Consider the following 71,487-nt stretch of genomic DNA (forward strand, 5'->3'; position numbering starts at 1 on the left):
GATGCCTGAATAACCGAAGACACCTACAAGAAAGAAGTTGACTCCTGGAAGAAGACGGACAGGCTTTTGCCCTGACATGCATAGAAGAATATCTATAAAGCTGTGCATTTTAGAAGTGGTGATGGCCCTTGGCAAATCAGCAGAACACAGAAGAGAGAGCTGCATTTCCTTTGAAACTGCCTACGGAAAGAGCCAAGCACAGTATGGATTAGCAGGGCGTGATTTGTCAATACAGTTTCTATGTGTCCTAAGAGAGCTTCAGATGAAAGAGCTGGAGAAAGGCAGAGAAGCCAAGATAATCCACAACATCAAAACTCTTTGTGTTTGTGAAGCCAAAGGGCTCAAACATACATGCAAACATGCCTCACATAAAACAAGAGTGCTGCCAGTTACAGGCTGACAACAACTATACACTCAAGAGACATGAAATGGCTTCCATTATCTTAAAGCCAGACTTCTCAGAAAGCTGACTGTACCGCCTTTGCCCTACCTACTGCCCTGGCTTTGAGGAATTTGGCTCTGCAGTTGTCAGAATGTACTATGAATATAGTTTTGAAAGTGTGTAAATGAAACTTGTAGAAAATAGTGCCAGAGTTGAGGGTTGGGGAAAGTGGTATCTCAGCATTCACGTCGCAGGCACTATCTGGGTAAAGACAGTGCCTGTGTGATAGAGAGACAGTGTGGTACAGTGGTTAAAGTTTTGGACTAGAACTGGGGAGATCCGGGTTCAAATCCCCACTCAGCCATGAAGCTTGGGCCAGTCACTGTTCCTCAGCCTAAGCTACCTCACAGGGATGTAGTGAGGAGAGCTCTGTGTGCCTCTGAGCTCCTTGGAGGAAATGGGGGATAGAAATATAATAATAATAATAATAATAATAATAATAATAATAATAATAATAATGTAAACTCATCTGGCTAAAGCATCGCATTTTCGGCAGAAGCAGGGACTCCAGCCCTTGTTAGAGAAAATGGCGGGAGGCCACTGAAACCAGCTGACATAAAAACACGTTGAGCTGTAGCCAAAATGGTTTTCGTCTACTGTTGCTGCAACGAAACCTAAAACAATTTAGCTGTTTTTATTGCATATTTCATTCATTGTTATCTTTTCAAAAGCCCCTGGCTGTTGCCAGGGGAAAAAAAAATCAGGGAATAGGCCCACAACACAAATTAGTATAAACTTTCCCTATGCTAATTTACATGCATATGGGCAGATTTAGGCACCTGAGGAAATTAAGAGGGTATGTGGTCCCAATGGCTTTGCTGCATACCATGTAAGCAAAAGTATTAACAAATGGTTTAAAGTGGGGGGGGGGGGACAGGGGAGCCTGTACTCAGTGCAAGAGGGTCTGCCACCTTCGGAGCTCCTCCTTGTTATGGCCATTAGATATCTCAGCTACATGGGGCACACATTACATAACCCTGTAATTCTTCCAGAAGCTGCTTCGATGTACACAACGCCAAGAGACAGAAGCACTTTACTCAACTGATGACTTGCCAAGCCCTTATTCTGCCCCAATTACTTATTACATTTTTTACATGTGATGCAAAAGGGAGCAAAAAAAAAGGGGGGGGGGAGAAGGATCCCAAGTGGCCTAAACTGGCAGTTATTTCACTTACGCAGTTTTCTGAAGTGTAACAAATTCTGTAACATAACAGCTGTGGCCCGGTGATGATGAGTAAAAGGTAATTAGCTCCCCATCTATTTCTGCTTCCATCTTCTCTTCTAGCTATAAGTTCTGCAAAGTGGCTGGTCTGCCTGCCTGTCCTCTATGCGTTCAGAAACATCTGGAGAGATCGTTGCCCAGTAATAATAATAATAATAATAATAATAATAATAATAATAATTTACTATTTATACCCAGGTTTCCCCAGCCACTGTGGGCGGCTTCCAACAAAACACTAAAATACAATAATCTGTTAAACATTAAAAGCTTCCCTAAACAGGGCTGCCTTTAGATGTCTTCTAAAAGTTTGGTAGTTATTTTTCTCTTTGAAATCTGGTGGGAGGGCATTCCACAGGGCGGGTGCCACTACCGAGAAGGCCCTCTGCCTGGTTCCCTGTAACTTGGCTTCTCACAGTGAGGGAACCGCCAGAAGGCCCTTGGTGCTGGACCTCAGTGTCTGGGCTGAACGATGGAGGTGGAGACGCTCCTTCAGATATACTGGGCCAAGGCCATTTAGGGCTTTAAAGGTCAGCACCAACACTTTGAATTGTGCTTGAAACATACTGGGAGCCAATGTAGGTCTTTCAAGACCAGTGTTATATGGTCTCGGCGGCTGCTCCCTGTCACCAGTCTGACTGCAGCATTCTGGATTAGTTGTAGTTTCCGGGTCACCTTCAAAGAAGAAGAAGAGTTTGGATTTGATATCCCGCTTTATCACTACCCTAAGGAGTCTCAAAGCGGCTCACATTCTCCTTTCCCTTCCTCCCCCACAACAAACACTCTGTGAGGTGAGTGGGGCTGAGAGACTTCAGAGAAGTGTGACTGGCCCAAGCTCACCCAGCAGCTGCATGTGGAGGAGCGGAGACGCAAACCCGATTCACCAGATTACGAGACTACCGCTCTTAACCACTACACCACACTGGCTCCAGGTAGCCCTACATAGAGCGCACCCCACACAGTTTGATGAGGTGGCTCCCGAGGTGGACGAGCTGGCTCTTGTCTATGTTTGAATACCGTCGCTGCCATGTTTAAATGAGACGGCAGACCGAAATGCTCCAACATGTGCCGATTCAGACACCTCCAGAAATGCTGTTTCACAGTTTGGCATGTTGGATCCCAAAGTCAAGGAGCAGGTTTCGGTTTAACATTGGAAACAGTTTGATGCCATTTTTGAATCGCCTTTGGTTTGCATGGGGACGCGGGTGGCGCTGTGGTCTAAACCACAGAGCCTAGGGCTTGCCAATCAGAAGGTTGGCGGTTCAAATCCCTGCGACGGGGTGAGCTCCCGTTGTTCGGTCCCTGCTCCTGCCAACCTAGCAGTTCGAAAGCACACCAAAAAGTGCAAGTAGATAAATAGGTACCGCTCTGGCAGGAAGGTAAACGGCATTTCCGTGCGCTGCTCTGGTTCGCCAGAAGCGGCTTAGTCATGCTGGCCACATGACCCGGAAGCTGTACGCCGGCTCCCTCGGCCAATAAAGCGAGATGAGCGCTGCAACCCTAGAGTCATCCGCAACTGGACCTAATGGTCAGGGGTCCCTTTACCTTTACCTTTGGCTGATGCAGGAGGCGGTTGGGGTGGCAAGTGAGGTGGGTCCAACTCAGATGGCCTCTTCCCACACTGCAGAGGCACTGGTGGCACCTGAGAATGGGAGGTGGTGTCATCATTGGTGGTGGTTGTGGGGTGAATACATCTGGGGCATGAACTGCACCTAGCAGGGGCATACTGGGGAAATAACATGAAGTGAGGGAGGGCAGAGAGGGAGGGCACGCAGGCCTGCCACGGCAGCCACACATGTGCAGTGGCAGGCTGTAGGAGCCACCCACTGATGGTGCAATCCTGCAAGGTGCAGGGATGCGCTTCACCAGTGCAGGGAATGGACTAGGAAGCTGCCCCCAGACCACCCGGGAAGAATGGCAGATGAAGGTGATGGATTACATGGAACTGGCGGAAATGACTGGCAGAATCCGAGACCAGGGAGAAGAGTCGGTGGAGGAAGATTGGAAGAAATTTAAAGACTATTTACAGAAACATTGTAAAATTAATGAATGTTAGAAGGATGTTGGAATGAACTTATGTGGTTTTAGCAGAAATGTTATAAAGGATTAGGAAAAAAACAGACTGTTAATTGGTGAAAGGAGGGAAAGTAAAGTTACATTATATTAAGATAAATTACAGGACAAAAATTGGAAAAGATGGAAAGGATTTGCTGAAATAGTTAACCGAACTAGAATACAAAAAAGGGAGGTGTGAGGAGGTCAAGGAAACAAGCAAATGAAAGATAAGTTATGGGAAGATTCACCGTGTTTTTTAATGGATTTTATTTTTCTGTTTTCTTCTTTTTATTTTTCTTTCTCCCCCCCCCCCTTATTGTGATGTGTTGTTTTGTTTTTGTTTAATATGGTATTTTTGCTTTTGCTTTTTGTAACCTTTAAAACCTTTTTTTTTTTTTTTTAAAGGAAGCCACCCCCAGATTAGACATTATTTCTGCCCCTGAATTGATTAGGGCCCAGATCAGGGTCAGGCAGGGGAGCTGAGCATTACCCTAGAAACCAATAAATCACACTCTCCATTAATAAATCTCAATATCTGGGAAAGTGGGGAGCTTTCCTTAGAATTCCCAAGCAATGCCAGGTGTTTCCAGCTAATTCAGAAATAAACGCCGGCTGAAGCTGAAGAGGCTAACACTCCAGCAATGCTGCACACCTGCCTGGGTGTAAGCTCCACAGTGACCAAGGCTGGCCCAAGACATTTTGCCGCCTGAAGCAAAGGACACAATGGTGCCCCCTCCCTTCCACCTCTGTTTCAAATGCAGAAGCCACCTGCCTGGCCAACTCTGGGGACGGGTTAGCATTCACCACCACACAGCAGTAATCTAGTTTAAAGGGTGCAAGGCAGGACACGTGTTGCACACACGGCTCTGTCCTCTAGCAGAGGGGGAAAGCCACAAGGCTCAAGAATGGTAGGGGAGTGTGACACTGCAGTCTCACGGTGCCAGATTTAGGGCACTGCAGGCAGTTCACCCCCATAGGGTGCCATGCTGAGAGCGCACAAAATTGAGAAGACCCATCAATGAGGAGATCCATTCTGGGACACCAAATCTTGGCCTCACATCGGGTGCCATATTAGGAAAGATTACCAAAGTCCAGCCCCCCCCCCCGTCTCACTCCAGCATCTTCCACCAGAGCAGCTGCCTTACTTGCCATATGGAAGGTGACGGAAGCCAGTGGCGCTTACTCCTGACTAAACATGGATAAGATCAGGCTGCATGCATGCGTGGGATCTCAGCTTTAGGTTGCAACCTTTACTATGTGGTATAGTGGTTAAGAGTGGTGTAGTGGTGTAGCCAATGTGGTGTAGTGGTTAAGAGCGGTGGACTCGTAATCTGGTGAACCGCGTTCACTTCCCTGCTCCTCCACCTGCAGCTGCTGGGTGACCTTGGGCTAGTTACACTTCTCTAAAGTCTCTCAGCCCCACTCACCTCACAGAGTGTTTGTTGTGGGGGAAGAAGGGAAAAGAGATTGTTAGCCGCTTTGAGACTCCTTCGGGTAGTGATAAAGCGGGATATCAAATCCAAACTCTTCTTCTTCTACTACTATTACAGTGTCCATCTTATGGAACCCAGGCTTCTGAGTGAATATGCACAAGATTCAGAGCATTTAAATGCCATATTCAGGTTGTAAATACAGTATCTGCCACCGATTCTCCACCCCGGTGTTTTGTATTTCTAGTCTGACAATTTAAGGCTTTAAAATAAAATAAAATCTGGGGACTTTCTTGCCAGCAATTGCTACTCTCTAGGGATAAACTCCTTTGGGTTTAATCATCTGATGAGGCATAAATAACTCCCTACATCACAGGAATATAGCAAGATGCCTTGCATTGAGTCAGACGATTATTGGTACAACTAGCTCAATATTGTCTCTGCACTGATTGGCAGTGGCTCTCCAGGGCTTCACGCAGGGAATCTCTCCCGGCCCTAGCTGGGGATGCGAGGGATTGAACCCAAGGCCTTCTACTCACAAGGCAGATGCTCTCCCACTGAGATATTCTCCATCTCTCTCTCTCTCTCTTTTACCTGGACACCCCCTACTACAAGCTTCCGAGTTGGACACCTGCCATTTCCAAAACGCTGCAAGCCTCTTCCGATCCGAAACTGCCAGACCTACTAATTGGATGTGGTCAGAAAAGCCAGTTAAAACTGTTAGCCAGGCATATAGGTGCTGTGCTCCTGTTGAGCTTCTGTACTGATTTCCACAGAGCAGCAAAACTTCCAAGTAGCCAAATCAGCTCTGCCTCCCACTCTGCCACCTTTAAGTGTGCCTCCCGGGGCAGCTAAGCTCACATTGCCTATGGACAGGGCATTTTCTGCGCTTCCTTTAGGCTGTTCATTGTGCGCACCCCATTGCTTTGACCGCTGGCTTGTGCCCCCTGTGCAGAAGGCTGCCCATGAGAGAGGGCACCACAGTTCAAGAAGGACACTGACAAACTGGAACGTGTCCAGAGGAGGGCAACCAAAATGGTCAAAGACCTGGAAACGATGCCTTATGAGGAACGGCTAAGGGAACTGGGCATGTTTAGCCTGGAGAAGAGGAGGTTAAGGGGTGATATGATAGCCATGTTCAAATATATAAAAGGATGTCACATAGAGGAGGGAGAAAGGTTGTTTTCTGCTGCTCCAGAGAAGCGGACACGGAGCAATGGATCCAAACTACAAGAAAGAAGATTCCACCTAAACATTAGGAAGAACTTCCTGACAGTAAGAGCTGTTTGACAGTGGAATTTGCTGCCAAGGAGTGTGGTGGAGTCTCCTTCTTTGGAGGTCTTTAAGTAGAGGCTTGACAACCATATGTCAGGAGTGCTCTGATGGTGTTTCCTGCTTGGCAGGGGGTTGGACTCGATGGCCCTTGTGGTCTCTTCCAAATCTATGATTCTATGATTCTATGAGTGCAGCTGAAAAAGACTTCCCTGCCCCTCCTGTAGAGGGAGCTGTTGTCGTGTCCGCCTCTTTGTGACCCCCTGGACCAGAGCACTCCAGGCTCTCCTGTCTTCCACTGCCTCCCGCAGTTTGGTCAAACTCATGCTGGTAGCTTCGAGAACACTGTCCAACCATGCCTTGCCATGGCGAAGGGGCTTGAATAACTCAGAGAAGCTATGAGCTATGCCGTGCAGGGCCACCCAAGATGGACAGGTCATAGTGGAGAGTTTTGACCAAACATGATCTACCCGGAGCAGGAACCAGCAAGCCACTCCAGTATCCCTGCCAAGAAAACTCCATGGACAAAGACAACAGAGGGAGCTGCAGCCATTCGCAATTCCGTGGATGCCCATGGATGCAGTTCCATGGATGCATTGCTCATCCTGTAGATGGAGGAGCAGGGCTGTGCTTTTAGCTCTGCCCTGACATTGCTACTCTTCTCTGCAGCAACTGCATCCGAGAGCCTGGTTGTCTGCAGTGAAATCCCAAGGTGGGAGCACCTGCTGGTGCGGTCAGGACACCGAGGTTAACTGCAGGCAGACGCAGCGGGCCGTTGCAGAAGGAGGGGCAACTGGTGAGGTGGGTAAATGCACGGCCCTTGTTCCTTCTTCAGTACAGCAAGGCTCCGCATGCAACTAATGCATAAATATAGCTACAGGCATCCAGGGAATTAGTGGATGGCTGCAGCAGCTCCCTGTTGAGCAGCGACGAACGAGAGGAACTTTTGCAGGGCTTGCGATGCCAGCGATACTGCCGATGCGTGCTTGGAACATTCACAAGAACATCCCTCACACGATCCACAGTCAACACGTGTGCAGCAGCACTCCCCATCTACTCCCTACCATTCCGAGCTTAGTCCAGGCGCTGGCTTTGGAACGCACCTCTTTCATGCAACCGCCTGCACACGGGCGCAGACCCTTTGAACGCGTGTGCAGCGCGACGTGTGAACAGTCTTAGAGTTTCAATGTTTCATCTGACAGCTTCCTTGTCGGGTGGGGGGCAGATCTTAAAGTGGTCCAGAGACTCCCCCAAGCCCAAGAGGTGTGTGACCGAGGGAGCCTTGAATTCCATCTCATGGCGAACACATATGCACGGTAATCTTATGGCGGAGACGGGACCCAAAATCCTCCTCCCTGGCCAGACACGCGGGTGCGCGCTCGGCGTATTCAGACTTCTAGCCACGCTCCGTCCCTCTTGCAAACCTACCCCCCCCCTCCGAAGGCTTCAAAAGAGAACCGCAGGAGGCTCGCCTTTTTAAAGGGGGGGGGTGAAGAAGGCGAAGATGAAGGAGGGCTGGGTATGGAGAGGGGGGGTCCCTTGGGGAAAAGCACCCCCGGTGCCAGGGAGGAGACGAGGACGGCGGCGCAAGAAAGAGGGTCGCTAGAAGCGGGAGTGGCGGCGGCGGCGGCGGCGGCGGGGAGGAGCGAGGCGGCTTCGTAGTGTGGAAGAAGCAGCACAGCAGCGGGACCGAGCTGCGGAGGGAGCAACGGGAGCAGCCATGGAGAGCCCAGCCAAGGGATGGTGGAGGGCAGGCCGAGCGGGCTCTCCTCCTGCCTCGCCTGTCCTCGCTGCCCCACCCGCCCCTCGGCTCTCCTCTGTATCTTCAGGGGCGGCGGCGCGCCGGGTCCCCGGGCTCGGCTGGAGCGCCAAGTGCGCGCGGAGGCCGCTTCAGCCACAGGTGCTGCGCCCGGCAGGGCCCCTTGGAGACGCCTCGCTCCCTAGCAACGCGGGCTGGGCTGGGGGGGGGAGAGGGGGGTGCTGGGGGGGAGCAGAAGCAATGTCTGCCGGGGCAGCAGGTCGTGTGAAGGGGGAAATATGAGGGGCAGAGCGCACACGAGAGACCTGGCTCCTTGCGCCACGGCAAGAGGTCCCGAGGCTCCCAGGTGGGGGGAGCCACACACATCCCCTCGCCGCCCCCTTTGCCCTGGACGGAACCCTTCGCGCTCCTCCCAAAAGCGGGAGGCGGACCTCCCATCTTGCTTGGGAACACTCTGCACATGCCCAGAGGCCCTCTGATAAAGAAAATCCTTGCGCTCTGGGGCGCCCACAGGGCTGTGGGAGAGGCTGCTGCCCCAGCTGCAGACGGGGCGCGGGTGGCCTGATCTGCTGCCCCTCCGCCTCCTTCCAGAGGGGTTTGGAGCTCGCTCGGGGGCTGCCTCCTCTCCCCCCGGCTCCGGTAGCCCCTCCCCGAGAGGACCCCTTCCTTCCCTCCCTCCCTCGCGCCCTCCTGCCCGTTCATTCCCTCGCCGGCTGCGCGAAGAGGCGCCCGCCCCGCGCGCCCGTCCTCCCGCTCGAGGGGGCGGCCTCTGGTGGCGCGCCGAGCAGGCGGGGGTCCGGCCCGCCGGCAGCCCGAGGGTTAACCGCGGCCGGCGAGCGAGCGAGCGAGACAGACAGACGGACGGGCGGACAAGACAGCCTCGCCAGAAGAGGCTGGCGCGCAGTCCGCGCTGTAGCCTCGCCGAGCCCGGAGATGGGAAGCGGCGACGGCGGCACGCGGGCTCCCCCAAGCCCGGCGGCGTCCCCCCTCGCCGCCGCTGGGAAGGTGAGTGGCGGGCGGGCTGGCTCCCGGGCGCGCTGCCCGGCGGGGACGGAGCCAGGGCTCTCGGCTCCGGCTCTCCTCCGCCGCCGCGCCTTCGCTTCCCCACGGAGAGAGGGCTGCGGATGGGGCGGCGGCGGGGCGTGCTCGGGCTGCCGCCCCTCTTAGGTCAACGCTTCCCAAACGGGGCGGCTGCGGGGCGCTCCTGTCGGGTCCGGAGCTGCCCGCCTTCCGCGGGGCTCCAGTGAGTCGAGGGGAGGCGCAGAGGCGAGGGGGTGCTCGGTGGGGGAACGGGGTCCACTCGAGTCCCGGTTTTGTTTTCCGTGGGGGGGGGATGGAATTCTCCGTTTTCCTGTTGGAAGTAAGAAAGGGTGGTGGTTTTGAAGATGTGAGATAAAGGGGTTTCTGTGGGGTCTGAGGGAGAGATCCCCCCCGTGGGTTCCACAATGTGAAAAAGCAAATGTGTTTTTGTGGGGTTGCTTCGTGGACTTCGTGGCTTTCCTGCGTGTAGAGAGAGAGATCTGGAGAGCCCTGGGGCGCCTGGTCTGTGGAGCTTGGTGGACCAAGGAGGGATGTTCTGTTCAGTGCAGTGTGCTCTCTCTCTCTGTGTGTGTGTGTATGAGAGAGAGACAGAGAGACAGATCAAGGATGCTTCCTTTGATGAAGGAAAACAAGCTCCTTCTGGGTTTGTACTTGGCAGCCTCATCTGGTCCTATCCAGCAGCCTTGCCCCAGCTCCATGAGCAACTCTGGCTCCAGCTCCCCACAGCTCTTGACATGCATGATGCACCCAGACCTGTTGTGCCCAAAGAACAACTGTGACCAAGCAAGGCAAGGAGGAATGTCAGGGAGGGAGGAGTGTGATAACTTGAGCCCCTCTTGTGCACCGGCCAGGCTGGGTGTCCTGCAAAAAGTCCAGAGCCAGGGCAGCAATGAATGCGTCACACACAGCAACACAATGTGAGGAAATCTTCCAGACTGCTTGTGGATGCCCATGGGGGGGGGGAATTCAGCCCCTCTGGGAGGGGCCTCATTGCTGTGCTTGGACAGCCCCTTCCCAAACACAGGAAAATGCATTTGGCTCCCAGGATTTGCGGTGCCACCCTAGGCATGTTTACGCAACCCGCTCAGTTCAATGGCACTTATCTCCCAAGTGCGCGCGCGCTGGACTGTGCTTTTTGCTGTTGCAAGAGCTGGAAGAACAAAGCTTGCTGACATCCGTAGGCACGTTAGGATTCCAGGCCATCTGATCCACAGGTAGGTGGTAGTGAGGTTCGCTTTCTCAGCTGTTGAACATCAAACTGCTTCCTCCAGCAAGATTTGAGGCTAACACTTCCCCAAGCATCTCGCCTTCAACAGAGGCAACACCATCATAGGGTGAGATAGCTCCAGACTTTGCTTCACAACCTCAGAGAGCAAAGGCTGGAGGATTTCTGTAAACAGTGCATTAGCCACCATCAACATGAAGTCACAGCCCAGCTTTGGAGCACAGCAGGGACTCACACTTTGGGACAGCACCAGCATTCGTATTCTTAGTCCCAGTTTTTCCATCTCTATAGAGTGTCAGATCTGTAGACGAACATTAGAAATGCCTGTTCGGTTTAGGCCAAGGGTCCCTCGAGCCCAGCTTGGTCCCCAAAAGTAGCTGGGGAGGCTCACCGTGAGGCACAATGTAATACAGCTGTGCAGCGTCTAGCAACTGGAGGTAGACTGTACCCAGCCATGGAGGGTCTCTTTAGCTTGCCTTGGCTAGTCCTGTCTTCCATGAATTTGAGTATTTCTTTAGCCTCTAAGCTAGAAGCTGTCTCTGCATGTTCTGGTAATGAATTCTGTAAGCTAATTTATTGTGTGTTATGTGAAGAGCTACTTTTTTTTTTGTCTGTCCTAAATCCACTGCCACTGAGAGAAAGAAATAATGTTCCCTATGTACTCCCACACCATCCATAATTATGTTCACCTCTATCATGCTCCCTGTTAGGCGTCTCCCCCCCCCCCCCCGAATTCCCTTTTCCTTTCTCCAGAACATAGCAGGATCCATCACTGCAAATCTTCAGCCACACACACCAGCAGCTGGTTTTTGATACTCCCACTCCTACTGATTAAGAGTAGCAGTCTATTCATCTTCAAGTCTAGGTCAGTGTGGGATTCAGAACAATGGTGCAGAATCCCACCCACCGTCTCTAGGCTCTGGGGCCAGTTTTCCTTCTGCCCACACTGCTATATTTATATGACTATTGAACATCCTTGCATGCATCTGAAAGCCAGGAGAGACCAGTGAAAATTTGTCTGTATATATTTCTGGCTGAGCTTAGAGTAACTAGGGTCTTCCTTAAGACATCTTGGCAGCTGACGTAGAAAATCCAAATGGCTACATTAATGGCAAAATCAGTCCAGACATTCTCCAGCATGCAATCCATTGAAATTAATCCAAGTGTGCCAGAGCACATAGAGTTCTCTTGTGCAGCTCCTATTCATTCAGAGGGTCTTGCACAGGAGGATTTCCTGCCTGATTGTGCCCTGTGGTTCAGATCTATCTTTCAGTCTGCATTACTATCATGGTGGCAGAATCTGACACCTTGAGGTACTAGCCACACCTTTCCTCATGGGAGGGACTCAGGGTTTTACTTCTGAATAGATATGTACAGGACCGAGCTGGAGAAAAAAAAACCCTGTTTACTGTAAACAGAAAATGCACAGAAATTCTGGGAGCCTAGGCAAAAGCATACGAGACTCAGATAAATATTGTTATGTCAGGGAACAGTCAACTGTGAGATTAATAAGGGAAAGTGACATCTCACTGATCTACCCGAATTCTCCGAAGATGTCAGGCAGCATGTAGAACAGGGCGACCCAGTTGATTTAGTGCAATTGGATTTTCAGAAGCGTTTGACAAAGCCCTTCATCAAAAGCTCTTAAGAAAACAAAGTCATCCTGGAATAAGAGGGACAATCTTTTTGTGAATCAGTAATGAGTTGTTGCTGGGGATTTTAAATAAAAAATATGGAAACTCAAAACATATTTTTTCAGCATATTGTTCTGGCATAAGGCCAATTTTTTTTTTAAGGTACTTAGGTTGTTGTTGTTGTTGTTTTAAATCACCATGGGGGCACCATTTGGATTTTCTGCCTCAAGCACCGGAATGCGTTTTCTGTGCTGTGTTGAGAGATGTGCTGTGTTGAGGACTAGAACGATGACAGGGTCAGCATCGCACTGAAAGGCTAAATAGGAAAGTGGGAGCAAGCATCTGTGCATCAAAGAAGCGATGTTAAACATATTCAACAGTGACCTCAAGAAAGGAAGGGAGGGATGCTGAGGTGGAAACATTTTACAGCTGGCAAAGCTTTAAAGTCCAGAGCAGATTGCTGTTTTCTGGAAGGTCATTACACAACTGGGTGACTTTAGCAATAAAATGGCAGATGAAATTCAGAGTTGGAAATTGCAAAGTAATACACGCTGAGGGGAAACGGGGTGGGGGGGGGGAGAGAGGGAGGGTCCGTATTAGAAGTATTCCAATAAAAAGAGAGCACATATTTTAATGTCACCGTGTGGATCGAAGGTGTATTTGCACTTCTCTGTTCGGGGCTGATCTTCCTCCACCCACAGCTCAACCTGATGTTGCAGAGCAAGGGAGGACAGGGGCAGAGGAAGGCAGCTAAAATGATCAGTGAGATGAAACAGCTTCCATAATAGACTTGAGGCTCCTTGAGCCAGAAGACAGGAAGTCGGTGCAACAGAAGCACATGAGAAAATCATCAATGCTGTGAAGTAAGTTGATGGGGAGCGGCTGTTAATTTTACCTGGGCTCAATAATGCAAAAACAGCCGAGAACCTGAAGAGACGCAGGCAGAAGAGTCTAAACAAAATACTCAGTTTGATCCATGAATCAAATTTGCCACAGAACGTTTCGAGAACAGAAAATAAAACTCTTTAAAAAAAAGGATTTAAAAATTCCCGAAGGGAAAAAAATGTCAGTAGCTATTAGACAAGACAGTCAGGGAATACAAACTAATGCTGGGGGTGTTTCTAAAATCTCCCAACAGCTAAGAGCTATGAGTAAATGACAGGAATTGGGTTACTGCTCAATTGCTCCTTATTTTAATCTGAAGCACTGAGCAAAGGTGGGTGTTCTGGCATAAGTAGGTAAACTGTTGATTTATGCATGCATACCTTTTGCTTCTAAATGATCTCATGAAAGCCCTTGTAAGCTTCAAGTTACCTCTTGAAATATTTCTGGAAAATGGGGAGGATGCAAGGAGCTGCCTTGAAGCAACTCTAATCGACAGTCCAGCTACCTTGTAATGTTGTTGAACCAGGCAAGCAGGCAGGCATGTCTTGGATCACTAACTGGAAATTCTGGGAGCCCTGAAGTATTCTGAAATACTTCCAATAACAATAATGCTTAGCATTTATATGGAATTTTTTTATTGCTTTGCACAGATTACCTTATCTTTACAACACGCCTGTATGGTAAAGGTAAAGGTAAATGTACCCCTGACCATTAGGTCCAGTCGTGACCGACTCTGGGGTTGCGGCGCTCATCTCGCTTTATTGGCCGAGGGAGCTGGCATACAGCTTCCAGGTCATGTGGCCAGCATGACTAAGCCGCTTCTGGTGAACCAGAGCAGTGCACGGAAACGCTGTTTACCTTCCCACCGGAGTGGTACCTATTTATCTACTTGCACTTTGACATGCTTTCGAACTGCTAGGTTGGCAAGAGCAGGGACCGAGCAATGGGAGCTCACCCTGTCACGGGGATTCGAACTACCGACCTTCTGACTGGCAAGTCCTAGGCTCTGTGGTTTAACCCACAGCGCCACCCGCGTCCCTCCCTGTATGGTAGGTCAATATTATTATCTTGAGATTGCAGATTGCAGAGGCTGAGGGAGTGGCACTGAGTGAGGTCATGGCAGAGGAGAGATCCAAACCAGGTTCTGTCTGACTACGATCTCAATCTCTTTAGCCACGACGCTAAAGTAACTTTCAACTGTTGGCCTCATATATATGATAAACATTTACTCTGCTACCAAGGTAAAAAAGGTGCAGTCTGCATCTCTTCTCAGGTCCTAGCTAAGGTTAATCCAGGAACGAAAAAGGCACCAAGCATATCTTATTTCACTGCTCCACCGAAGCGAGGAAAATTAAACAAGAGTGTGTTAATTAATTAAACATCTGACTGAAAGACATGATTCTCAGTTGTGTGCATGTGTGCGTGCACACTCACACAATTCTCACAGCCTTCTGTTAAATTTCCTACAGTTATTTTTTGAAGAGTTCATGACGAACTCATGAAATTAATTGTCACAAGACGTGGAGCAGCCACAATGTTAGGTGGCTTAAAAACAACAACAACCCAAAGGATTGGACAGATTCCTGGAGGAATGTTGGCTGTCATGGGTATCTAATGCTACCTCCATTAAGTGAGTTCCTGCTGTAGCACTGCTGGTGGCTCTGTTGTCAGACGGGAGAGTAGGGAGAAATGGGAGAGAGGAGATGGGTTAGGCTCATTCTAAGATAATAGTCACTGTCCAATCACTCCAACAGACAGACACATGTAGCAGTGGGATGGACAGCTCTGTGTTGTTTTTTGTTGAAATAGATTTCTTTATTTCTGAACCATTCCAGATCAGCAGAATACAAGTTGTAACCAAGTATTAAAATCGTATCCCCATAGTAAGAAAGCATTGATTAGTGCAATTTTTTTCCTTGCAAAAGGTCTGTCAAAAAAGGTTTACTTCCATGAAAACTTGTTTGTTTTCACCAAACACAAGTGTTAATAAAACATTGCAATTTTATTCTTTATTACAAAGTATCGAAACCCAGCTATTGTTGAATTTTCAGTCAACTAATAGCTTGTGAGGGTTGAAGCTGGAGAAAGTGATGGAAAGGGAGGGTAAGTTTAGAAGTGATTGTGGGTTGAAGCAAACACGCCTGGTTCACAACCATACTTCAAAAGTCTCAATGGGAGGATTTAGAAAGGGAAATGCGAGTTTCTTGTCTGATCTCCAATGCTACATCCACTACCCCTAGGCAGATCTTACTCAGTTTGCTTTGAAACAGTCATTTAGGCTTTCCACATAGTGTCCTTGACATTGTGTCACTACTGTTTTGTTTTATCTTTAATAAGGAAAGGGAAAGGACAGGAGTAAGCCTCAAATTCACATCCAGACCTCATTTTAAAGGCTTCAAACAAGGGTGTTGTTGTAATGAGACATTGGGCTCTGGACACGTCAGGTTCATTGATTGGTTCAACACTAGCTACTTACTGTGGAATTGCCACACTTGGTTCACTCACTTTTTATGAGGCATCTATATGACATCATAGGGACGCGGGTGGTGCTGTGGTCTAAACCACAGAGCCTAGGACTTGCTGATCAGAAGGTCGGCAATTCGAATTCGCGTGACGGGGTGAGCTCCCGTTGCTCGGTCTCTGCTCCTGCCCACCTAGCAGTTCAAAAGCACAAAGTGCAAGTAGATAAATAGGTACCACTCCGGCGGGAAGATAAACAGCGTTTCCGTGTGCTGCTCTGGTTCTCCAGAAGCAGCTTACTCATGCTGGCCACATGACCTGGAAGCTGTACACCGGCTCCCTCGGCCAGTAAAGCGAGATGAGCGCCACAACCCCAGAGTCGGCCATGACTGGACCTAATGGTCAGGGGTCCCTTTACCTTTATATGACATCATAATGGAACTGCTGTTTTCCAACACCACCCTAAGTCTCCCATCTCTTTTTAAAGGTCAAAGAAAGAAAGTATAGCACATGGTTAGCTCCATTTAGCAGCGGATTTACTTTTTTATACTCTTTCAATTTGCACATAAGCATTTTTTTCGCTTACATTTTTAAAAAATCAATGGTGCTTAAAATGGTGCACAAATGTAGACATTTTCTATAAAAAAAATAAGCATGTTGGCTTTCCATTCAGCACCATTTTAGAGAGTGGGTTTAAAAAATAAATAAATCATTTAAGTTGCACTCAAAATACTTTTTAGTCTATATTTTAAGTAAACGTTTTAAAAATATTTATGCAGTAGCATGTAAATGAAAGACTGCTTGAGTGCAAAATTTAAAATAAACATGCTGCTGCTAAAATGGCTTAGATGTATTGCCACTTGCGCATGGGCTAGATCACACCCAATAGTGTGGGCAGAACATTGTTGCTAGTTGAGACCAAAAACTGCTAGTTTAGAAGCACTTCAAGACTCTCCAGTTCTGCCTCGTTCTTGCTGCGCTGTAAGAGCCATAAATCTAGGTCTCATGCTTCGGTGAAGTGTTTCTCTCGGCTTCTGAAGAATCCTAGTCAGAGGTGGTTATATCATCACATTGGTACCTCTTAGTGCAGTAGCATCTGTGGCACAGGAAGCTATGACATGTTGGTATCTAAGGCAGGCTTTGGAATGACTGCCTGTGTTAAGCATGTAGCTCACTGTGGATTTAATGAGCACCTTTAAAAAGCCTTTCAGGTCGTTTCACATGATATTATAAAGCTCGATAAATCTAGGCAGTTGGCTGATAGCTCATAACCTGTGAAGAACAGTTGACTCACTGATAATGTGGGAAGATGAAGCAATGAGTGAAGCTTGTGGCAGCGATTGCCCTAGGCCATCTTCAATATTTTCATCAATATTGTGGTCACCTGTTTGTTTTTTAGAAAGGGGACAATGCCACTTCACCAGAGATTGGCTGTGTGCATTTAACAGTTCTGCATGAGACTGTGATATTCTGCACAAACCTCAGGTTCCTTATGGCTATGAAGACAAGCCTGCAAGTGTGCGTGAAATGATGAAGGAAATATCAGGTGCCCATAAAGATGGCTGAATGAAATTTCCAAGGGTCACTGGAATTTGATTTCAATTAACTCCCCAGACCTCTTTGCCCTTCCCCACGATGATTAGGAGATGTAGAATAAATTTTGCAAAGGGAGAAAAATATGAAAAGATGCACACATTTTTTGGAAACAACAAAGAGTCCTGTGACACCTTAAAGACTAACACATTTTTAAATGGTATAAGTAGGAATTTTAACACAGAGTACACATAGATCTGAGTAGGGAGAAACATCCAATTCGGTGCTCTACCTTTTAAAATACATCAACAAACCACACAAAGTTCACAGGAGAGCAGCAAAGAGGATCAAGGATGTGTTGTGCAAGGAAAATGTGGGGAAAATGAAGAAAGTAAGCATGTTTAGCAAGGACCAAAAAAGGGTGAAGGGAAAATGTGTGTACAGTTTATATCCAATTTAATGGTGTAGAACTTAGGATCTTGAAGTAAGGGGAAAACCAATTTCCTTAGGTCAGTAGAGGAAAATGCGCTTAGCAAGCAGGGCGGTCAGTTATGCATCACTAAAAAAGAGGGCACCAATTTGCATAAAATTTGCATGTGCTAATTTATATGGCTAGAAGTAAATTTAGAAACAATTTTCTATAATTTAAATAGAGATGCACTACAGCTCCCCATGGTGGGAAAAACTTTGACTAAGTGACCTGCTATGAGCCCGCTTGCTAATTTATATGGCTAGAAGTAAATTTAGAAACAATTTTCTATAATTTAAATAGAGATGCACTACAGCTCCCCATAGTGGGAAAAACTGCATAGGTGACCTGCTATGAGCCGGCCTAGTCTGCTGCCCAGACGCAACTTCAAGGCCCTGCTCCCCTTGTAATGACGATTAATCTTTAAACTGGAAATAGAAAAAAGTCCTCAGGAAAGTAGGACATTCGGCCACCTTATTAGCGGAGAAAAGATGAATAACATACATAAAGGAGAACTTCTGAGCCATAAAAACTGACAAACTACAGCAGGTACTATATGCATTCAAATTATTTACAGCCAATGAGACACAAGGAGCCAGTGAAAGAGAGGGGGGTTCAACTGTAGTACCAAAAGCATGGCTTAGAGTTAATTGGCGATGGCAGCCTTAAAAGCTTCCAAAGGGAAGTAAAAGAAGAAGAGGCACGTGCCAACTTGACATTTAAATAAATAGTTTGGAATTTTAAAAGAAAAAGAGGTATGAAATGCCAGGACTTTCTCAAGACATGGTTGCACCCGAGACAGACCCTAGAATGTCACCTCCCTTCCAACCAGAGAAGAGGTGGTGAAGGAAGATCATCAGGGAAAAAGTAGGGGGAAGAAAGATCAACAGTGGGATTTACTGCCTTGGTGGATCTTGCTGCTTGAGGCAGTTGTCTCACCTTGCCTCATGGGTGGGCCGGCCCTATGAAATATACAGTAGGTCTAGCTAGAGCGCAAGTTTGCTGTAGACTGAAAAGAAAAGCTGAAGTAAGTTATAGGCTCACTTCACACGTAACACTAAGCCAAACCATAACTTTGCTTCTCCTCCAGTCCTGCTGGTGTTGCGCTGCTGTGAGCTAAGCCATGGTTTGGCTTGGCGTTACGTCTAAACTGAGATCTGTGGTTTATCTCACTCCAGGCAAACCACAACCTGTAGCCAAGGTTTGTTCAGTGGCTCACTACTTTTTGGTTTCCATGGCTTGGGGAGATAAAACATCAGTTTCACCAGTTTCAGACATAATGCTAAGCCAAGCTGTGGCTTAGCTCACAATATTGCGACAAGATCAGAGCAGGAACAAAGCGGCCACCATCTTCCCTCCAGGAGCTTGCACGACTGCTCATTCACACACAGCCATGGTTTGGCTTAGCGTTGCATGTGAACCGGGTCATAGGGTGGCGTCAATTGAAAATAAACTTCAGGAATTGCAATGGTTACAACGTGATAATGTATGTGAAGTGTTTAAATATTTAGCAAGAAATGGCACATAAATGTCCCTACAATGCATTAACCATGAGGTTTGTGCTCCTTCCTTCTGAGAGTTACTGCTTTCTGCTCACTCCACCACCTGACACTCATTTGGAAAAGAAAGAGAGAGGGAACATATCTCTGTCTATCTGCTTGCCTACCTATAGGGTGCCAATGTGTCCTGCTTTACAAAGGACACTCCTCTGTTCTGAAAGGCTCTCAGAAGTCAGTTCTCTGTTTGAAGGTGTCCTCTATTTGACAACTGCCCAGTCCAAGTCTGGCTTAAAGATAAGAAACATAAAAAGGGAGAGCAAGAAGCCTTGAAGTTGTCCCTCAACAGTCATGAGTACGTGGACATCAGATTTAGCAGGCACACAAGTCCCCTGACGTCTTCCCCACTTTGGTGAGATGTATTTCTATTGTAATCGCAGCAATTTCTGAATTTGCTCGTGTACATTTTTTAAAACCATGTGTTTTTCTTAATGTTCTCCCCTCTTTTCTTTTGGTAGTGCACGCCCACTTTTTTGACAATACGTGAGCTCCCGTTGTTCGGTCCCAGCTCCTGCCCACCTAGCAGTTTGAAAGCACGTCAAAGTGCAAGTAGATAAATAGGTACCACTCTGGCGGGAAGGTAAACGGCATTTCCGTGCGCTGCTCTGGTTTGCCAGAAGCAGCTTAGTCATGCTGGGCACAAGACCCGGAAGCTGTACGCCGGCTCCCTTGGCCTTTAAAGCGAGTTGAGTCGGCCACGACTGGACCTAATGGTCAGGGGTCCCTTTACCTTTACCTTTAACTGACCACCTGATTTACCTGTTGAGAAAGAGTGATCTCCCACCTGAAGCCTGAAGCAATGCAGCCACTTGCTTGGGAAGTGGTGGCCTTGCAAAAAAGAATGCTGTAGCCGTGAATAGATGGGTTGGGCTAGATGACGTTTGAGGCCACTTCCATGATTTGCTGTTTTTGGTGAGCTAAGCCTCTGTGACAGAAGCACCAAACAGAGGAGGATTGGGATCAGCAACCGCAAGGAACAGCAGTCTAGTATATTGAGCTTGGGAAAGGTTGTGAGGTGAGGGGAGTCTCTGCCATTAGGGTGGAAGACAATGTGTGGCAAACAATACTGGGTTTACCTAGCAGGGTGATAAAAGACGTTGGAAAAGAAAATGTGAGCTAGGTAGTGTGTAAACTCATGCACACCATCTGATTATTAAACAATCAGTCATAGCTGGAAATTGTTGAAAAAGCTTTGTGTTTGAGGCAGGTTGTGAGGTGTTTCAAAACATCCGTGGAGAAGGCAAGCCAGCATTTGAAGCCACAGCGAACATGAATCGTGAGAATAAGGTCTTGAAGAACTGCTGTTAGACAACGATTCAAGGCCTAGCAGCCAAATGTGTGAGGGGGAAGTAGAACTGAGGGAAGTGGCCCAGAAAACTTTGGGTTTTGCTGGAAGCTTCTGACAGAATCAATTACAGAATGGCAGAGCGAGGTTTCTGCTTTAATAACAGGTGTCCCAGCTGCCCTAGACAGTATCAGAAAAGTGAATCTAGCTTAAAAGCAACATTTTAATTAAATGTGAGCTTTCTTCTAAAGAACACCCCTCAATTTTACTCTATATGTGAAGAAGAAACTATTAAACCATTGAAAATGGATGCATTCATCACAATCAGCATAAGGTAATACGTTTTATTCCTTCCTCTAAATTCCATCTCAAAGCTCACATTTTCCTAACCGCCCCCCGCCCCTCCCTACTCAGTCTTCATCGCCCCTTTAACATAGATAACAGCTGCACATACACCATATTTTTGAAGCACCCCCCCCCCACGAATCCTGGGGAATATAGTTTATCCCTCACAGAGCTGCAATTCCCAGCACACTTAAAGGTAAAGGTAAAGGTACCCCTGCCCTTACGGGCCAGTCTTGACAGACTCTGGGGTTGTGCGCCCATCTCACTTAAGAGGCCAGGGGCCAGCGCTGTCCGGAGACACTTCCGGGTCACGTGGCCAGCTTGACATCGCTGCTCTGGCGAGCCAGAGCTGCACACGGAAACGCCGTTTACCTTCCCGCTAGAAAGCAGTCCCTATTTATCTACTTGCACCCGGAGGTGCTTTCGAACTGCTAGGTTGGCAGGCGCTGGGACCGAGCAGCGGGAGCGCACCCCGCCGCAGGGATTCGAACCACCGACCTTTCGATCCGCAAGCCCTAGGCGCTGAGGCTTTAACCCACAGCGCCACCTGCGTTCCCCAGCACACTTAACAAGCTATAATTCCCAGGATTCTTGGGGGCAGTGGCGTAGTGTGGGTTGTCAGCACCCGGGGCAAGGCAAGTAATTTGCACCCCCTAACTCGTGGATTTGCGCCCCCTAACCCTAACCCCCAGATGTTGCGCCCGATGCGGCCGGCCCCCCCTGCACCCCCCACGCTACGCCACTGCTTGGGGGGGGGGATATGTTTTAAATGTGCTTTAAATGTAAGGTGCATATGCATCCTGTTAAGTTGTGGGTGAACATATCAGACAACACAGCGATTCTTCAAACAGCTCTTGTTTATTCACAGGCCAGAACAGAACTGAAGGGTTCAGTCAGCCTGCTTATATAGAGCTCCAGTACAACGTAACTGTAACAGTTTCCTAAAACTATCCAATCTCTGAACATCACTTTTGATCCCTTATTTGCAGTATCCCCCTGCTGGCCCAGGGTGAGAACTTCAGTACATAACACATCCAGTCTAAGTGTGAGTAAGCACACCTTCTCCCAGTCCTTTTCTTAGGTTTGCCTTGCTCTTCTTGCTAACCTTTTCTCTCCCCGCTTACTGATACAACGAGAGAGAGAGAGAGAGAGAGAGAGAAAGAGAAAGAGAAAGAGAAAGAGAAAGAGAAAGAGAAAGAGAAAGAGAAAGAGGGAGATTCCTGTGTGGAAGGTGGCTGCATCTTTTGATGCGAACAGTAATGGAATCATAGAATTGTAGAGTTGGAAAAGGAACCACGAGGGTCTAGTTCAATCCCCTGCAATGCAGGAACTTTCTGCCCAACATAGGGCTCCAACCCGTGGCCCAGACATTAAGAGTCTCATGTTCTACCAACTGAGCTTCCCAATTTGGCGATGGTGGGGCAATACTAATATGTGACTGGAAGTGGACCATTAGTTGTAAGTGCTTTGGGGCAAGCTGTGTGGTGTGTGTGTGTGTGTGTGTGTGTGTGTACACACACACACACACACACACGCACTTGAGCTGCAAAGTGCCATGTACATCAATATGATGATTGCCCCAGTTGATGTGTTTATTACAGTTTGACACTGCACCTTTAAAGCACATTCGAAGTACAGTGGTACCTCGGGTTAAGTACTTAATTCATTCCGGAGGTCCGTTCTTAACCTGAAACTGTTCTTAACCTGAAGTACCACTTTAGCTAATGGAGCCTCCCGCTGCTGCTCTGCCGCCAGTGCACAATTTCTGTTCACATCCTGAAGCAAAGTTCTTAACCCGAGGTAATATTTCTGGGTTAGTGGAGTCTGTAACCTGAAGCGTATGTAACCTGAGGTACCGCTGTACACTTTCCTCTCTAAATAATTCTGGGCACCCTAGCTACAATCCCCAATAACCCTTAACAAACTACAGTCCCCAGAATTCTCTGAAGCTGGTGGAAACATGCTTCAAATTTGCTTCGAAGATCGCAATAGTGTTCAATGCAGCATAAATATTTTGTGGCATATGACTCTGTGAATGCTATAGGTGGTGCCTGTGTTGTCATTGATTGCGAATAACACTGCCCTAGCCCTCCCCTGTGCCTGGGCTCTTAATTTTTTTATTTTAAATGTCGCTTTTACTCCTGTAGCGGCAAGCACTTCCCTTGCTATGCTGCTTAAACTGGCAAGTGTTTGTGTACCCTTTCAGAAATAAAATGTCAACAGCAACGCCCTGATCTTCCATTTTGTGAAATGCCACCCCCACCCCCACAAGTCACCTTTTTATATAGGGCTCATTCATTTAGGGCACTTCATTACATGGGTACACACGGCTCTCTGCTTATACCCCCAGCTGTATGCATCACTAGGGGGGTGGCAGAGGCCTAGCAGGGCAAGGACCCCCTTGCATAGGTACAGTTCTGCACATGTGAGAGATGAGCCATTCCCTTAGCTCCCCCCCCCCCATTTCTGAAGGTTGTGTGTTCCCCTCTCTCAATGAAGAAGCACAAATCTCTCATGATTTTTTAACAGCAATAATGGACTATCCCCTGCAGCTGGGGCTCCTCTCTCTCTCTCTCTCTCTCTCTCTCACACACACACACACACAGTGTTCCTTCCCATCCCTTGTCCCCTCCGATGCACATGCAGGTACAGCAACTCACACTGGCGCACGGTACTAGAATTAGTGCAACGTGGAAAATAAAATCCTTTTAAAAAGGGGAAAAAAGGCTTTCCAGAATGTATCCTGTCCTAAATATAATGAGAGCCTGAAGTTGGTTTTTTGGACATGATGAAGATAGATGCTGCAGGGGAAAGAAGAAAGAATTCAGAAGTGAGCTATGGAGAGGATAAAAAAGATCTGAAGGCAAGTCTTATGAGGGTGGGCCAAAAGCTCCTGGTGTGGCTTGCCTGGAGAAAAGAAGATTAAGAAGGGGTATTTAAATATTTAAGAGAATTTTAGAAAGAAGATGGGGAGCAAATGTTCAGCCTGTTCAGTGATGTAATGAGTTTAAGCAAGAGGCAGGTAGCTTTCGGCTAAGCATGGGGGAGAGGCTGCCTGAATTCAAGCGATGGAAAATAACTGCCCAGAGAGGATTCAGAATCTGCATTCTTGGAGAAAGGGCCTCAAATGGCTTCTGAGGGGGCGTTTTATGCTTTGAATAACCGTCATTTATGTACCACATTTCAGGGGTTCAAAGCACACGTTTGGGTTGTAAGCCCCTTGAGATAGGGATCTGCCCTCTTGTACTCTCTAATGGGGCCATATCAACCAAACAAAGAATTGCAGAGGGAAATAGATCTATGACCCACGTGTGGGTAATTAATAAAAGAATCAGCTGGATTCCTGGATTCAAGATGCAGGGCATAACACACTCTCCGGAGGGAGAAAGACACCAGCAGAGTTTAAAACTTTGCTTATAGTGCTTTCCCCATTTCTGCTCCTCTTGCAATGAACAAACCACACTCTTCAAAGCTTTACTTACAAAATCCTAAAGTACTGTATGATTCATGTGTTATTCCATGCAGCAGCAAGGAGAACACAGGTAGAATTCCCTTGGGTACAAAGTACCAAAAGATGGTTTGAAGCAGGCAAGCTCAGACACTTTCTTCCTGGTCAGTTACATGGTGTGAAGAAGAGTGATGAAAGAATATTTATTTCCTCCCTCACTGGAGATGAGGGAGTGTGACCTAACTGAGTCAAGCATTACAACTTTGTGGTCTTTAACCCCTTCATGCATTAACTATCCCTATGCCTGCTAGTTTACTTTGACTACAAATTCCTCACAGTAATAACATTACAGTCATTCTTTCTGCAATGCTTATCACATACATTATTTCTGTAATCACATGCATTATGTCTAATGCTTATGACAAGTTGAATATAGAAAGCAGGAATATATTAGGATGGAACTAGGTGTTTCAGCTGCTATATCTGCTCCTCTGCTCACCCTGTAACATTTAATAATGCAAGGCATGTGATGTGTTGCCGTTCCACTGAAAGTTTCCCAGCTACGGCTGATCCACTTCACTGGCTGCTGCTCCATGGGGTAGGGAATGAGAGGAGGAAAATTCATAATGCATTATAAAGCTACATGGGCAGGGGGAGGAGATGCAGGCAGCGACAACACATCACTCATAAATGGCAGCTTTTATACATCTCTTTTGAAGAGGAGGGCTGTTCTGATTCATCCACCATGCTAAGTCAAGGCATGGTGTGCTGAGGGCACAACGGCGGATTCACTCTATCCCAAACTCACCATTTAGCTCTCCCAAACAAACTATGGGTTGAAAACCAGGAACAAACCTTGGTTGCGCCTCATGGATAGTCCAGAGAGTGTGGATGGCTCAGCAGCATAATGACTGGAGCTATTAAAGTGGCAGAGATCTCCCCAGGAGTCCACATCCTCACGTTCACACCACGCTGTGGTTTGGCTTAGTGTGACTTGCAAGGCAAGGCTGTGTTGCTCACTGCAACATCTTCTAGAGAACTTGCAGCTGAAAAGGATCCAAAATAGTAAGGTCCAAACTGGCTTCCCCACCCCAACAGAGGTTGAACCACCCCCTTCTCTTAGGGCAGGATGGGTCACAGCCTCTCTCAAAGAGGCGCTAGTCACTTCTGAAGTCCAGATCGAAAGCTCAATTCTGTGCAGTTTCAGAAACCAGGAAGGTCAAGGATTTGAGGAGCAGGTAGACCTCAGCCTTCCAAGCAGCTCAGTCTGTGATGGCAAAAAGCGTTAATGGAAAAATATTGTTGTTGTTTAGTCGTTTAGTCGTGTCCAGCTCTTTGTGACCCCCTGGACCAGAGCACGCCAGGCACTCCTGTCTTCCACTGCCCCCCGCAGTTGGGTCAAACTCATGCTGGTAGCTTCGAGAACACTATCCAACCATCTCATCCTCTGTCGTCCCCTTCTCCTTGTGCCCTCCATCTTTCCCAGCATCAGGGTCTTTTCCAGGGAGTCTTCTCTTCTCATGAGGTGGCCAAAGTATTGGAGTCTCAGCTTCAGGGTCTGTCCTTCCAGTGAGCACTCAGAGCTGATTTCCTTCAGAATGGAGCGGTTTGATCTTCTTGCAGTCCATGAGACTCTCAAGAGTCTCCTCCAGCACCAGAATTCAAAAGCTTCCATTCTTCGGCGATCAGCCTTCTTTATGGTCCAGCCTTCGCTTCCATACATCACAATGCTTTAAATTAAATCACTCCCCCCTCCAAAAATGTAGTACTGAAATGGTTGTATCCATGTTCCCCTTTTTATTCCTCCTCCTCCTACCAGATCATCACCTGCGCTAGGAATCGAATTGTTAACGAATCTATGACTCTTCTTTCTCCTTTTATGATTAACCGACTCCCCCACATTGCCATTATTACCTACGCTCTCTCTCCTCTCCTCTCTCCAGGCCCCAAAGAATCTGCTCAGACAAAGCAGCCCTCTTATTACCCCAACAACCCTTTTTTAAACAGGAAAATCCGCTTCCATCTTCTCCTCGCTCCCTCCCTGCCCCCAGCGGCTTTCCGCAGGGTTTCAAATGAGTCTGAATTTAAACATAATATAAGTGTCTAATCACAACTGAATCATATTCTATGAGAACATGTTCAAGAGATTAAAGTAATAAGGCTGCAATAAAAGAGCTATTTAGCAAGTAGTAAAAATGCACATCAGATTTGCCAGGATACAAAGTGAGAAGTGAATTTTACTTTTCAAGACAGAAACGTAGTCTCTGCATCTTGTAATCGTGTGAATATATGGCCATCTGTTCTAGTCACTTTTTATCTGTCCGTTGAGTTCCCCTTCTTCCTTTCACCCAGACTTTGTAGGCACACAAACACACAATGCGGGTGGGGGACTCTCTTAGCTGTCTTCCTTGCTTACCCTAGAACTTGAGGTCTGTCTGACAGCTCTAGCGAACAAGTCAGCAAAACATTAGCATATTGATTTTCCCTTCTAAGTTTGTTTGCTGAAGGACTTGTGTCAGCCACACCATTGTCAAGCACAGAGCCTTGGGTTTCATTGGGCTCCTCTGGGAGGGGATGTTTCTCGTAAAGATATTATCTCCAGTTCTTGAAATGACTTGTGAGGCTTACAGCACCCAGCTTCTCTGTATCTGCAGATGAGTTGTACCCGGGCCATCTCCAGGGCTTACAGGCCGGATCGTCTTTTGAACTCTGCACCCGCAATGGGAGACCGGAGTTTGGGGAAATAGCAGCAAGCTCGGTTGTATAACTGGCCAGATATAAGTGCAAACATACAATATCCGTATCCCAGTTTGCCATTTTTAAAGGCTATACAGCCATAATTTGTATCAAAAAATTGTGTGTGAGAAAGGGAGAGGGAGAGAGTGCGGGCAGTGATTAAAAGGGCAAAAGGGAAAGCCATTTTAGCCCTCCGGAAAGTAAACACTAAATATTTTATGGACATATTTTTCCTCTCTCAGTCCTTAAGCAGGCTGGCGTTTTCTCCCTGATTCATTCCCTTTCGCTATCTCCTGTGTTTATCATTCTAATTTTATTCCTATTCTTTTCCTTGCCTCCACGCACAATTAAAGTAGCTCTTTATATTAAATGGATTACATGCTCAGTGCTATAAATAAATGCAGGAATTAAGATTCTCTTAACTTGTTTAAGTGATAAGAAATCAGAGGCACAAATCCCCCCCCCGCCCCCAGCCCTTGGAGGAACAGCAGCACGTGTGTTCACGGCTGTGAGGCTCACATTAATGTGCGTGTATGCTTAATGTTGTTCTGCCGCGAGTGCAGGGGGAGGGCGGGAAATGTTCGTGTGCAATGGTAAGGCAGGGGCATGTTTTCTCTCCATGTCAGTCTGTCTTCTGCTTATGTTCATAATACATGGCATGTTTATAAGGGTTGAAGGGACTTGATGGAATGTAATGAAAGTTGGTGGTCACTAGGCAGCCGTTCATCAGCTGTGCTGAAGGGATTTAGGAACGCTTTAGCGAACATTCAACTGACATTCCTTTTTCTTCATTCCTGGTTTTAGTGAAGAATATGAGGCAGATTTACCTCTGAGTGGAGAAACAGTCGCCTCTAGATATGGAGACCAGCACCTGGTAGGTTTGCAACTCTTCTTTTAGAAAGCATGATGGAAAAGGGCCATGGCCAGGCACTTAAGTGTGTGTCTAGGGCAGTAGTTTGAAGGAGGAAGCATTGCTAGTGTACCACCAGCAACAAACCGTACTTGATGCATACCTGGTAATGGTAATAGGCAAAGCACTGGATTTACAGTGGTGTGGACAGTTCCCCCCCCACAAGGCACTGAGCTGAGGGGGTGCAAAATAGAAAAGATCCATTTGGAGCATAGCTGTCAACTGTCCCTTATTTGGCGGGAAACTCCCTTATCCCAGCACCGTGTCCCGCTGCTGTCCCTTATTGATGATGTCCCTTAAATTTCCCGGGTTTAAAAGGAAGCAGCTCCTCTCCCTCCCTCCCTGCCGGCCAAGGAGGAGGGAGGCTCCAATTGTGTTGCTTGGCTGCGTTGCTCACCCAATAAGAAGTCTAAGACCGACTGGGGGGTGGAGCTTGCATGCCTTGTGCTGATCAAATCGGCTGCGTTGCCTGGGGACTCGCCTTTGCTCAGCGCTTCTCAGCGGAGAGGTGACTGCGGTTTTCCTTGCTGCATCCCCTTTGCCGGGTTGCTGCGCTGTGGGAACCACTGCTTGAGGCTTCGCTTGGCTGCTGGCTGGGCTTTCTGCCTTTGGCTCGGAGGGGCTCAGAAGTTGACCATACCTGTGCCTGGAAAATCCCTTATTTTGGCTGCTGATCCCTTATTTTTGAGGCTGCTGGTCCCTTATTTTTGAGGCTGCTGATCCCTTATTTACAGATCTGTAAGTTGACAGCTATGATTTGGAGGTGCCAGTTTTTGACCTCACACAGGGTGCCCAGAAAAGAATGAAAGAGCTGGTGCTTTGGGGAGCCACAAGCCAAGGGATTGTACTGACAATAGGAAGGGAGTGAGCTATTTGATGCATTAGGGTTGGAGCTGTGACAGGTGAGAAGGAAGTGTGCAGCTATGGCACCTGCACATGGCTTCATAAATCATGGACCATTATCTGAATGTGGCTGTTGGGTCTCCAGGGCCCAGCACCCAATGAGAGGCATGAAGAAAATTGGGCATCCCTGCAAAATGGGAGTCAGGGATATGCATGAAGTGTGCACAAAAACCCCCACAATTGCAGGGTGGGCTGCTTACACAGCACACCTTTAAAGTGTGTGGCTTGCCTGAAAGAATCCTGGGAACTGTGGTTTGTAACAGCTTCTGGGAATTGCAGCTCTGAGAGGTGTGACGGTTCTCAAGATTCTTTGGGGGAAGCCTTTAAATCTATGGTGTGTACACAGAAAGAGTTGCAGACACTCCTGGACAAAGAGGTCGTTGGAGGTGGCGCTTAAAACAGGCTGCAGGAGAAAGCTCCATCTTCAGGCTTAGCAAATTAACATGGGGTTACAGAAGGGTTACCAGACGTCCCCGGTTACTGGGGACAGTGCCCGGATTTGCAAATCTGCCCCTGGACAAATTCCATCCCCGGAATGTCCCCAGATTTGCAAATCTGTCCCCGGGAAATGTGGTTGCTGCAGCCTCAGCAGCCCAGAGCCAGCCTGTTAGCGCTGTGTGCTGCCATGGCGCCTGCCATTTTTCCTGCTCCACTTCAGGAGCATCTCCTGAAGCCAGCCAGAGCCAACTGCACTACCAGGCTGGCCCCTCCTGGGCAACAGCCGCCCACCCGTGACTCCCAAGCCTCCCCATATCTGTCCAAACAAAGGGGGAAGGAGATCAGGGAAGGCTCGGGAGTCACAGGCAGGCGGCGCGCCATTGCCCAGTTTTTTAAAAAAACTCTGTGCATTTATGTTTCACAGGGTGCGAAAAAAGGGCTTTGCACCTTTGCATGTGTGCTTGGGCCCAGGGTCTTTTGCCTCACCATCCCCACTACTGACTCCCTGTTGCAACTCAGCTCAAAAAAAAAAAAAGTGTCCCCGGATTCATTGAAAAAAATCTGGTAACCATAGGTTACAGTCTGTTAGTTATCCCATGCAAGTCCCATTAAATGAACAGGAGCTGGCAGGAGCGCTGTTGGACACTTGCACAGATCATTGGCTTCAGCTGGGCTTTTGCAGAAGTTCAAAGCTGACTGCGATCTCCACCTGCCACACTTCATGGGAACCAAAACCCCGGGGCCTGACAACACAGCCAGCGAGCCCCACAGACGGGGACGCTACAGCATAGCGACGTGCATCTCTCTTTCTCCCTTCCACAGCGTGATGCTCCCTCTGGTCTCCTGCTTCCACCTGCTGCAGCTCTGGCCCTTCTTACTTCTCGCCTCAGCACTTCCATCCCACAGCGCCTGGTCTCTGCGCACCCGGGGCCTTCTGGCAGCGCGGCCCCTCTGCAGCCACCGCAGCCCTTCCTCCCCTCGGTCCGTTTGCATCTGGGACAAGAACCCAGCCCCGGAGAAAGGGTCCCACTCTACCTCACAGCGCCATCGGTCTGTGGTTCCCAAGGGGGCTGGGCTGCGCAGCTCAGTGCGCCTGAGGCGCCAGGCTCAGGGGACCCGGCCTGCCACTCCATCCGGCTTCGAGGATGGCCTGTCTTCCTCCCAGTACCCCTGGGCCATCGTCTGGGGTCCCACAATATCCGTGGAGGATGGAGGCGACGCCAACTCTGCCAACCCTGGCTTCCCTCCTCTGGGTTACACCTTCGTTTCGTCAAGCGGAATGGCGACGGCGCAACCCAACTCCCACTCCCTGCTACACAACGAAGGGCTCAACCTGCGCCAAACCCCAGCCACCCTACGGCCCTTCCTTTTCGGGCCACGGGGAGAAGGTAACACTCATCTTCTTCTCTCGATTCCTTCTGGTGTTGCCAACTTTTTTTTCCTTTTCCCATTATTATTTAGAGCTTATTGATTTCTGTTTTCCAGTGGACCAATAAAGAGAAAGTAGTGAGAAAATAAAGAAAAGGGTGTTCAAAACTGTAATACAGTGGGTTTCCAGCTATTTTTGGACTACAATTTCCATCATCTCTGACCACTGGTCCTGCTAGCTAAGGATGATGGGAGTTGTAGTCCAAATGCAGCTGTAAACCCAAGTTTGGGAAACTCTCCTGTAATACAATGCAATATAGAGCTATATAAGTAATGCTATTATTCCAACAAGTATACAATTTGTAACAAGTTGGTCTAGAAGAAGAAGAAGAGTTTGGATTTGATATCCCGCCTTTCACTCCCCTTCAGGAGTCTCAAAGCGGCTAACATTCTCCTTTCCCTTCCTCCCCCACAACAAACACTCTGTGAGGTGCGTGGGGCTGAGAGACTTCAGAGAAGTGTGACTGGCCCAAGGTCACCCAGCAGCTGCATGTGGAGGAGCGGAGACTCGAACCCAGTTCTCCAGATTACGAGACTACCGCTCTTAAACACTACAGCACACTGGCTCTCTAATTTTTATCAATGTGTTCCAAGTATCATTATATTTATCCATGCGCAATTTGCATCTAAAAGTGATCTGTTAATGTGTTGCAAGAGTTGTCATATCTTTTATCCATTGATCAAAGGGGGGCAGCAGGAATGGTGTGAAGAGTCCATCTGCATTGACCAGCCGTCAAACCCCATATCATTGGTATATGGTTTAGCGTAATATTATCATCTGACAGTTTTAAACCTCCCCCCCCCCAAGTAGAATAAAGGGACGTGGTTGCGCTGTGGGTTAAAGCACAGAGCCTAGGGCTTGCCGATCAGAAGGTCGTTGGTTTGAATCTCCACGATGGAGTGAGCTTCCGTTGCTCGGTCCCTGCTCCTGCCCACCTAGCAGCTCGAAAGCACGTCAAAGTGCAAGTAGATAAATAGGCACCACTCCGGCGGGAAGGTAAACGGCATTTCCGTGCACTGCTCTGGTTCACCAGAAGCCGCTTAGTCATGCTGGCCACATGACCTGGAAGCTGTACGCCGGCTCCCTCAGCCAATAAAGCGAGATGAGCACCGCAACCCCAGAGTCGGTCACGACTGGACCTAATGGTCAGGGGTCCCTTTACCTTTAAGTAGAATACATTTTAATACTTTTCTCTAAAAGTTCGTAAGCGTCAGACACCGCAAAAACATTTGTTTCAAAGAACCATTTTCCTTATTATATCTCCAGCAACATGTTGCCAACTTTTTCCCCTGACTGGGCTCCTGTGTACCTTTAATCGCTTGAGTGGCAAGCAGGAATCCTACAGGTGAAGCTTTTCTCAATGCTACGACTGTGAGCTCCACCTGCAAGAGTGCTACTTTAAAAAAGCACACAGGAGGGCAGCCAGGAAAAAAGTGGAAATCTCGGGGGGGGGAGGGGAAGGCATGGGCTGCCCTGTCCCTGCAGAATGGTCAGATGCTACATACCCTACTTACTGACACTTCCTGTCTCTGTGTTTTCCAGGTGTGGACCCTCAGCTGTATGTCACCATTACGATCTCTGTCATTATTGTCCTTGTTGCTATGGGCATAATACTCAAATTCTGGTGAGTAAATTTTAGGTAGCTGCAAAGGTTAATGCCATAGGATCACAACTCACAGGAGGTGAAGAGAGGCACCAGGGATATGTTGTAATTGAAGACAACGCATCCAAATGGCTTAATATTGAATGGAAAGCCAATTTTGGTGTTCTTGGAGATTCTCTACTCTCCAAACATTAGTTTGGTCAGCTGGGAATATATTTTGTTGCACAAACTGGCCCTTTTACAAGTGGTCAAGCTCCGCAAATAAAGTAAACGTCATCTAGTATTAAGGGTTTCCTACCTTAGTCAGCATCTTAAAAAGCAGAGGCATCACCTTGCCAACAAAGGTCCGTATAGTTCAAGCTATGGTTTCCCTAGTAGTGATGTATGGAAGTGAGAGCTGGACCATAAAGAAGGCTGATTGCCGAAGAATTGATGCTTTTGAATTATGGTGCTGGAGGAGACTTGAGAGTCCCATGGACTGCAAGAAGATCAAACCTCTCCATTCTAAAGGAAATCAGCCCTGAATGCTCACTAGAAGGACAGATCCTGAAGCTGAGGCTCCAAGACTTTGGCCGCCTCATGAGAAGAGAAGACTCCCTGGGAAAGACCCTGATGTTGGGAAAGATGGAGGGCGCAAGGAGAAGGGGACGACAGAGGACAAGATGGTGGAACAGTGTTCTCGAAGCTACAGCATGAGTTTGACCAAACTGCGGGAGGCAGTGGAAGACAGGAGTGCCTGGCGTGCTCTGGTCCAGGGAGTCACGAAGAGTCGGACACGACTAAACAACAACAACAATGATAGTCAGTACATGCATCCCTAATATAGATCTGCAAAAAAATATGCTGGTTATATATTTATTTACAAAAGTGAAAGACATCTGCAATGCTAAAGTATGTAATTTAATTACTTATCTCAGTTTGTTTATGACATTTTAAAAACGTTGTTCTTTCCCTTGCCTGTGTTGTACTTTGGTACAACATAAAGGCCGCATAAAACTCCACATAAAGGCCACAACTAGCCATCACTACCCTAATGAACAGAAGCAACTCTTGATGATTCTTCTAATATCCAATTCTGTGATCTGCAGAAGAAGATATAAGGTCCAAAAATACACTTGGCAACTTTAAAGAAACTGACATTTTCAGTTTCACATTAACTCCTTAGGTTTTGTACCGCACCAATTTGAATGTTGGGATTTGTGTCCTGGGAGCGAACTATATCAGATTTTGCTTTAAACACCATGTAGTTCAAACATTTTATAACTGCATTAAAATGCACACACATCATTATAGAGTTATACATTAAGTTAAGGAATTGGTATGTTATATTTGAACATTTTAATTGACTTCTTTTTCAGTTGGCATTTTTTTTCAGTTAGGCATTTTTCTTACTACTTTGTGCATAGCTGAGGCTGTGCCATTATACTTTTGTAACATGCTACTTAAGAATGCAGACTGGTGTAACATTAGTAGGGCTGTGGGACCATTTAGAAAGCATGCTCTCCACATGCACTACAAACTTGCTTTTGGGGAAATTAATCCTGTCAGTTTGCTTCAAAAGCCAGCTATAGGCACTGCTGATTGGCTAGTGACTGTGAAGTCGCCACAATAACTCCTCTCTCCTATCCCTGAGGAAGTTTTGCAACTATTTTAAAAATGCTAAGATGAAGGGTGAATAGAGACACAGTTAAACACACATGTGGTGTTTTTACAAAAATATAGGGCAGGCAGTTCACTTGAAAAATGTATGGTGGAAAGACTAGAGTGCTGACTGAACCAGCTTGATAGATTGCCTATCTGTCATGTGAATGTTGAAGTTGAGAGGAAATTGGGCATATTCTTCAAATGAAGAGCCCACTGTATCATCACTTTTATTACCACCTCTCTCCTCCCAAACCACCAAATCAAATTGTAGATGGCTTGGTTTACTCCCTTGTCATATTTCAAGTTCCATTGAAGGGATTATTTCTCTGACAGGTATTGATCTTGAAAATTTCATTTTGCCCCCCCCCCCCTTTCAGTTTCTTATAAAAGCAGAACACAGCTCTTTGAAGTGCTGGTACCCACATCTGTACTTAATACCTTTTAAAAGCTATTCTTCTGAATTGGCATCTTTATTTGTCTAGAACTCACAAACAAAAGAAAAGATCCTCGTTTCATACTTGAATTTTAGTTCCAAGCTGAAGATCACCTTCAGTGCAGACTTGGGGAGGAGGAAGCAAACTGCACCTAAAAAGCAGTAGGCTTGGGCTGGTGGGCAAACATTTTTGAGCAAAAACCAGCATCCTTTTGATATGATTTGATAACTGCCTCCTGTTTTTCTAACAACAATGCTGATCTCAAAACAGCTCACAACAATAACATTAGCATAAAGAATGAGTAAGCGTTTAAATCAGTGCAATCATATCCAAACACAAAGCAAAAAAAACCACACAAATAAATTCATCAAACAATTAATACAATTCAGTACAAACTCATAGTGATTCAAAGTATCTGAAATGGCTGCTGAGCCCCAGCTGTTTACTGTCGAATCAGATCAGACGTCAATCTGGCTTTCTGTGGGTTGACATTTGTTCCGATTCAGCAGTAAGCAGTGGGTTTTCCTGGGGAAAGGGGTGGCACAAAATAAAAACCTCGCAGACCTGTGCCTAGAAATCGTGGGACAAGTCCCAAATCAGATCCCTTTTGAAAGTAGATTGGTTGTGCTAGGATGGCAGAGCCCATGAATCCATTGCACAAGACCTAAAGTTCTGGTTTGCACTTGAAGCACTCCTGCAAAAGAGTAACAGTCCAGACGCACTCAAAAACAAAACAATTCATTAGTAAGACAAAGCTCTCCCTGACAGCCAAGTTTTAATTAAACAAATAATTTGCGAAAAGATAAAGGTGTTCCAAAGGGAGCTTCGCTGGACAAGGAACTGTCACAGCTGCCCTTGTTCAAGTCCTTGTTGATGTTGCAAAGGTTGCGACCCAGAGAGGAACCCTACTGGCATTGGGAGAAATATATGGGGAAAGGCCCAATAGGCACACATGGCTTTCACCCCACATTCAGTACTATCATTATCCTAAGTGGTGGAAAGTTTGAGCAGAGAACTAAAGGTCCACTCCAACTTGGAGTCCGTATTTTATGTCAGCTGTACAAGTGGACATTTCACGTTCCCATTGTACTTTGGGTGGACTGTATATTCCTTACAGTTGGAGGAAAGGTATTTGGGTACCAGGAAAACAAATTAAGGCATGGATGCACAATCCTCTGGTTAGGTCAGGGATCGAACCTGCAACCTTGGCGTTATCAGCACCATGGTCTAAGCAACTGAGCTATCCAGTCGCACCTTTCCTGATGGTAACAGCCTTCTTTCTCCCCACTACCCCCTGGCTTTCTGTAGCTGGGACAGGAACCAGAAGCGACGTCACCACTCCAGCCAGCAAAGCGGACTGCAGCAGGAGGGTAGCCATCAGCCCTTAACGGACCTATCTCCCTCTGCGGTCAGCATCCTGGGGCCCTTCAGCGACTCGCCGGCCCCTACACCAGACATGATGGAAACTGGACAGGTTCTGGAAGGCATGGAGAAGCTAGAGGGACTAGGGAAGACCAGTGCCTTCCAGCTCAACAGGTAACTCACGCAAATTGCAAGTATCAATCAATCGATTTATTGTAGATAGCCAAAGGCCTTCGCTATGAACAGCAAAGAGCAAAAGCAGGGCAATACTCTGGAAAGAAGAAACAACTCCCAGCAGTGCTTGATTTATAGCATGGAACACAACTACTTTATAATATGATCCTGGGACACCCAGGAAGTATTAAAAAATGCAGCTACATAAGAACATGAATCATTCTCAAAATATAATTATAAACGAGTTTCCTCCAGCACTCTGTCAGAACAGCAATTGTGGATCACAGTTGGGATAGTCCTCAGAATCACTCAGTGCTCTTGCTCTCATTTTGAAAAGTTATCTATCAGTACTCTGCAAATTTAAAAAAGCATTTTGATATGATACGATGATACTATGCTATACTGTACTATACTATACTATACTATACTATACTATACTATACTATACTATACTATACTGTACTGTACTGTACTTTACAGTGGTACCTCTGGTTGTGAATGGGATCCGTTCTGGAGGCCCGTTCGCAACCTGAAAGGAACGCAACAATTCACCACTTCTGTGCATGTGTGTGATGTCATTTTGCGCGTCTGCACATGCACGAGCTGCGAAACCCAGAAGTAACCCTTTCCAGTACTTCCAGGTCTCTGCAGGATGCAACCTGGAGAAAATAAGATGAAGCAAACGTAACAAGAGGTATGACAGTGCTGTACTGCACTGAAATGTTTAACTGTTTCTTTGTCCTTGAATCTTCCTGCCACATTTGCCACCCTCTCCTGCTACCTCCTTTGAGAACCCCTGCACGACAGGGTCACAATAGCCTGACCTAAGGGGAGGGGCATGTCACAAAAGCAATACAGTGACCACCATTCTGGCAGATTGCATACAAGATTTAAGAAGTGGGTCCCGATAGGCATGCTTGGTTTGAAGGTGGGTCCTGGATCTGAGAAGATAGGACAGTACTGATGCAGTGCAAGTATACTGCTGGGAAAGCAGATCCTCTTTCAGCTGAAGCACATGTCCTGAAGATGACTCACTCTCAGCTGTAGGTACCCAGTGTGCAACAGCTGCAGCACAAAAAGTGCAGAGCTGTAAGCGTTGGCCTGTTTTAATCAATGGATTTATCAACCAGGTCGGCAGTTCTGCGTGCAGTTGGCTTCAGTGAGATTGTCGTAGCCTAACTGTTCGCAGGGATGCAACCCAAAGCTCTGGCTGATTTATACGTTAAGGCTGATCAAATTTCAGTGGCTGGGACCATGAGCTACACATTTTTATAGTACTGTAGGTATGTTGCATCTGGTATGCTCCTCTAAAGAAAAACAAAAAACTACAGTGGTACCTCGGGTTACATACGCTTCAGGTTACATACGCTTCAGATTACAGACTCTGCTAACCCAGAAATAGTGCTTCAGGTTAAGAACTTTGCTTCAGGATAAGAACAGAAATCGTGCTCCGGCTGTTAAGTTGTGGGTGAACATATCAGGCAACACAGCGAATCTTCAAACAGCTCTTGTTTATTCACAGGCCAGGACAGAACTCAACTGAAGGGTTCAGTCAGCCTGTTTATATAGAGCTCCAGTACAATGTAACTGTAACAATTTTCTAAAACTATCCAATCACTGAACGTCACTTTTGATCCCTAATTTGCATAACTATCTACAGTATCCCCCTGCTGGCCCAGGGTGAGAACTTCAGTACATAACACCGGTGGCACGGCAGCAGCAGGAGGCCCCATTAGCTAAAGTGGTGCTTCAGGTTAAGAACAGTTTCAGGTTAAGAACGGAGCTCCAGAACGAATTAAGTTCTTAACTCGAGGTGCCACTGTATTTAATTGGACTTGTCTTCTGACAATTAACCACCGAGTTTATTTCATTTTAAGTGCTGACACTGGTATCTCAAAAATGCATCTCTTTTTGCCCTGTTTGGGTTTGCCCTGTTTACTCCACATTTAATGCAATCCCATGGCAAGGGAGAGGGGAGCTGGTGGCAGTGCCCCTACTGCCATGCCCCTGCCTCCCCTGTAGAAAGGGGAAACAATTGTAGCGCAGATCTAGCTCTTTATGCACGAACTTTTCCTCCATAATACTTCCACATCATGGCCAGAGCCTAGGTCTGGTAGAGAGGATTTCCCCTACAACCTGCAACCTGTTGTGCAAGGGTGAGGTCAGCTGCTATGGTCCCATTCGCCCCCTCTGCATTAGTACAAGCACAGGGGTTTTTTTGGGGGGGTTGATGGTGGTGGAGAGGATGCCCAAATAGGGGCTACTGAAGTTTTTTTTTATGATGTTCAAATCTATTCATATCTAATCAGTTAAAGGGTGGAACCTTAATGAACTACAGCCACAAGTTCTCCTAAAATTACCTTGATATGGTGAAGAGATCAGGAGCTACTCTCTACGACAAGGGATTCCAAAGGGTGTGGGCTGGAGAGGATGGCAAGTGTGGTGGGATGGTTCAAAGACAATCAAAGAAACATTTAAACATTTCAGTGTAGTATAGTATCAAAGTATTTTAATAAACGAGATTACTCGGGAACAGCAAGCTCATACCTCTCATCGAGTTTGTAGGCATACTTAAGGTACATATGCAAGAAGCTTGTTCATAAGTATATTTTGGGAATGATTCGTGTCCTTATGTAGCTGCATTGCTTTATATTTTCCGGATGCCCCGTGATGTCAGGCTTTAGGGAATCAGACACCCCCCCCCCCCCGTGGCAGTAATTAAGAAGATCAAACGGAAGGAGTGTTCTTACCAGATAAGTTCTTTAATAATCACAGTGAGAGACAAAGGAATGCATATCTCTCTAAAAGTGGTGTTGCTCCCAGTTAAGGTCCACCCCCTCCGTCCTCATTAATCTATGCATAGCTGTCAAGTGTCCCTTATTTGAAGGGCCAGTCCTTATTCCAGCGCCATGTCCCACTGCTGTCCCTTATTGATGGATGTCCCTTAAATGTCCCTTAAATGATGTCCCTTAAATTTCAAAGGAAGCAGCTCCTCTCCCTCCCTCCCTGCCGGCCAGGGAGGAGGGAAGCTCCAACTGTGTTGCTTGGCTGTGTTGCTCACCCAATAAGAAGTCTAAGAACGACTGGGGAGTGGAGCTTGCATGCCTTGTGTGTGGCTAGTTAATGCAAGCTGAGGAGTTTTTTTGAATGCTGGACGCCATTTTGTTGCACGTGCTGCTGCAAACTTTGCAGTGCAAAGCCAGGCCGGTGAGCCATCTTAAGTTGAAGCTGCATAGGCCTTGTGGTGCATGTGATTCAGATTCTATTCAGTTGAACCTCTGGTTACAAAGTTGGTTGAACAGTGTTCTTGAAGCTACTAAACATGAGTTTGACCAGACTGCAGGAGGACAGGAAGACTAGAGTGCTTGGAACAGGTGAGGCTGCAGGTCCCTTATTTTGGCTGCTGGTCCCTTATTTCCAAGGCTGCTGGTCCCTTATTTTCAAATCTGTAAGTTGACAGCTATGAATCTATGTCACTCCTATGTCGGGTAATCTGATCTTGTTTCCCTGCGCTTTCTGTTCTATCACCCTCAGTGCCCGTCTAGTCCTAGGCGAGGGGGGGGGGTCCAGGAATGCTGTCCAAGAACACTGAATCTGCCAGCTGTCTCTCCTGGTGTTTGCTCTTCTAGCTGTTCCTCACCCAGTATTTCCCAGCTTTTCCCATCTGGACTATGCCCCTCTGCAAACCGCTGTTCTAAATCAATACTATCCTCCTGCCTTTGGGAAGGCTCAGGAAATGGGGGGCGTGTGACTCCCACCATTCCTCCTCAGTCCTGACACATGATCATATTATAAAATAGTTGTGCTCTGTTACAAAGAAAGCACTGCTACGAGTCGTTTCTTTTTGTTCTCCCACGTAAAAAAATCAGTGTGGCGCCAGCAAATTTTTATTCTCATGGTGTGGCGCAGGAAAAGAAGAAGTTTGAGAACCTCTGCTGTAGTACAAAGGGTCTGGGGAGACTTAGAAGTGCACCCTATGACAAAAGAACAAGAGACCAGATGAAACAGCTTACCTCTGAACACAGGGAGCATTGTTCATCACTCTTACTCTTTCTCTTTCTCTTTCTCTTTCTCTTTCTCTTTCTCTTTCTCTTTCTCTTTCTCTTTCTCTTTCTCTTTCTCTTTCTCTCTCCTTCCGCCCTTGTTTCCTGCTCAGGATCCCCCTGGTGAACCTGTGATTGCCCTGGAAGCAGCAGGCCCGGCTCCTTCGTTGCGAGACCAAACACTGAGTTTGCCAGAGAGTCCCGTAGAACTGGCAGCCCTCCCTTTTAGTTCCATCCGCCTGCGAGTATGCTACTGCTACTCCTCACGCAGCAGCAGAAGTATTGTAGATCCCTTTGTGCCCTGGCATTCCGTCATCATTGCAGACCCAGCCCAAACCAAGGTTTTCGCTCAGGAGGAGCTGGGCTCCGTGGTGGGTCCTCATGGCAGAGATGATGACTGGGGTGGTCTGATGTGAGCAGAGGGGTGAGGAGGAAGGCCTAGAAGGCAAGAGCTATTAGCACCTTCATGGTAACGTTTCAAAGATATCCTTTGTACCCGCGGCATAAACATTCATACACAAACATGTATTTATTTATGTTTAAGTAAGCATGCTTGATAATGGGATGCAGAAGGAGGATCTCCTATTCGGTGTCTCCCCATCTTTCCTCCCTTTCCTCATCACGCAGTTTTGAAGCATCTTCCAAAGAGCCAAAGCTCACATCACATACACCTGGGCAATGAATACCTTTCTGTATTGTGGGGATGGGCATATAGGGAGGGGAAATGGGGTGCAGGAAAATCAGACACTCAGCATTGGTATCAAATGGACACGATTCCCTCATCTGTCATCTAATCTTCTTCGGCTGCTTTCGCACCGAATTCCCTCTTCTGTGGAATTGCCATCCTTTGCTTACTCACTTTTTACGGTGCGTCCAGACAACGCCATTGTCATCCTATTGCATTCCAGTTTTTTCTGTGTTGGCTTCTCATCTTTCCCCCAGACCTGATTTGTTGCAGTTGTGGAAGAGGAGTAGCAATAAAGATTGCAACATGCACCTGTCTACTAGGGACACACAAAGCACGATTGGAGCTTTTTGCAGGCTCCTGTGCCTTTAATTAAACGCTTCCTGGCTTGCAGTTGCATCCATTTTATTGCTTTCTGATGATCATGGTACAGGATAATCATGAAAAAATTGCCTTTCAACCTCATAATTGCCCTCATGTCAACTTCTGTTCCACTTGGGGAGGGGGAGAGGTTTAAATTACTTTCCCCCCCCTTTCTTATTTAAAAGCAAACCAGCATTATTTTGCTGTAAAGGTGCCAAAATGAGAGGAAATAAGTAGTTATAGCCTCCATCCTCCCACAGGAGCAGAAAATGACAGTTGGAACATGCAATTAAGAAGGGCTACTGAAAGGACAGTTATTAAGCTATTCACTGTAATCCCATTCCATTGCTCACCCAAAAACAATAAATGGGAAGAATCTTCAAGAAGGAATATTTTAATTAACATTGCTAAAAGCCTTTATAGAACTAGACTTACCAGTTCATAATCATTATGAGATTCTTGGTCATGGGGGAAAGCATTGCTGGATAGCATAGTGCTATTATCATGTGCGAGCATGGAACTTCTGTTTTAATTCTAGTTCCAGCTAATTGCAGAAAAGGAATGCCTCAGGCATGCTGGTGGACTGCAGTGTCAAGCAACACATTCTGTATTTTTGTCTCACTTCCTGCATCTCCAGATACACCATTCTCCCTCACTCTAGCGACTGTGACAGCGTTGCAACTCTCCCTCTTTTCCAGACTCCATTCTCTTCCCCTGTCTTCCCTAGCATATTTTTTGGCCCTGTTCCATGAATTGCTTCCTGTCCAAGTTATTTTTTGCTAAGCCTGGTTCAGTCTCAGTTCAAATGTGTATGTTTTCCCCCACCCCCCATAAAAGTATTTTACTAAGCTTTTTAATTTTTTTAGAAAAATTAAAAGTATGCATATAAGTTAATGGCTGGCAGATGGCTTTTTGCTCAGCTAAGGAATAGTAGACCCTGGAGTTTATATAAGAAGTGGTACTAGGTGCTCAGATCCTCCTCCTGCTCAGCTAAGTGGAGGCCACTGCCTAGTAGAACAGCTGCAGTCCTCACTCTTTGAGCAGATGTCCTCGTAGCACAGTGAATAAAGATTTAATACCTATCTAACAAGGTTCATTGGCAAAGCCACATATTGGCCAGGGATGCCAAATAATCAGGTTTTGTGGTGGGGAACCTTACTCTGCCCTTATACCTTTATTAACAATTGCTTCTGCAGAAATCAGCAGAGTAAGCTTTCTGTGGCATGGAGATAAACATCACCTGCTATTTCCATCAAGATGCTGTTTTAGGTTGGCAGGCTGCATAGCACCTAATAATTGCACTGAAGTTAAAGGGTTCTCAATCATTTAAATTTGGGTCATGCCCTGGCTTGAGGAGGCCATTCTCGCGCAGCAGAAATAGCAGCGTAAGGTCCAGCCCAATGCATTCTAGTGCCTGAACTGTGCAAAGTCAAATGTAGCCCCTCCTTAACATATTCAAGTTACAAGAAAGGAGATTCCAACTAAACACCAGGAAGAACTTTATGACAGAAAGATCTGCTCAGCAGTGGAACAGACTCCCCCGGGAGGTGGTCGACTCTTCTTCCTTAGAGGATTTTAAGCAGAGATTGTACAGCCATCTGTCATGTATGATCGAGTTAAGGTTCCTGCACTGCAGAAGGGGTTGGGCTAGATGACCCTTGGGGTCCCTTCCAACTCTACAGTTCCATAATTCCATAGCTTGTTTCCTACAACAAGCATATTTCAAAATAATGGAGTCTGTGCAACAACACAGCCATCCTCATATTAGGTCATCCACCTGCGTGACCTTGTGAAAGCTCTGGCTTTCTTCGCATTTATATCATCTGCACTTAACAGACCCATTTAGACACAATCATTTCTAGGGGAGATTAAATTGATGTGGCCCTTACTGCCCATGGTCCAGTTCATTTCCTCCAACCCGCCAGATTGGTTCAACTGCTTTTGCAGTGCAAGAGCCTGCGAAACCTAAGCACAGAAATCAGCGTAAGCTCCAGATTTGGAAGGACCCTTTGCCAGGGAGAGCCCTCCCTGAAAAGCCCCAGCTCCTTTTCATTGCTGCTGCTGCACATTCGCTTGCCGTGTTCCTCCCGGCTCAATGTGCCCCATAGGCAAGGTCAGCAGAAGCAGCTTCTCCTTCTCCTTGCCCTTGTCCCTGCTCAGTCTCTGGGAGAACGCAGGTGAACAGGCAATGAAAGCCAGTTGAGATGCCCAATGATGCCAACCCTTGACGCCAGCCCTGAGAGAGGAAAGAGTGGGACAGTTCTGCACACCATCGTCAAGGATGCCGTTAACTCTAGAAGGGAGGGAACACTATCTACAGCCTCATAGAGCCCTTGGATTATTACATGGTGAGATTTTAATTTCTGTAAAGAGCCAAAGCCCTTCAACACGACCATCCTTTCAGTGACGGCGCTGCTTGCATTTAACACCCACATTAAATAGGTGGGCAAAATGCTAAGCATAAGCGCATTAGAGGTTTCTGAAGGGGGTGGTTGTACGGTGAATGCAGAGCCCATCCCTGCAGCGCATGGCCAAAGTTATTTGTTCTGCAGGGACGCAGGTGGCGCTGTGGGTTAAAGCCTCAGCGCCTAGGACTTGCCGATTGAAAGGTCGGTGGTTCGAATCCCTGCGGCGGGGTGCGCTCCCGCTACTCGGTCCCAGTGCCTGCCAACCTAGCAGTTCGAAAGCACCTCCGGGTGCAAGTAGATAAAATAGGGACCGCTTACTAGCGGGAAGGTAAACGGCGTTTCCGTGTGCAGCTCTGGCTCGCCAGAGCAGCGATGTCACGCTGGCCACGTGACCCGGAAGTGTCTCCGGACAGCGCTGGCCCCTGGCCTCTTGAGTGAGATGGGCGCACAACCCCAGAGTCTGTCAAGACTGGCCCGTACGGGCAGGGGTACCTTTACCTTTACCTTTACCTATCCCCAAAGAGCCCACATCACGGGCAGGGGAGATGCACAATCAGCATGGGATGAATGCTTGCTGTGCAGTCTGCATGACATAGGGAACCTGCAGAATAAAAGCTGCTTGGTTTGATTTGATTTTTCAAGGAAATGCTTCTGGGCTAAACAGGTACAGCATGCATGCCCCTGTAAGGCATAGGAGAACTCTGGATCACGGTTACTGTTTTGCCAGGGCTGCCAGCGTGGCATCCATGCTTCTATGCAAGTGTGGAAAAGGCATGTTGTGGTGCCAGGTGCAGAATTCAGCTCCCTGAGAACCCCAGCCTTCATTTCAAATAAGAAGCTCGCCCTCTATGACTATGCAGATATGCTTGAAAAATATGCGGGTAGCCCTGTAGGAAAAAGTTAACATTTCTGCAGTCAGGCATTCCAGTCTTTACAGCAGCCTTAGTGATTGCACAAATTGAGCAGATGTGCATAATGCTCCCATTTTCCTTTTTACTGTTTTTACACCATTCATTCCAGTTTCGGTAGTCACGAATATGCAGGGCGCTAGTCATATATGCAAGACATAGAAGCCCCCCCCCCCAATTTCCCCAGTTCCTGGAAACATCATTCCACCACCCTTTTTTGCTTCTGAGGTTTCAGCAGCTTAACTGAGAGCCAGTGTGGTGTAGTGGTTAAGAGCGGTAGTCTCGTAATCTGGTGAACTGGGTTCGCTTCCCCGCTCCTCCACCTGCAGCTGCTGGGTGACCTTGGGCCAGTCACACTTCTCTGAAGTCTCTCAGCCCCACTCACCTCACAGAGTGTTTGTTGTGGGGGAGGAAGGGAAAGGAGAATGTTAGCCGCTTTGAGACTCCTTCGGGTAGTGATAAAGCGGGATATCAAATCCAAACTCTTCTTCTTCTTCTTAACATATTTTAAAAACAAAAGTTGAGGTTCTCAGCAAGCTGAAGTCATACAAGGTCTCATGTGACGGTGTGGCTGTGCTGCAGCATGGGTCTTCTGCCCTCTGCCACATTATGGCCCAGGACAACGCAAGGATTTGGTGGAAGGGCATTCAGGTGCTCCCTCTCCTCATCTGGGAAGCTTCCCCCATTCTCTCCAGCTGAGTTGAAGTCCTGAAAGACCATCTCCCTTGGTGGTTTCTGGGTTGCGTGTGCCTCTCAAGTCTATCCAATATTACAGCCCTGCTTAATACCATTTCCTGCTAACTATGCTCTTTCTTTCCCCATTTTTCTTCTTCTGTGTCATCATACCTTCCTCCCTGTTTGATTGCAGGCTGTCTTTTTATTTCAACATTCCCCTCCTCCTTTTGTATACATGTGGACCCAAAGCAACGAAACCTTAAGAGTTACCCAGTCCCCCTTGGAACCAAAGGAGCAAACAAATCACAACTAACTTAAAACCCCTTGATTTTCAGTTATTTGTGCATGCATTTATTTGGTCAATTATATGCCTCCCTTCAAAAGAAGGGCCTCTTCAGAGGTCCTTTTCACTGCACACCTGTGATGATTTGTGCTCAGGATTGTATTGCGACAGTTATACACAACCCAGCCTTCAATACTGTTTATGCCTACAAAGGTTGTGGGGCAAACATACCCCATTGGTGTATGTCTCTCAACCTCCAGCTGAAATCCTGTAACTTTTTATACCACAAATGCTTACTTTTTTTGTCCCACTGCTGTGGCACTATAGTGCAAGAGCGCCCCTCCGGACAGCAATACTGGGAATAATATTACTGGTGAAGCATCGCAGAATAACTAATAAAGTGGGATCCCATGTGGGTGGTTCACTATACAGGTAAATCCACCACTAACACACTATTCTTACATCAATGGCAGGTTGCAGAATCCACCTGCCGAAAAGTGGTCTGGAGGGGATTTTCAAGGGGACTCTCAGCAATTAAAAAAACGCACGGTAAAAATCTGTTTCATTTGGACTCGATCACAACAACCCCAGTCAGAACAAAGAGTCGATTCTTTCAGCTATCGCAGCCTTAAGTGAGCCAATTACCGTATTTTTTGCTCTATAAGACGCGGCAGACCACAAGACGCACCTAGTTTTTGGAGGAAGAAAACAAGAAAAGAAAAAATTCTGAATCTCAGAAGCCAGAACAGCAAGAGGGATTGCTACGCAGTGAAAGCAGCAATCCCTCCTGCTGTTCTGGCTTCTGGGATAGCTGCGCAGCCTGCATTCGTTCCATAAGACGCACACACATTTCCCCTTACTTTTTAGGAGGGAAAAAGTGAGTCTTATATAGCAAAAAATAGGGTATAGGAAAGGAAAGGTGGAGGGGTTGGGGGTGGGGAGAGAAAAGGTGCTGGAAAGAGATTTGAGATGCAGGCAAGGGCGGGGGGGGGGCAAGGCCAGCGGGGCGTTTGGGAGACAGCGGAGGTGCCTGCCCCTTGCCTGCGCTAGGTGGGCATCTCTGCTATCCCTGCTTTTATTCTGCTTGGCTATCACCTCCCCTCTTAGCTTCCTCCAATCACAGCTCCTGCCTTCTCTGGGCGACTTGACTAACCCATGACAAATTTCCTGCACAAATGTCACTTCCATGTAGGAAACGGATGCTTGCTCCTGTAGTGATCGTGAGCAGTCAAATACAGAGTAGCAGCCAGAGGCTGCTGAACGGGGCATGGAGTTTTGCCATAATAATAAGCATTAATAAATAAATAAAATCAATGTCGCAATTTCCTCTGTAGTATGGAAATAGCACTATAACGCTGTAATATAAATAGATTATTTTTTGGAGTAAAATTGTCTGTTTCTTGGCAGATTGGGTCATGGCCAAAGATGCTCTGGGGAGTCTTCTGCATAGGCTTGGTTAAAAGAGGAAGAGGAAGTCCCTGCAAGAGATTCTCTCCTCTCCTCCCACCCCCACCCCCCAATTACACCACTGTCACATGTAACAAATGCCTGTCTGGCATGTCTACATGCCTGGGGAACCCGCCACCCACTGAGTCGACTTGTGGCCAAATAAACGCATGTGCATTTGTGAGACGTGTGACAGTGTCCCTGCAAGTTTCTCTCCTGGAAGTGCTATCTGTGCCTAGCACATCTGTCGTGTGTGAAGCAGGGTCTTTCGTGTGTCCTGCCCTTCTCCTGCCCCTTGTGCACCGTACGATATATTTTTGTAGGGTTTTCTTCTCCTCGTGGTGAAATTCTTAAATTCTTGTGGGATGTAAGTTTCAACATTTTTAAAATAAAACTTTGCAAAATACTGAAAGCTAATGGCTGGCTGTGTGCTCTTGTGGGCTGCTTGCTGCCTGACTGCTGTGAGCAAGCCGATCATTACCCATTTTTATTTTATTATATTATTATTATTCTTTTGCCTTAAAGCAATGCCTGGGCAGGGCTTAGGATCTGAGAAAAGAATGTTAACCTTTCTTAATGGCCCAAGGCGGCCGGTAGATGTCCCTTTATGGGAGCTGGTGACCAGAAGATGCTTTCTCGCTACAGAGATCTCTCTGCAATGTTTGGAAGGGGAAATCAGATGATCCAACTTGTTCAAGGTGGTGGGGTGATAAGGGGTCAGTGGGCAGCCAGCTACTGACCCTCTGGTGTCGTTGCATTGGACCAGACATCATGTCTGGTGTAGGGCGAGAAAGGAACAGTGGCTCCAATGAATAGTTAGGAACTTAACAGGAGCTCCTGATGTTTCCTTTGCAAGTGGGCTTTGTTTACAGGGCTGGCTCAGCTGCCCTAGGGCATTCCCTACCAGTGCAGCCAAGAGGGCTGGCTATTCGTGTCATTCAGCAAGCTGTGCCTGCGCATGAGCATGTGTCTTCTGCGGACAGGTTGCCAGCTATTGTAGTTTGGTGGCGGTCACCAATCCCACCCTCCGTAGCTAAAGGGAAAGGTCAGGTTCCTTGTGTGTGAGAGGGAACAGAACAAGATGCTGCAGGTGGCTCAGTCGGTAAAGCATGAGGCTCTTAACCTTGGGGTTGTGGGTTTGAACCCCACGTTGGGAAAAAGATTCCTGTGTCGCAGGGGGTTAGATGGGATGACCCTTGGGGTCCCTTCCACCTCTGTGGTTCTAAGCAGTTTAGGGAGAGTCAGAAGAATCAGCTGGAGGCCAGGAGCATTTTAGGGCGCAGAGATCTGGTGTGAGGTAGCACATTGCTTTCTCACATCAGTGAACATGCTGCTTGTCTCTGTTAATGCTACTGCTTGCATATTTGAGAACAGGAGTCAGCAACCTTTTTCAGCCGTGGGCCGGACCACTGTCTGCAAGACCATGTGGTGGGCCAGACTATATTTTTTTGGGGGGGGGAATGAACAAATTCCTATGCCCTACAAATAACCCAGAGATGCATTTTAAATACAGTCGTACCTCAGGTTACAGATGCTTCAGGTTACATACGCTTCAGGTTACAGACTCCGCTAACCCAGAAATAGTACCTTGGATTAAGAACTTTGCTTCAGGATGAGAACAGAAATTGCACGGTGGTGGTGGCGTGGTGGCAGCAGGAGGCCCCATTAGCTAAAGTGGTGCTTCAGGTTAAGAACAGTTTCAGGTTAAGAACAGACCTCCAGAACGAATTAAGTTCTTAACCCGAGGTACCACTGTAAAAGCATACATTCTACTCATGTAAAAACACCAGGCAGGCCCCACGAATAACCCAGAGATGCATTTTAAATAAAAGGACACATTCTACTCATGTAAAAACAGGCTGATTCCCGGACCGTCTGCTGGCTGGATTGAGAAGGCGATTGGGCCGCATCCGGCCCCTGGGCCTTAGGTTGCCTACCCCTGTTTAAGAACAAAGGATTTATTTATTTTTTAAAGAAAATAAATCAGAAGCCGCCAGTGCCCTCTCTCCTTCCTTGAAGGGAAGCTGGTAGCACAGGAATGTTTCGCTGCTAGGGAATTGGAGAGCACACAACAGTTCATTATGGGGAGAAATCTGTCTAGGGCAGCGGTCAGCAACCCACGGCTCTGGAGCCGCATGTGGCTCTTTGACACCTTTGCCGCGGCTCCGGGGCAGATACTAGCGAGGGGAGGAGGGGCATTGTGCGCCCCGACACTCCCCACTGTGGCGGGCGCTGTACTGGCTGTGACGTCGCATGGGGGCGGTGCGTGCGGCTCCCAGGTTTTTTTTCTTCGGAAACGGGTCCAAGTGGCTCTTTTTGTCTTAAAGGTTGCAGACCCCTGGTCTAGGGAGTTGGCTTGGGAAATGTAAGGCATTGCTTAACACGTTGATTCTGTGCAAAAGGAAGATCAACTCCATTCTGGTCGCTGGTTGCTCCTGGTCCTCCTTCCTATCCTCCAGCCCACATGGTGGTATTGGTGGTGGGGAAACCCTCCTAGCAGAGACTCTTATTTCCACGGGGCTTGCTCAAGATATTTTGGTACCTGAGTGGGAAATCTAAATGCATCTCCCTTCTTGCCAGTTCACAGTGTGTATAAGTGTAGCGGGGCAGACACAACCCACTGGGAAATCCTCATGCTTGAGCTTCAGAGGAGAACTTTCTGGTGGGGTTGCGATCTACAAGTCGGATCTGGCTGTCTCCCACTCGTGACACCTTTAATGATAACATAACAAAACCTGACACCCAGAGGGCTGCCTCGTCCTTTAGGTCTGCCTCAGAATTCCCGTGCTCAGTTCTGTAATTGCTGCTTTTGCTCGCAACATACAATTTCCCATCTCAAAATCTTGGATTTTTGTAACATTTTAATTTCAGGCTGCAGGAGGGAGGGAGGAGGGAGGACAGAAATAACTGGAAGAAAAGGAAAAGCAAGGCAGGGAGCGGAACGCTTGCTCTCTTGCTCGCTCCACTCCCCATGGCTGCCTCCACGCTTTCTATTTAAGGCTCTTCTCCAGCCTTCTCTTCTGTCTAGGCTGCTGCCAACGTCCCAGGTTTCCAGGGTTGTTCTGCAGCCTGTCCCCCCGTCCCCCGCCCATCATCTGCTGAAAATCCCCCCCCAGCCCCCGCATTTCATCAGCCCTGGCAATCAATGGTGGAGAAAGGATTCTGGCACCAGAGCAAAGCATTTCAGTGCCACACTTTTGCCCTTGGCTCTCCAGAGGATTAGACCGAGAGGGTGGGCTGGGAGTTGGATTAATAAACCCATGTTGGCTGAGATGAAGACCTCTGTCTAAATAGGTGTACACGGAACTTCAGAGTCCTCAAGCGGTTTCAGAATTGAGGCTACCCCAGCTCTGGACACAGATGATGCCCCTACATTTAAAAGTTATTTTCAGACACAGGCAGAACACCACACTCAGGGGAATCTGACTGAACTTGTGTCGTTGTTCCCACAATAAATATGGGACTGCTGTGTGGCAGCTGGGAGTGGGTGGCTAGGTGTCATAATAGCGCCTCCCTCCCCCCTCCATGTTTCTTTCTTAAGAACTCGATCATAGAGCCAAAAGGTACACTCTCTGAATTTGCAGCTATTGCCACAACTCAGCCTGGGCCAATTGCGAGTGAGGGTGCTGATGTCTTTAAAAACCCACCTTCGCCTTAGGAGTGTTGAGAAATATGTATAGATGTACTTGAAAATAGTTGTGGGGGTGGCTTTTTCTGCTTCAGAGTGAGCTCTGCTTCCCCTCAGTTTTTCTGGACAGAATCCCAGTTGCTTCTTCCTATTTGCAAACACACACACACACACACACACACACACACACACAAAGAGTCCACTTTGGTTTTTTTCCAAGCACCTCACGTGTTTGCCTGCTCAGCACTATTTTAAAATAAGTTTTTAACACTTCGTCATCCTCCTCCTTTTAAAACACTTTTAAGAAGGCGAGGTGGCTATTTATATCTATGAAGTCCTTTGCTTAGCCTCCTTCTCCTCACCTCAGGGTGGGTTACTGAAACTCATACCTAACCTGTTTTCTAACCTTGGTGCAAAACCTTAACATGGTGTTCTGGCCTAAAACGCTCCCTCATATACTTGCTACCATTCCTTCCCTTTGGCAATGCTTCTGTCACACAGTCCATCCCAGCCATGGCTCTGGGGGAATGGAGTGGAGGACATCTCATTCAAGAAAGAGGAGTGGAGCTTTGCAGAGTCCTCCAAGGCTGCACACAGACATCGTCTCTCAATTGCTTGGGGAAAGCCTTGGAGAGGAGAGGACTTGAGACAGTTGTGGGGAGGTGGGGACTTTCAGCAACTGATTCATGAGGTGAGACCTACCAGGGATGAGCTGCTGTGCTCATCAGGCCTGACACACCATCAAGTCTGTGCAGCTCGTGTTTTTGCTAATAAAGAGTTAACTCCAAATGGGAACAGTGTGATTTAATGCTGGCTCACTCTTTGACACCAAGTGACCCAGTCCCAAGGACACTTTGCCTAGATGCCCATGCTCCACGCCTGGATCTCTCCTCAGCTCACATCCACCCAAGAACAGAGGGAATAGAAGACCTGGCAAGATGCTCAGAGCTGGTGGAGGAGAGCTAGCAGCCAGATGACTTCATTACCTGGGGTCTCCTTGAGAGGAGGGAGAAGCCAGCCAGGAACCAGTTGTGCATTGACACCCAGCAGATGGCCAGAAAGGAGGCAGAGGTCCCTGAAGGGATATAAACCTCCAAGCTTCTCTGGACCTTTGCTAAAGTAGTGGTGGTCCCCTATTAGGTGCCTAATAAAGGTAAAGGTAAAGGGACCCCTGACCATTAGGTCCAGTTGTGACCGACTCTGGGGTTGTGTAAATGCCGTTTACCTTCCCGCCAGAGCGGTACCTATTTATCTACTTGCACTTTGACATGCTTTCGAACTGCTAGGTTGGCAGGAGCAGGGACCGAGCAACGGGAGCTCACCCCGTCATGGGGATTCGAACCGCCGACCTTCTGATCAGCAAGTCGTAGGCTCTGTGGTTTAACCCACAGCGCCACCCACATCCCATATTAGGTGCCTATAGGGAATGCCAATTAATCCAAGCAGCAGCTCTGGCTCACCCCATCCCTGAGGCGGGAAACTGATTTTGGACAAGTCCCTCTCTCCCTGGTCCCACCCCCTCCCAGAAAATCCAGAGAGATTCCTGGAGCCAGAAATATTGTCTCTGGTATGTGGTTCTGGGCTAATAGCATGCTTATGCCTGGATAGCTCAGTTGGTTAGAGTGTGGTGTTGATAACGCCAAGGTTGCAGGCTTGATCCCTGTATGGAACAGCTGCATATTCCTGCATTGCAGAGGGCTGGACTAGATGATCGCGGCAGCTAAAAAAGCCAATGCAATTCTGGGCTGCATCAATAGGAGTATAGCATCTAGATCAAGGGAAGTAATAGTGCCACTGTATTCTGCTCTGGTCAGACCTCACCTGGAGTACTGTGTCCAGTTCTGGGCACCACAGTTCAAGAAGGACACTGACAAACTGGAACGTGTCCAGAGGAGGGCAACCAAAATGGTCAAAGGCCTGGAAACGATGCCTTATGAGGAACGGCTAAGGGAGCTGGGCATGTTTAGCCTGGAGAAGAGGAGGTTAAGGGGTGATATGATAGCCATGTTCAAATATATAAAAGGATGTCACATAGAGGAGGGAGAAAGGTTGTTTTCTGCTGCTCCAGAGAAGCGGACACAGAGCAATGGTTCCAAACTACAAGAAAGAAGATTCCACCTAAACATTAGGAAGAACTTCCTGACAGTAAGAGCTGTTCGACAGTGGAATTTGCTGCCAAGGAGTGTGGTGGAGTCTCCTTCTTTGGAGGTCTTTAAGCAGAGGCTTGACAACCATATGTCAGGAGTGCTCTGATGTCCTGCTTGGCAGGGGGTTGAACTCGATGGCCCTTGTGGTCTCTTCCAACTCTATGATTCTATGATCCTCAGGGTCCCTTCCAGCTCTACAATTCTATGTTTCTAATGAGACCTGAGCCCTATGCAGTTTGTGGCCTGAAGTCACATCTTTTCCTGTCCACATGTTCCATGGCAAAGGCTGGGATTCTTCTTGGGTTGTTTGTTAAAGTTGAAGAAGTATTGCTTCAAACTGGTAAACTGTATGAAGCCGTTGTTCTTTTTTAAACAACTTGCCACTTTTTAAAATTGTATTTAAAAAATTTAAATTTTATTTTTTTGCAGCTTGGTCCAGGTTCAAAATCCTACATGGTGTCCACAAAAGTTCTTAGACCAGATGTAGAATGAAAGCAGCAAAATTGTACATTGCACCTCAAAATGCATGGGCCATTCAGCTAGCAGAAGTGCATGGTCTTCCACTAGTCCTGCAGGGGATTTTGCTCCCTCTCCTTTCCTTGTGTGTCCTACACACACACACACACACACACACACACACACACACACACACACACAGGCACTTGGTGGGTGTCAGGGGAACTCCCAGAACAGTGCAGGGGCGAGGAGATGGGCAATTTTCTTTTGCTCTGGCATGCTGAAAAGTTTGCACTGACCTAACAATCTCTATAGTGCTATGTTTAATTCCTCCCCATTTACCCTGATATCAGTGACCTCCATTATGTAACACTGCCATTGTGGAATATGTTTACTATATGAAGCAGGCTGTTGGCTTCATGTGAAAGAAACCGTGCATTATTACTATTATTATTAGATTTAAATACTGTCCTTCCTCATAAGATCTCAGGGCAGTTCACAGAATAAAATACAGGATAAAAACCAGTAAATAACTGAAACAAAACAGCAAAACAATAACCCCCTTTCCCATAGCCAACTAAGTCATACTCAGAGTAGACCTATTGAAATAAGTGGACTTTAGTTGGTGAAGTCCATTGGGTTCAATGGGCCTCCTCTGCACAAGTCTTTGTTGGTTGAGATCCTTTGCAAATAGCTAAAACACAGCAAACCTTGCATGAAAAACACAGTACAGAATACAGATCGGTTTTGTTTGACGACATTTCTTGGGATGTTGTTGAAAAATATTATGAACTGATTAACTGATCAATGTCACCATTGATCTCTTTTGGCGTGTTGCTCCGCTCAGAATGTGAATGCGCACACAGCACAGTGTGGTTCAGTTCAGTATGGCTGCCTTGTAAGCACCTGCCAATTCCAGTTCCGTAGCCTTTCCTGCGGTCGCACTTGATGGATGACTTCAGGTCCAGATGGGTTGACGTGCCTAACCAGGACAAGTATCCAATTAGATCCAACAGACTAGCCATCACATCAAGCAGACAAAGGAAGCTGTGGGTAGACTGAATTAGCACTCCTGCGACACACTGTGCTTTTCAAATACTGGGAGATAGCAAACCACTTTGGGAGGAAGCTGGCTTGGCTTGAGCCCGTGGATTTGCGTAGGGAAGGGAGCGCAGCTCCTGTACAGATGAGTGGGTCTTCGATTTGTATATCAAGCATACAAATATTTCCAGTTAAAAGCACGCGCACACACGCCTTCTGCAAACATGCACACACACACACACACACACACACACAGAGAGAGAGAGAGAGAGAGAGAGAGAGAGAGAGAGAGAGAGCTAGCTTCTGAAATTTTGCCACTGCACTCTACAAAATGAGGGACCAACTCCCTTCTCTTGCGGGGGCCCAATTAGTGCCATTGCCTTCCGTTAAGAGTTTGGGTGTAATCCTTGACGCCTCCCTTTCCATGGAGGCACAAGTTACAGCAACAGCCAAGGCGACATTTTTCCACTTTCGCTGCATCAAGCAGTTGGTCCCTTTCCTTTCCCGCCCCAACCTGGCCACAGTGATCCATGTGACGGTCACTTCCAGGCTTGACTACTGTAATTCGCTCTACGCGGGGCTGCCCTTGAAGCTGTCCCAGAAACTCCAGAGGGTGCAGAATGCTGCAGCGAGGCTCCTCACGGGGTCTCTGCCATGGGAGCATATTCACCCAGTGCTTTTCCAGCTGCACTGGCTCCCGGTGGAGTACAGGGTCAGATTTAAGGTGCTGCTTTTGACCTTTAAAGCCCTTCACGGCCTAGGACCCTCGTACCTACTGGACCGCCTCTCCCGGTATGCCCCACGGAGAGCCTCAAGGTCCATAAATAGCAACACCCTAGAGGTCCCAGGCCCTAAGGAAGTTAGATTGGCTTCAACCAGAGCCAGGGCCTTTTCAACTCTGGCTCCGGTCTGGTGGAACGCTCTGCCTCATGAGACCAGGGCCCTGCAGGATCTGATTTCTTTCCGCAGGGCCTGTAAGACAGAGTTGTTCCGCCTGGCCATTGGCTTGGAGCCAATTTGATTCCCTCCCCCTCTTTCTTTTTCCTTTTTCCTTTCTCCTCCTGTGATGAGGCTGCATTTTAATATTTTAATGTATCAGTATTTTAATTGTTGTATTTTAATCTTGTTTTTAAGTTGTATTCATTCAACTTGTTTTTATTATTGCTTGTTAGCCGCCCTGAACACGGCCTTGGCTGGGGAGGGCGGGGTATAAATAAAAATTATTATTACTTAAATACCATCATCCCTACAAATCTTCCCACAATGTTTCTTCCAGTCAAGGCATGCCTAGCAAGTATATATCCTTCACGTGCTTTTGCTTCCCATACTGGGAAATGTATTCCTCACTTGTTTGTTCTTTCTCCTGTTAACAATTAAATGCTTCAAGGAATGGTTGGATATAGTCAGATCACCCACAAATGGTACATCTCCATTTGGAGATTGAATGGCAGCATCAGCATCCATATTGATTATGCTTGCGCAAACTAAAGAGAAGTGGTGGTCTCTTCATGACGCACAACATGGAACAAGAGTGTGCCTTTTCATGGTTGTGGCTGCTGTCACCATGGCCTCCAGGTCATTACCTGACCAAACATCTTGCAATGACTTATTCAATGACTTATAAAATGTATATACTGCTTACTCAACAGAAGACCTCTAAGCAGTTTACAAAGTTACAAAAAATATAAATATATAAATTTAAAAATACAGATGGAAACAAACAACAAGTTAATGTGTTTGTGTGTATGCGTATCAGCAATTTCAAAATAATTATACATGCAGTCAGTTCTGTTTTGTTAACATGAGAAAACAATTTCAAGGGAATTTGATGCATGAATAATTATTTTTGTGAAATGCTGTGGAGGGTTCCTTTCCTCCAGTTCATTTAATTCAAATCTTTTCCTTAATAAAATGTTCAATGCACCGATCGAACACCAGCCTAGCTTCATCATAACATTTTGCCGTTTGAATGAATCTTTGGACAAATGCAAAGTTATTCCAGCTGAACAAGTTGGTTGTTCTTAATGGGGTGGGCACAATGGGAATGCCAACAATAAAGACCAATTGACCTGTTGGTTTATTGCTGTTGGCTTATGCACTTGTGGAAACAGAGCACCAATCCACATTGTTATCACCCTCATAGCTAAATTTATGGCATGAGATGTGTGCTTCCAGAGGAAGTGTTTATTATACAATCAGTATGCCCTGTTAACTCATGTTCCACAAAGGGTGAGGCCCACAAAATATATTCATCAGCATCTGCCAAAGAGCGGGCCAGCAGTAAATCACACTCTTCAAAGTTGGTCTTAACTCTTTATTAGCAAAAACATGATCTCCACAAACTTGGTTGAGTGTCAGGCCGAATGAGCACAGCAGCTCATTCCCGGTGGTCCCACTCCATGAAAATCAGTTGCTGAGTGTGCTGGTCCCGGGGGGTTACCGTGCAGCATGGCCTGAGTCCAGTCCGAGGTCAGGGGTGTGGTATGGAGGCCATCTGTTAAGGCTGAAGCGGGGTCCAAGGCAAGGAGTTGGCTGGGGTCAGGAACTCTGGCAGAAGAGCAGGACAGGGTGCCGGCAGGAACAGGTCGCCAACAATGTTGCTCCCACAACCTGGGACTGGGCTGGCTGGCTTTTATCTGCCCCGAGGCATAGGGCATCCCTGGTCCACAGGTGACTCACCTCTCCTGGCCTGGAGGCCAGCACTCCTCCTGCGGGAACTTAGTTCCCTCCGCCTCTCTGCCCTGAGCCTCTGCAGCTCAGGAGAGGCTGGAGGGTTACTGGACCCAGAGGCAACCTCACCTGCAGGCAATGGGTCCTTGATCACCTCCAGAGCAGATTCAGCTGGTGTCTGCTCCTGAGAATCCGGCACAGGTGAGGGCCCTTCAGGTTCAAGCGCCTGCCCCGGCTCAGCCGGTCCTGGAGGCGGGGACTCCTGTACAGGCTGGGATTCCTCAGGTTCAGCCTCTGAATCCGATTCCCAGGCCATCACACTGAGACTGAAAGTCCCCACAGTCGTCTAAGTCCCCTCCTCTCCATGGTTTTTCTCCAAGTAATCAGAGGCTGTGCCTTCGTGTAGCCAACCTCTCCTCCATTGTTTTCATGCCTCTTCTGGTTCTGGGACAAGAGGGGAGGAGAGCTTGTTGCAGCTGGAGGGGGAGACACCTATGAAACTCTGCTAGCCTGACTCATCTCGGGTGTCAGGGAGCTGCCATCGGCTCAGGGGGGAGAGGGGAAAAGCCGGATGGATTACAGAGAGCCCCCAAAGATCGTGGGAAGCAGTTTCCTCAGCGGAGGAAGGTAGCCATGCCTCTAGTGGAGAGGAGATGCAGGACTCGGAGGAGGCGAGGCAGTGCCAGGACACCTTGCCTGAGCAAAGCGGGGAGGAGAGAGGTCCCCCGTTACCTGCGCCCTCCCTGCGCAGTAGGCTTCCATGCAGAGAGGGAGGTGCAGACTGGGCGTCAAGAAACTACTCTGCTGGGGAAGGTTTAAGGACCGCCCACTCTCAGATTCTGCCAGTGAATGAGCAAGACACGGAACAGAGGCGCTCTGCATTCCAAAGGTTTTTATCACCGATAAGAAAGCTTTAAAACAGACTATTGAAGCATATTGCCTGTTTGCTCTCGAGTAACCAACTTATACCTCTAACATCTGCCTCTTGACCTCTCTCCTCTCCTGCTTCAGCTTCTGCCTCTGATTCTGCACTTCCTCCTGCCACAGACTCTCCCAGCTCACTAAGCCCTGTTATCTCTTCAGCTTCCAACACCTCCTCCTCCCAGTCTTCTCTCTCTGACAACTCACCCTCATCCCACCACCATTCCCTAGCCTCTGAGCCTTCTTCCCTTGGTGGTTCCTCAGCTGGTACTTCTTACCATTCCTCTGCATCCAACCAGTTCCTGACATCATCTTTACACATCTATCCTGTCTCTCCTTCCAAAGGAGCTCAGGACAGCAATGCAGAAGCCTCATGTTTCACTGACCTGCGTGATGCATGCAGATGCCTTGCACTTTTGCAGTTTTGGACTTTGGGGGAAAGCGTGGATTTAGAAGCATAATGTGATGGCCTGGGAATCTGATTCAGAGGCTGAACTGGAGGAATCCCACCCTGCACAGGGGTCCCCGCCTCCAGGGCCGGCTGAGCTGGGGCAGGGCCTTGAATCTGAAGGGCCCTCACCTGTGCCGGATCCTCAGGAGCAGACTCCAGATGAATCCACTCTGGCTCTGGAGATGATTGAGGACCCATTGCCTGCAGGTGCGCCTCTCCCAGCCTGGTCAGGGGAAGGTTAGCCTCCCCCTGGGTCCAGTAACCCTCCAGCCTCTCCTGAGCTGCAGAGGCTCAGGGCAGAGAGGCGGAGGGAACTGGGTTCTCTCAGGAGGAGTGCTCGCCTTAAGGCCAGGAGAGGCGGGTCACCTGTGGGCCAGGACCGCTCCTGGCCTCAGAGAAGATAAAGCAACATCATTGGTAACCTGTTCCTGCCAGCACCCAAACCTGTTCTTCCAGAGTTCCCGACCTTGCCCGGCTACTCTCTTTGGACCCCACTTCGCCCTTGGTGGACAGTCTCCAGACCCCCGACCCAGGACCGGACTCTGACCACGCCTCATGGTAACCTCCCCCCGGGACCAGCACACATAATTTCTCTGCAGGTCTGGAAGTAAAATTGGAATTGGAGGAGCTGAAGGTGGACAGCATGCTATAGGTGCCCTTTCTTCCACTTGTCACCTGTCTGCATGTCCAGTCGCAGAGCCATTTCCTCCTGAAGAGCACAATATAATGATTTTTTGTAAAGAACAAGAAAGGGGAGGAGGTTGGGGCTGCTTGGTGGTCTGAATTGACCTATGGTGGAATAATGTGACTTATTTTCCTTTAATGGAGCATGCACACTGATTCAGAACTGCTAAGTGCACACATCAGTGCTCAAATGGTGGTGAGAAGTCCCTGCTTCAAAATGTCTGGAAATCTTGAGGGCTTGGAAGAAGGTAGAGCCTACTGGGCTATGTCCTGTGTGGATGCAAAACTTAGGAAGCTGTGCACACCCTGAAGTGCTAAACCCCTTGCAGCGGGGACCGCCAGTGCCAATTCTGCTTTTACCTTACAGCTAAAGACCAATTATTTGGTAGTGCTAGGAACACTCTAGCAGGAAGCAGCCATGTTCCAACATGCGGAACACTTCAGTTTGCCATATGGTAACAAGAACAATTAATCTGATGAAAATATAGATGGAGAAACACTGCCAAATTTATACTTCCCAGCTCATTCCTTCATACTACGTTTTGCATGGGCTCTTGCTACAAGGATAAATCTCAACAGAATACCTTGTTCCTATTTTATGCTGAGGATCTTATCACCTACCGAAATAGCCTTCAAAGCGTTTGCTGATTTGAACGTCTTCAGTGCACTTTTGTCAGGTAATCCCACACACAATCTTAGTGTTCATTAAGCAGCCATTGATTATCCTTTCAAACAGTGCCTGTTCAACGACAGCGCAATTTGGAACGTTAGAACGCCGTTTGTTACTATTTGAAAGCATTACTTCTTCTGTCGGTGAACTGTGTCTGTGTGCCAACAAATGGGTCGCCACATGCAACAATTACATCTTCCCATTTTGCAAGATTGCACGTGGCTCTTTCTCACCATAGCTGTGAGAAATAGCTGAAAAAACCATATATAGTGGCACCTCGGGTTACATACGCTTCAGGTTGCATACGTTTCAGGTTACACACTCTGCTAACCTAGAAATAGTGCTCCAGGTTAAGAACTTTGCATCAGGATAAGAACAGAAATCGGGCTCCAGCGGCACGTCAGCAGTGGGAGGCCCCATTAGCTGAAGTGGTGCTTCAGGTTAAGAACAGTTTCAGGTTAAGAACGGACCTCTGGAACGAATTAAGTACTTAAACCGAGGTACCACTGTACATAGGATACCTAAAGCACAGTATGATGTGTTTCTTGATCGCTCCGCTGCAGAGAACCTGGAAGTGCCAAACACATTGAGAGCGAAGCTTGGAGTTCTTTTACTATCTGAGGTACAGCTGGGGAAGCAATTTGATTCAGTTTGCATTTTAATGCAGACCAACCAAATTTGCGCATCTCTGAATTTTGCAATGCAGAACTCCAATCCAAAAACCATGCATAAAAAACTGTGGCTATTTGGGGAAAGTGTCCACAGAAATGCATATGTTTGCTAAATATTATGCAAAACTGCATTGCATCAGGGAGGAGTGCTTAAGAATTGAAGGCGGGTGGATGGAGGAGGAGGAGGGGAGTTGGAGTAGATCAGATCCTGACGGCCACAGGGGAAGTCACTGGCGGAGCGTGAAAGGCAACAAAAAGGAAACTTTTTGAGTTTCTGGTCCATGGTCTCTCCCAGCTTCAGAGCCACCGCTACATCTCCTTATCAAGGGCACAAGGGAGCCTAGGTATGCCTGTGGTTGGATCTAACCTTTTCTCTCCATGTTGGCAGTGCCAGGCAGTGCCAGAACATAACATGTTCTCACGCAGTAGCCCTGTCTCTCGTCGTCTCTGCCCTTGACCACATTTTCAATGCAGTAAGAGAAGCTCTGAGAAGGAAGCTTGCTGAAGGTGTATAGGCTGTCCCCATGAGCTGCAGCCCTGGGTTCAGCAGACTCCTCCCCCCCACCCTGCGCCTGCCTCCAAACTTTCCCCCCAAGTATGGGCAGGGTGTGGGCCAAAGCTGGCTGGGCATGTGACAGTGAAACAGGACTACCGGGTGCAATTCTGCCCCCACCCCCAGTCCCTCCACAAAGTTCAACTTGCGTGGAGAGAAACAGCTGAACAGGGTCTTCAAAAGGAAAGCAAAAAGCCATTGAGACCAGTGTTGGTAAGGCTCAACTCCTTTTGAACAGCCCATGAAGAAAGCAGGTAGGAGGACCAATGGCAAGAGATTGCAGGAATAATCATAATAATAATTAATAATAATTTTTTATTTGTACCTCGCCCATCTGGCTGGGTTTCCCCAGCCACTCTGGGCGGCTTCCACAGAGACCAAAAATACACTAAAATGTCACACATTAAAAACTTCCCTTAAGATGTCTTCTGAATGTCAGGTACTTGTTTATCACTTTGACATCTGATGGGAGGGCGTTCCACAGGGAGGGTGCCACTACCGAGAAGGCCCTCTGCCTGGTTCCCTGTAGCTTTGCGTCTCGCAATGAGGGAACCGCCATAAGGCCCTCAGCGCTGGACCTCAGTGTCCAGGCAGAACGATGGGGGTGGAGACGCTCCTTTAGGTATACTGGGCCGAGGCTGTTTAGGGCTTTAAAGGTCAGCACCAACACTTTGAATTGTGCTCGGAAACATACTGGGAGCCAATGTAGGTCTTTCAAGACCAGTGTTATGTGGTCTCGGTGGCCTCCCCCAGTCACCAGTCTAGCTGCCGCGTTCTGGTTTAGTTGCAGTTTCCAGGTCACCTTCAAAGGTAGCCCCATGTAGATCGCATTGCAGTAGTCCAAGCGGGAGATAACAGGAAGATGTTCTGTGCACCTGGCAAAGGTGGAAGGGACATAGCAGAAGAAGGAGATTAAGGATTACGAGTCGTGGTTAGAAGCCAAGCCCTACTTGCCAGTTTTTAAAACAAATCTGTAGGATGCAATAAACATGGACATTGATGATGCCGTGGTACCAATGACATCATTCCAGTGTTAAGTTTGAGCATCCAGCCCTTTGGGTATTTGTACCATTAGCATTGCACTGCCAAATATCCTGGGAAGAGGCTGATGAGGGCCTTGTGTTCTCTGCCGGCAATTTCCAACGGCGAGAAATTGCACGGTCCTTATAAGGCCTCGGCATGCGTTGGGGAACAAGCTCGGTGTTAAAGATGCTAAGCACAGCTGCATGTAAATGAAACACAATAAAACACAGCGAATATGGACGTGGTGAATAATTCAGACAACAAGCTAGCTATAGAAATCAGTCTCATTATAAATTGCATCGGAGGGGAAATGGAAACACCGTTGTGCTTAAAGGATATGAAGGCGGTAAAGTTAAACACTCGAGTGTTAGAAACGGCAACAATTGAAGCCGCTTTTTCAACTTTCCTCCTGCCCTCTTTGGCACTTAGAAGGCACTTTAATTATTTTACCACGTTCCCTTTCTCCAAAGAACCTTCTCTCATTTAGAGCTCGAGATGAAGAGAGCTGAATGAATGGTTGGCTCCTCGATATTCTTTCTTCCTCTCGTCATTGTATACCTGGCCTCAGGCCTTATTTATCACACACCATGCAATGCCTGCGCTGAATACAAAATTATCCTTTGCCTCCTTTTTAAAACAAAATTTGTTTCCATGTGCCAAGCCCTGTAGTGCCTGGGCACTTCACAGCATCTCCTTAGATCATGGCATCTGGAGAAGAAAGGAGACCCTCATCATACCAGAATGCTTTTGCTATGAGTCGAGTCCCATCGGTTTGCCATCAGCAGACACTGCAGGGAGAGTTTTGGTCATGTTCCTGGTGTCTGTGGGAACCAGGTCATGTTCCTTTGGTCATGTTCCTGGCGTCTCTCGGTGGGAATCTCTGAACCAGGAGCCTCTGAGGATTCATGAAACCACTGCCAGTACATTGTAGGAACTGGCAAGTTCCCCTGAATGTGGTTGTTGGGATTTTGACAAGACAAGCCTCTTCAATGTATATTGTGGTACAGTGGTACTTCTACTTATGGACGCAATCCATTCCAGGGTGCCGTTTGAATCCTGAAAAGTTGAGTGCCACTTCTGCACATGCGCGTGACGCAATAGAGTGCTCCTGCGCATGCGTGAAGCGCGCAGAACGATTCTGCGTGTGCCCGCGTGGAGAAACCCAAAGTATACACTTCCAGGTTTGCCATGTTCGCAACCCGAAAATCTGCAACATGAACCTAACGCAACTAGAGGTATGACTGTATTTAGGTCCTTCAGGCAGGCAGAGCATCCATATTAACTGTTTGGATTTGTTCTTATATGCAGGGCCGGCACTACTATTGGACAGAGTGAGGTAGCCGCCTCAGGTGGCAGCTCTTGGAGAGCAGTGGCAAGATGTTGGAAGACAGGGCAGTTTGTGCTACAAGCCCTTCCCTCACCCCCTAAATTAGTCTGCTGCCCCTCAAGTACACACCCTCCAAGTGTCCTGATTTTTCAGGGACAGTCCTGAAATTATTGAAGCCATCCTGGCTTCTGATTTGATCCCAGAATGTCCCTGTTTTCCCCACCAGTGCTGGGTTCGGGGAGGAGGATCAGCTGGTGCTTGTCCTGGGCGATGGCGGTGGCAGCTGCAAGGGAACATCGCATTGCTTGCCCATGGCTGCTGCTAGACTCCTCCCTTGGGCAGCTCGTGGCGAATGGTGGAGAGCGGGCAAGGAGGAGGAAGAGGAGAAGCTGTGGCTGTTGAGGCCCAGCCCCGCATGATGCGCCAGCTCTGAGGGGCAGGCAGAGGGCAGGAAGAGATAGTGAGTGGAGTGGAGCACAAGGAGTACTGTATTGGTTTTTAAACTGCTTTGTGCATCCACGTCTAATTTTGCCCCTTTCTAAAATTTATTTATTGGTGTGCGTGTTTCTTTTTGTAACTCTACAACAAAATAAATTGGAATTGGAATTAAGGGGTTTTCTCAAGACGGTGGAGGGCGATTGTGCTATGTCCCGTTGGTGAGGTGGGACTCGCCCTTCTCCTGATAGGAAATGCTCTATGGAGGGGAGGGAGACGAAAAAAATGGAGCGGGTTGAGGAGGGTCAGTTGGAAGGGAGTGAGAAATGTCCCTATTTTCATCTGAGGAATGTTGCAGGGTATGCAAGAAGAGCGGAAGATGCCAGTGCTGGAAGAAGAGGCAACTGCCACACTGGCTGGCATTTGTGCACAGAGCGGGAAGCGCCATCTTGTCTGCCTCAGGCAGCAAAATATCTTGAGCCGGTCCTGTTTATATGCATCTGTCCTTGGCAAATGTAATGCCAGTGGGCAGACTGGCAGTAGAAACCAGGCCAGGCTGGATCTTACAAATCAGTCCAAAGAGACACTGGTATAGTCAAATCGAGTCCATAGCTACTGCTGAAAAACTGTATTAGAGGGCCAATTTAGAAAAGACTCATCTTCAACTACATGGCAAAAAACATATTATATATTTATGATGACAGCAGTGTTCCAATGCCTCCTGTGAAATATGCCACAATTTGGAATTTTTCATAGCTTCTCAGCTTTGTGAAAATATCACAAGGCCTCCAGGACAATATCTGGATACACTATCTATAAACAAGACAAATCTTTTAAAAAATTGTTGCTGACCCTCAAGACCAATAATGGTAATTGTTTTTTTCTAGCGGTTGTGAATGAAACGACCCAAATTTTTTTTTGTGTGTGTGTGTGTGTTAATTTTCATTCAACTGTATTATTATTTTCTTTATTTCTTAACTCTTGTATGTCACTGAAGTACATATTGTGGATTAAATAAATAATTTTAAAAGCATTTAGAAGAGAGAGAGAAAGACACACTGTTAGAGCCTTTCCAAGTGTAACTGATGCACAGTCCATTTTTGCCATTTGGGGTCTATACCCTGGGTGTTGTCTTTGTCCATGGAGTTTTCTTGGCAGGGATACTGGAGTGGCTTGCCGGTTCCTGCTCCAGGTGGATCACGTTTGGTCAAAACCCTCCACTATGACCTGTCCATCTTGGGTGGCCCTGCACGGCATAGCTCATAGCTTCTCTGAGTTATTCAAGCCCCTTCGCCAGATCCTGAAGCTGAGGCTCCAAGACTTTGACCACCTCAGGAGAAGAGAAGACTCCCTGGAAAAGACCCTGATGTTGGGAAAGATGGAGGGCACAAGGAGAAGGGGACAACAGAGGACGAGATGGTGGGACAGCGTTGTCAAAGCTACCAGCATGAGTTTGACCAAACTGCGGGAGGCACTGGAAGACAGGAGGGCCTGGCATGCTCTGGTCCAGGGGGTCACGAAGAGTCGGACACGACTAAACGACTAAACAACAACAACAACAACCCCGGGTGTATTGTTTCTTAATGTCCCTAGCTTGACCAGGTCGTTTTCCATAGGCTAGCCCAGGAATTCCTCTGCAGCTGGTATTCCTCCCTTCACATCCCAAATACTCAAAATCCCACCACTTATTAATTTCTAGGGTTTAGGGAGGAGACCCTCCTTTCTAAATCTAGAACAGTATTATGGGCTATACCAAAGCATCCTTTGGTACATTCAGTCCTTTAAAAAAAAAAATCTGACCGTGCTGCATCTTTTGAACAGAAGGAACTGGGAACTAGGAGTCAACATCAACGTCATTGAAACCTCCAGGGGTACCAGTACACAGATTATGAGACTCCTGATTCAGATGTTGGCCTGTCCTGAGCTTGACAGTGATGGAGCCCAGAAGGCCTATTCTTCCGTCATTTCTTTCTGTTGCTTCCCTCCCTCCCTCCGGCTCTGAGGAGGCTCTGATGTGGCCCAAATAACTAGAGGGGAGAGATCAGGTCAGAAGCCCTGCTGCGGAAGGAACCGGAGCAGCCTGCCTGAGTCATCCTCTCTGTAGCAGCGGAAATCTCTGCTCAGCATCCTGCTCGGATCCTGCCCCCAACTTCTGCAGAGTCCTGATGCTGGAAAAGAAATGTCACCTCCAAGGTTGATCTATCAAGCACGGGAATAAATTACATTACATGAAGAGTGGGGGAAAGTGATGAGTATTCATGAATATTCAGGAGGCAATTCAAACAAGCCCAATTAATAAGGAAATTAATTACCGAAGTGATTGGGGCTGCCAGTTCCTTTTATTTAAATGCACCAACAATTGCCTCTGCATGATCCATCTCACTCGTGGGGTGGGAGTGGGGGTTGCTGCAGGAGAAACGAAGCCCCTAATCCCATTTCTGTTTGAGTTGTCAGAGGTAGGGCAGTGGTGGGGCCTGGCAAGGTGAGGTCTCTTGCAGCAAATTTGGGGGTACCATTAAAGGGAAGCAAAAATATTTGTGCGTTTTTGTTTTGTTTTGTTTTTTTAACACCACAGTGGCCACCTTTTGAAATTACTGCTTCAGGCCTTAAGATGTTTTGGTCCATGTCTGGGTTGTGACCCGATCTGTGAACTATGTGAGGCTGTGCTTCCCTGCATCAGACTTGCTCCATCGAAGGTCTTATACAGGGAATGGAAGTGTGGGTGGGTGGGAGTGTAGAACCCTGTATCCTTCAGAGCACCTCTTTTTGTCAGCTCTCTGGAGCAGATGAGAGGGACCTTTGCCCCAGCAAACATAAACAATGACTAGGGATGATGAGAGTTCTGGCTCAGCAACATCTGCGGACCAGAGCTTCCCCACACCTGCCCTGGAGCCTTTAAAAGAAATATTACAAGAAATAAGATGTCAATTGGAACAAGAGAGAGAAACACAAAACGGACAAACAGTAGATATGCAAACCTGGGTGGTGGGGGCATGAACATCCTTTATCCCATGCCTTGGTAGGCTTGAGCCGGCTGACAGAAATTAAGGTGGAGGAGTGCTCAGTGTTCTGGTGTCCTTTTTATAGCTTTTTTTTTTAAAAAAAGAACTCCCCTGCTTTTGAAAACTGTGTGAATGTTTAGGATAGTAAAGATAAAGGGACCCCTGACTGTTAGGTCCAGTCGCGGACGACTCTGGGGTTGTGGCGCTCATCTCGCTTTATTGGCCAAGGGAGCTTCCAGGTCATGTGGCCAGCATGACTAAGCCGCTTCTGGTGAACCAGAGCAGCGCACGTAAACGTCGTTTACCTTCCCGCCGAAGCAGTACCTATTTATCTACTTGCGCTGGTGTGCTTTCAAACTGCTAGGTTGGCAGGAACAGGGACCGAGCAACAGGAGCTCACCCCCTCGCAGGGATTTGAACCGCCGACCTTCTGATCAGCAAGCCCTAGGCTCTGTGGTTTAGACGCCACCCGTGTCCCCTTTTTAGGATAGTAGGAAATGATATATTGAATAAGCATTATCCTTCCTTCACTCACACTAGTAAGTGATGTAGCAGAGCAGATTCCCCTCAATATAGCTGGAAGCTAGTTTGCAGATTCGTTTGAATCTCTTAGTTAAGATTATTTCCTGGTGTCCCCTTTAATCCCTCTTAAAAGAATAAAGACACAAAAAGTTTACTCACATTTCAGTTCACAATTTGGTCCCTGAAAGGCAGGCTTTACTCAGTAGTTACACAAAGAAACTGTGAGTTCATCTCATTTGGAGACTGAACTCATGCGCTGCTGGCTGAGAGCCAGCAGACAGCAGAATTACATTAATAGAACAAAATGGCAGCAGGAGAACAGCATGGCAGCAAAAGAACAGTGAGCAAGAGAGCAAGCGAAGCAAGACAACAGACTGAGAAAATGGCTGCATGGTGGCTCTTTTATGGAGTCAGCCATGCCCATCTCCCAGGTCACATGCAGGGAGAAGATGCTCCAGACCAGTGGAACAGGAAGTTACACTGACTGGATGTCCCCCTGCCTCTGTCCACTCTAGGGAAATAAGGAATGTTGCATTTGACTGTACCAATGGATTACATCCCACAAAAACAAGGGGAGTTGAAAAGGAATCAGGCACATGACTCAATATCGCCCTAGCCTGGCACATGTCAGGGGACCAGAACAGTTCAGGACTGTCTTCAGCATAGATAGTTCCATTTTGGTTACATAAGGATTGGTCTCTGATGAAGCATCTGTGACAAAGACTCCAGAGGTGATGTGCTTCTGAATGCTGGTTGCTGGGTGTGTGTGTCAGACACAGCAAGGGAGAGCTGCTTCCTTCTTGACCTGCTTTTGGACTTCCCAGAGCATCTGACAGTCTATTATTGGGAGCAGGATGCTGGACTATTTGGGCCCTTGGTCTAATCCACTTGGGCGTCATGGATGGGTTGGACGCAGAAGAATGGTGGGCGGAACCAGCTGGGGAACCCCCAAGGGAAGAAGGCTCGGAGCCTAGAGATTGGTGGTGGGACAATGGTGAGTGGTCACAAGGGAGAAGAGGGAGAAGACTGGGAGGAGGAGGTGTCAGAAACTGAAGAGGTAACAAGGCTTAGTGAGCTGGGGGGAGTCTGGGGCAGAGAGCAGTCCAGAATCAGAGGCAGAAGCTGAAGCAGGATAATGGGATGAGGGAGGCCAAGAGCCAGAGATGAGACAGGCTGGCAAAGAGTCACAGGTGTCTCCCCCTCCTGCTGCAACAACAACCGCCCCTTTCAGTGTGAGCCAGTGTGGTGTAGTGGTTAAGAGCAGTGAACTCGTAATCTGGGGAACCGGGTTTGCATCTCCGCTCCTCCACATGCAGCTGCTGGCTGACCTTGGGCCAGTCACACTTCTCTGAAGTCTCTCAGCTTCACTCACCTCACAGAGTGTTTGTTGTGCGGGAGGAAGGGAAAGGAGAATGTGAGCCGCTTTGAGACTCCTTCGGGTAGTGATAAAGCAGGATATCAAATCCAAACTCTTCTTCTTTTTCTTCCCTTTGTCCCAGAACCAGAAGAGGCATAAAAAAGGCAGAGGAGAGGTTGATAGCAGGCAGGTGCAGTCTCCAACTGCTTGGAAAAATCCTGGAGAGGAGAGGGCTGTGAGGAGGCGGGGACTCTCAGTCCCGGCAACTGATTTTCATGGGGGAATGAGACCACTGGGGATGAGATGTTCTGCTCATTAGGCCTGACACTCAGTCACATCTGTGAAGATTGTGTTTTTGCTAATAAAAAGTTAACTCCATATTTGAACTGTGTGATTACCAACCGGCATGCTCCTGTAGCCCTGGGATCTTTTTTTGTTGGGCTCAAACATGGCTCTACACAGCTGCTCTGATTGCAATGGCAGTTCCTCTACCTACCCTGTGTGACCATGTCTATGACAAAAGGATGTCTATTTGCCTGCTGATGATGATCATGTCTGGACTGGCAAGGGATTCACACTCTTGTCTGAGGAGGGGGCCAGAGGTCATGCAGTAGGTATTGGTTGCTGCTTGTGATGGCCTGGGACTCAGGCTCAGACCTGGAACCAGAGGAGACTCAGTCTGCACCGGATCCTCTGCCTCAGGCATCATCTGAACCAAGTCTGGGGCCTGATCCTGAAGAGTCCCAGTCGGCACAGGTTCCCCTGCAACAAACACCAGCTGGGCCGAGTCAGGGGCCTGAGCCTGCCCTGGCTCCAGATGTGGGGATGACCTTGTTGCCTCCAGCTGGGCCATCACTTACAGCTGCTCCACTACCGGTTTGGTCAGGGGAGGCTGAGGCGGCCCCTGGGTCTAGTAACCAACCGACGTCTCCCGAGCTGCAGAGACTAAGGTCTGAGGGAAGGAGAGACCTGAGTACTCGCAGGAGGAGAGCTCACTTTCGGGTGAGACAGGGAGGTGAGTCGCCGGGGGATCAGGATTGGCCGTTACCCCAACAAAGATAAAAGGCTGTCGGACCCCGCCCCAGGTTGCGGGAGCAACATTGCTGTATGCTAGATCCTGCCTGAGATCCTATACCTGTCCTTGCCTTGTGTCCTGCCTTGGCCCTGTCGGACTGTCTCCCAGTGGAACCTTCAGATTCTGGACCAGACCTGGACTGCGTTTCACGAGTTACCTCCCAGCACACTGCTCTCCAGGCGACTGGAGGCTTCTGCTACTGTGGGCATTCCCGGCCAGCTAGCTTACCTTGTGGACTGCGAGTGGAGTCTAGGTGTATCCTGGATCGTATGGCACTCTATTTTTTTTTTTAAAAATAATTTTTATTAATTTTCAATACATCACACTCATACACATTTTATCTGATTTTAAGAAAATTCAAATTTTGGTCTTCCTTCGGCTTCTCTGGTAATCATCCATTTTTACCAGTCAATACACATTTCTTTCATTATATTGCCATTTATCTTCCCTCATTTTTTCTATTTCCTTTAAACAATACCTCTTAGAGTTTTACAGTGCTTCTTGAAACCCCACTAGCGTTGTTTGCACCTCACATATGTTTTTCAGATATTCTACAAATTTTCCCCAATCTTCGATGAACTTTTGGTTTTGAGTATATCTTATTTTCCCGGTCAGTTTATCAAGTTTTGAGTAGTCCGTTAGTTTCATTCTCCATTCTTGGATTGTCGGTATTTCCTCTTGTTTCCATTTTTGGGCCATTAAAATTCTTGCTGCTGTAACTGCGTACTGGAAGAGTTTACAGTCTTTTCTTCTTATTTCTTTTCCTGTAATCCCTAAAAGATCGCCATTGCACTCTCATCGCCATTGCACCTTGACCGGGACCTCCTTTGCGTGGGTAGCATGGGGTCATCCTTGGTGCACAACATTTCATGGAGGCACTTCCAAGGATGCTGTGGAAGTGGGAGCTGACGTTGCTACACTGGGGTTTGTTTCCTCAGTTATTGTTTTGCTTTCTCCTTTGATGCTGCGAGTGCGCAGGATTGTAAATGCATGGTGCCAGCGTTAGCTCTGGCATAGCGACTACTGGCGCAGCCAAACATAGGACCAGCCTGTCTCTTATAGATAAGGAAGGCTGTGTTGAAGGCAAGGAAGTGGGGGGAAAGCTGCAGTTTGATTCTTATTATCATACAGAAAAAATATGGATAGCTTGAAGTTTTTGTTCTCTAGAAGATACAGGGCTGTTAAGCAGGGTGAGGAGACTGCTTTGGGGAGACGTACTTTGGGGTGTCATTAAAAGGCAGTAAATGGTCAACCATTTACTTTATTGCATTTTTACCACCCTTGGAGGTGTCTCCTGCATCTTCTCACTCAAGAACAAGAATGTCAAGGACTGTCTGTGATTTCATGTTTGGAACATCAATCTTTTTCCTATTTTAGTGGGCAAAGAAAGCGAAATCAAAAACCAGTTCCCTCTTAGAAGAAGGCTTTTATCCACATGAAGATTTCCGTGAAGTATGGTCTTTCCTTCAGAAATGTAGAATTGTAGAGGTGGAAGGGAGCCAATGGTCATCTAGTCCACCCCCTCTGCAATGCAGGAATCTCGGCTAAAGCATCCGTGATAGATGGCCATCCAACCTCTGCTTAAAAACTTCCATGGAAGGAGAGTCCACAACCTCCCGAGGGAGTCTTTTCCACTGCTGAACAGTCAGAAAGTTCTTCCTGATGTTTAGTCAGAATCACCTTTCATGTTACTTGAAGCTAATGGTTTGAGTCCTTCGCTCCAGACCAGGAAAAACAAGCTTGCTCCATCTTCCATGTGACAGCCCTTAAGATATTTGAAGATGGCTATCATATCTCCTCTCAGTCTTCTCTTTTCCAGGCTAAACATATCCAGCTCCTTCAACCATTCCTCATATGGTTTGGTTTAGAGACCCTTGATCATATTGGTTGCCCTCCTCTGCACATGTTCCAGCTTGTCAACATCCTTCTTAAATTGTGATGCCCACAATTTGTGGTGTCGTATACTGTATACTTCTTATTTACAACTGATATCCTTCAGAACGTATATACACGCCATGGGAAATCATTCTAAAACAATAAGGCCGTTCATTTGCGAAATATTTGTCCAATGGGTAATTATAGTCATCCAGTGAAAATCATTTAAAAATAAGAATATGAGTTCATCCACAGTCTTCTCTGAAATCCAGCCTCCATAGTTCCTAGCACTAATTAGGTTTAATTGGTGCTAAGAAATATGCAGAAAATGTCTAGTGCTGCTTTACAATGGTTTGATGAGAGCAACCTTAATCTTAAAACTAACATGTACTCTTGTTGTATTATTCCTCCCAAAGCCTTGAATTAATTGTTTGTTTCTTTTTTCAGACTTTTTACTGGAGACAAAACTTAAGATTG

The 71,487-nt window shown here is 47.5% G+C and overlaps 1 protein-coding gene across 3 annotated transcripts; it reads left to right on the forward strand.

The window, feature by feature from the left end:
* Window positions 1–8,882: 8,882 nt before the first annotated feature.
* PIANP (PILR alpha associated neural protein) lies at window positions 8,883–46,914 on the forward strand. 3 transcript variants are annotated; one of them, XM_083719672.1, is made up of 6 exons: window positions 8,883–9,182; window positions 27,599–27,668; window positions 29,868–30,433; window positions 32,017–32,098; window positions 35,464–35,691; window positions 46,464–46,914. In XM_083719672.1, exons 2-6 carry the CDS (start codon window positions 27,652–27,654, stop codon window positions 46,504–46,506), a joined length of 936 nt encoding a protein of 311 aa, XP_083575798.1. In that variant the 5' UTR covers window positions 8,883–9,182; window positions 27,599–27,651; the 3' UTR covers window positions 46,507–46,914. The 3 variants fall into 3 exon arrangements, with proteins under 3 accessions (XP_083575798.1, XP_083575800.1, XP_083575799.1); XM_083719674.1 differs by lacking the exon at window positions 46,464–46,914 and adding an exon at window positions 39,848–42,252; XM_083719673.1 differs by lacking the exon at window positions 8,883–9,182 and adding an exon at window positions 10,063–10,432.
* The last annotated feature ends 24,573 nt before the right edge of the window (window positions 46,915–71,487 follow it).

Source organism: Podarcis gaigeae (genome assembly GCF_964106915.1).
Source record: "Podarcis gaigeae genome assembly, chromosome: 17".
Classification (NCBI taxonomy): Eukaryota; Metazoa; Chordata; class Lepidosauria; order Squamata; family Lacertidae; genus Podarcis; species Podarcis gaigeae.

Excerpts from the sequence above, each read along its gene's own strand:
- PIANP (XM_083719672.1), top strand. Across the intron at positions 30,434-32,016 it reads TTTCGGGCCACGGGGAGAAG|GTGTGGACCCTCAGCTGTAT; the intron begins GTAACACTCATC and ends TGTGTTTTCCAG. Across the intron at positions 32,099-35,463 it reads GGCATAATACTCAAATTCTG|CTGGGACAGGAACCAGAAGC; the intron begins GTGAGTAAATTT and ends GGCTTTCTGTAG.